General features: G+C 35.4%; 2 protein-coding genes across 2 annotated transcripts in view; both read right to left on the bottom strand.

The window, feature by feature from the left end:
- Positions 1–4,118: 4,118 nt before the first annotated feature.
- Positions 4,119–29,297, bottom strand: opn5 (opsin 5). The gene is made up of 7 exons (XM_073816726.1): positions 28,944–29,297; positions 21,422–21,573; positions 14,732–14,851; positions 10,730–10,900; positions 8,538–8,872; positions 8,214–8,458; positions 4,119–4,603 (listed from the first exon to the last, which is right to left on the bottom strand). Exons 2-7 carry the CDS (start codon positions 21,540–21,542, stop codon positions 4,540–4,542), a joined length of 1,056 nt encoding a protein of 351 aa, XP_073672827.1. The 5' UTR covers positions 21,543–21,573; positions 28,944–29,297; the 3' UTR covers positions 4,119–4,539.
- Positions 29,298–55,036: 25,739 nt separating this feature from the next.
- The window catches only part of cd2ap (CD2-associated protein), a 67,481-nt gene continuing 58,505 nt past the window's right edge, over positions 55,037–64,012 (bottom strand). The window contains exons 15-19 of the mRNA XM_073853212.1: positions 63,459–63,571; positions 62,736–62,822; positions 60,364–60,542; positions 60,094–60,157; positions 55,037–56,672 (exon numbers count right to left, since the gene is read on the bottom strand). Of these exons, the coding sequence (XP_073709313.1) occupies positions 56,631–56,672; positions 60,094–60,157; positions 60,364–60,542; positions 62,736–62,822; positions 63,459–63,571 (485 nt within the window). The 3' untranslated portion in view covers positions 55,037–56,630. The remainder of the gene's footprint in view (positions 56,673–60,093; positions 60,158–60,363; positions 60,543–62,735; positions 62,823–63,458; positions 63,572–64,012) is intronic.

Genomic DNA, 64,012 nt, shown 5'->3' with positions numbered 1-64,012 from the left:
TAGCCTATTGTCTAATTTCAGTTACTTGAGAGCTTGCTTCAAATAACCAGCTTTTCATCAGTGATTTCTGCACTCTTTATTATTTCTTTGTCTGCCATGAATTAATTGAAATATTTCCTCCCTGTTGGGCTGCTAACTTTTGGCTTTTTACATTTGTCAACACTTTCTTGTCAAACAGCCTATCCATTTTCCTTCCCGTAAGAATTGGTGCAGCCATTTGTAAATTTTATAAGTCTGACTATTTTTAGCTGTACAATACAGCTCGTTTTGCTGCTTGATATTGCAAATAGGTGTTTCTTACCATATTTTAATTATGAACACACTGGTTTGTAGTGCAAACAGTTTTACCGTTTACTGCACGTTGTTATTCTTCTCCTTATTTCCCTATAGCGGCTAATGAACCTTGAAGTCTTGACCATAGGCGTACATCTGCATTAAAGAAAAAGTTTTTTTTTTTTTTTTGTACCATTTTCATGTAACATGCATTTTTTTTTTCAATTAAATGAAGTTTTTTTTTTTTAAACAAACTTTATTCACTGTTTTGATAATAATCAATGGATGACATCATTTGTAGGTTTACAGTAAAATGTGAAATCAACACAGTAACAGAAACATTTCAACCTGTGGAAATGAAACATTAAAACCCTGTTTATCCTATTGCTAATTACTCCTGTAGTAATTTTCTATCTTAATGAGGTTCAAAAATAATGTTATGACCATATTACCAATATACTGAATGTTCTGATTTTATAGGTTTGACTAAAGGGTTATTTTCTTAATTTCTTATATATTTATTCTGGTTGTTTGATGTAATCATGGTGCTGGTGCAGTAATAAATTTACCTTACTGTACAATAAAGAGATTAACATTTATGCCAAGACATCTGCAACAAAAATGCTGATATCCTCAGGGCCTGAATCATTGCATTATATCAACTGACTAATGCAATGGCATTTTGAAGTTGAATGCACCAGAACAATGATATTGTTGCTGTATTATTGCAGTAGCAGAACCCTAAAAAGAGTATAGAAGATATATTATGCCTCTCGCTTGTGAAATATGCAAATCTTTGGTATCATTCAAGCTGCCAGCTTTATTTGCTTCCCAGATCCTCATTTAGATATAAAACACTTTAGTCGTCCAATTTTACATCAATTTACACAATGCATTTTCTGGTTGCTTCTAAGCGCGTAAGTAAAAAACATTTTCTTTTTTGATAAGCAAAGCAAAAGGTTATTTACAGTATAATAGTCTATTCATTTAATAGCAATTTCAGGAATTTAAACATCTTTAAAAGATTTTTTGTTAGGTTTCATCAGTCTTATTCATTGACAAGCCTGTCAAATCTGATTGAGAAGGGTAGCGTATCTTACCAGCCTAAACCAAAAAAAGATATGATTGTTTTACCTTTGGTTTTACTACTTTCTTCATACTATATATATATATATATATATGATGAAAAAGCATTCATTTCAACTCACACTTGTGTCAGAAAACTAAATTATTTAAAGAGGCCATGAGAAGTGGGCTTTTAAAGCTATTGTCTGGTTGTTATTCTGGCTCCTGCGTGCTGTAAACTGCATTATGACAAGGACAACAGAAGGCAGGCAGTGAGGCATCCAGTGCATTCTCTACTTCCTGCGACTGGGGCATTGATTTGCAGGGGAAGTCACCCTCTCTGTCACAACGGCACGAAAGCATCACTGAAAAGACGTGGGCATTATATTGAACTGCTGGAAAATGGGATAAACTGCAGAGGGAAATCTAACACCATGATGATCAGCAACCAACAGACTGCAAGGATTTGAAGAACCTCAGGTAATACAGTTGTTCAGAGGCTCGGGAGATCAGAAAAGGGAATCCCTGGTCATCCAACCCTGAACCCAACAAGGTCAAAGTTTGCAAGTTCAACTTTATTCTAGCATTTGTTGATGAGAGCACAACACAAAGTAAGTTTTGCAAACAATTGTCTGAACTACATACACTCTTAAAAATAAAGGTGCTTTACAATGCCAAAGAAGAACCTTTTTTGTCTAAATGGTTCCATAAAGAACCTTAAACATCTAAAGAACCTTTCTGTTTCACAAAAGGTTCTTTGTGGTGAAAGAAGGTTCTTCAGATTACTGTATAAAAAGGTAGGGAAAAGAACCTTTGACTGAATGGTTCTTTGTGGAGCCAAAAATGTTTCCTCTATGGCATGACTTAAAGAACCTTTTAAAGCACCTTTATTTTTAAGAGTGTATGGTGCACATAAAACATTTTTTCACAATATTTTAGTCTTTATTTACTCAATTGTGGTTCAAAGTTTGTGTTTTCTGATGAAAAATGGTTTCAAAGTCCACTTTCATTATAAAAGCACCCTGGACATTCTGTTAAAAATGTTGCCTTCGAAAAAAGGTATTTCTGAACTCTGACCCTGGACCACAAAGCCAGTCTTAAGTAGCAAAAATACATTGTATGGGTCAAAATTAGAGATTTTTCTTTTATGCCAAAAATCATTATATTAAGTAAAGATCATGCTCCATGAAAACATTTTGTAAATGCCCTACCGTAAATGTATCAAAACCAAATTTTTGATAAGTAATATGCATTGCTAAGAACTTCATTTGGACAATTTTTGGACAAATTTTTTTTTTGCACCCTCAGATTCCAGATTTTCAAATAGTTGTATCTCCGCCAAATATTGTCCTATCTTAACAAACCATACATCAATGGATCAAAAAATTATGAAAAAAAATTACACTTCTGACTGGTTTTGTAGTCACATTTGCTAATATTTATTTACTTTTTATCACTATACACAGTGAAAACAAATCGTCTATAATGATGTCTTACACGAACTATTTCAGTCGTTCTACTTAAAAATTTAATGTTTAATTCATTGATACTTCTTGCTTCTTTGTAATTAATTTCTTCAATTTTTGTAGTGATAATATGTCTACTATATAACCAAAACTCCAGTTACAAACATCTTACTGGTAGCCATTGTGTTAAAACAGTGATCTGCATTGAAATAATAATGTTAATAATTATGTTTTAATAATTTAATAAAATCATTATAATTTAATAAAAGCATTTTGTTTGAGTATTTACAAGCTTCTCTCTGATAATAAAACACCATTATACAGTGATTGTTTATTTTCTAACATAAGCTAGTCTCTGTAATTAAAAAAAAAAACATAACACAACATTTTGTAAACCCAGCTTGCTTAAAGGGATAGTTTACCTAAAAATAAAATTCTGTCATTGATTACCCTCATGTTGCTCCAAACCCGTAAGACCAATACATTATCTTTGCAACACAAATTAAGATATTTTTGATGAAATCTAAGCTTTCTGACCCTGCATAGACAGCAATGCAACTACCACTTTCAAAGCCCAGAAAGGTAGTAAGGACATCGATAAAATAGTCCATTTGACGTAAAACCTTAATTTTATGAAGCGACAAAGAATACTTTTTGTGTGCTAAGAAAACCAAAATAATGACTTTAATTAACTTCTCTTCCGTGTCAGTCTTCAACATGGATTCATGAGTACCACAACAACTTTCTGGGCTGTTTGAACATTTCAGGTGCGTTGCTGTCTATGCATGGTCTGAAAGCTCTCGGATTTCATCAAAAATATCTTTGATCTTAAATATTTGTGTTCTGAAGATGAACGTAGGTCTTACGGGTTTGGAACGACATGAGGGTGAGTAATTAATGACAAAAACATTTTTTTTTTGGTTGAACTATTCCTATTTGTTAGAACTTCCATTAGTTGTCCAATTTCCACAGAACGGAAAATAGATTTTTGGGAAACAACCTGTAAACAACTTATCTTCACCAACTGTTGACTTTCTTCTTTTAACCTTAGGGGCTTTCTGCAGGCGGATAACATGCAAAAGGTTACTATATAAAAAGAGTGTTAAAATGAGTTAAATGTTTAAAAAGAAATGAAGAATACATAAATCATGGCTTGAATCTTTGGGGGACACCTTACGATGTAAAATTTCTGATGTAAGTATATAATCATTGCACATGCCCCAAAACTATCATGCTATGTCTGTAATAATGTAAAAGAAATTCAATCAGTGCATCAGTGTCCATTCAATTTGATAATAATAATAACAACAACAGTAAGAATGCACTCATGTTGTGTATCCAGTAAATAGCTACAGCTATTTATTGTGTTTTTCTGTGAGCATGCTGTTGTATAGATGTATGTGGGACCAGTTTTAACTACATACAATAGACTATACACAGACTAATTGAAAAGTGAAATAACTTTAGCCTTAAAGCAGATGATTTAAACACTGTGGTTCTGGGAATGCTGGAACATAATACAAACAAATACAAATCAAAAATATAAAAATACATCATATTTACCACTTAATTCTTTTATACATACACAGATACATTTAAAGGGAAAGTATGTGAAGTTGACGGCAATAGGATACAACAGCAAAGTTAGGTGGTGTGAACTGTTGATGTCTAAATTGCACAGTAACAAATTGCCCAGTGTCCTATCACAGGCCCATTGTGAGTTCCTGTCATTTCCTCATATCTCAATTGGAACTTCATTGGCTGCTCTCAGTTTCAGGGAGGCAGAGATGGAGTAGAACCTGGGAAAAACAAGACAGCTGAATTCAATAGTCTTCAGTCAATCAGTGTTTTTTTTGTTACGTTCAGCCTAATCAAGTCATACTGGGTTTGGTGTCAACAATTTTTCCAAAAAAGCATTTAAAATGGGTAACACTTTATTTTACCATAGTAATAACAGTACCCAATTAACTAAGCCCTAACCCTATAGTAAATAATCTTGTTGTACATTATGTTAAGGGGTTAGTTCACCCAAAATGAAAATTCTGTCATTAATTAATCATCATCATGTTGTTCCAAACCTGTAAGACCTTCGTTCTACCCTGGAAATCCAGAGGTCTCGCGAGAGCACAATTTGAATTGTCTCTGCAAGACACTCTGGCATCGAGCAATGTTGCACGTTACTGCATTACGTAAGCACTTCTGGGAACCAATCAAATCAGTGTATCTGATGTAGGCGGGCCTGAGGCGAGCTAAGCTGATGACGACAGCGCTGCGACGTCCGGAATGAAGATGGCTACAGTTGAACACCAGTTGGCTTTGGCCGCTACAAAGAACGAGTTAGACTTGAGAGGAACAGAAAACCGCGCTCGAATCTTTCCTTTGCATGAAGGACGTTTTTGCTGTTTTGCCGAATGGATACGGCAAGAGTTTAACCTATCAGTTAGCGTGTATCACCGTGTATTGTTGTGATTGGTCGTGACGTTATCCAATTGCGTGCAGTAAGAGTTTCAAATGCATGCTTGGTGCCGCCCCTCGAGTTAGACTCTTTTCATTGCTCGATGCCAGACCCTTAATCTTAATAGTTTAGGGTCTGGATTTTTTCCAGGCTACCTTCGTTCATCTTCGGAGCACAAATTAAGATATTTTTGGGGATTCACCAAGGGTTCAACTGTAATTTTAAGAAGCTATGAGCACTTTTTGTGTGCAAAGAAAACAAAAATAATGATTTTATTCAACAATTCTTCTCTGGCTGAGCCACTGATGTCACATGGGCTATTTTATCAATGTCCTTGCTACGTTTCTGGACCTGGGAACATTTCAGTTGTGTTGCTGTCTATAGAGGGCCAGAAAGTTCTCACATTTCATCAAAAAGTTCTTAATTTGTGTTCCAAAGATGAACAATGGTCTTACGGGTTTGGAAAGACATGACGGTGAGTAATTAATGACAGAATTAAAATTTTTGGGTGAACTAACCGATTAATAAATATTACTCATTTCCGGAATGTACACTGAAACAAGGACACTGTAAAAGGAAGTGTAAGAAGACATTGGTAATAGGTACAATGCAGAAAGATAATAAACATGCAAATGCATCAAGGACAGATTTTTGTTGTTGTTGTTTTTTTGCATTCAGAAAACAGAATTTTTATCGTTTTAAAACCTCTGCACACCAACTACTATAATAAAATATCAGCACTCTATGGAAGCCTGTTTGTGCCACTGAATAAGAGGTAATCACATTTCTGACTTTTTTTCTTGCAATTGTGAGTTTACATCTCACAATTCTGACTTTCTTTTTTCTGAATCGTGTGATACAAAAATGATGTGTGATATATAAACTCACAATTCTGAGAACAAATGTCTTTCCCATCCTCAGAACTGGACTTTACAACTCGCAACTGTGAGTTTATATCTTACAATTCTGAGAAAAAAGTCACTAGCAATTGTTAGGAAAAACAGTAGAATTGTGAGATACAAACTTGCATTTACGAGGAAAAAGTCAGAATTGCGAGCTTTTAATCTCACATTCCTGACTTTATCCTGGCATCACAATATAGCTACACAAATATAACCTCACAATTCTGACGTTTCGTGAGTTAAAAAGTCAAGTTCTAAGGGGGAAAGAGGACTACTGTAACATGTTCTCAGAATTTCAAGTTTATATCTCACAATTCTGACTTAACTCGCAATTGCATGTTATAAAGTCACAATTGCGAGATATAAACTTGCAATTCTGTAAAAAAAAAAAAAAAAAAATCTAAATGTTGAGTTTATATTTCACAATTTTGATTTCTAATTTCTCACAACTGCGAGTTTATATCACGCAATTCTGAGAAAAAAAAGTCAGAAATGTGGGTCTTTACCATAATTTTGACTTTTTTTCTCACAATTGCAAGTTTCTATCTCGCAATTCTAACCTTTTCTCTTATTTGGATAATACAAGCTCACAATTATGAAATTAAGTCAGAACTGTAAGATACAAACTTGCATTTGTGAGGAAAAAAGTCAGAATTGCAAGCTTTTAATCATTCCTGATTTTATCCTGGTATCGCAATTGTGAGATTATATCATTCTGAGAAAAAGTTAATTCTGAGAAATTAAGTCAGAATTGCAAGATATAACCTGACATTTTGAAGTCCCGTTCTGAGGGGGAAGAAGACTAATATGTTCTCAATTGTGAGATTTCTGAGAAATCTATAATATAAACTTGCAATTCTGAGAAAAAAATTGAATTTTGAGTTTATATCTCACAATTGTGATATATAAACTTGCTATTCTGAAAACAAATGCCCTCAGAACTGGACTTCCTGACTTTATAACTTGCAATTGTGAGAAAATATCATGCAATTCTGAGAAAAGAAGTTAATTCTGAGAAATTAAGTCAGAATTATAAGATATAAGATACTGTGTTATAAAGTCACAATTGTGAGATATAAACTCACAATTCTGAGAAAAAAGTCAGAACTGCCAGTTCATATCTCATAATTCTGACTTTTTTGCAAGTTTGTGTCACGCAATTCTGAGAAAAAAGCCAGAATTGCAAAATGTAAACCAATTGAGAGACAAAAATTAGAAATGTGAGCTAATGCGTCTAAATGACCTTTTTATTTTTTATTCTTTTTGTTTATTCTTATTTATAATGTTTTATTCAGTGGGCTTTCCATAGTAATGTGTTGCTTGTAAAATGGAAAAACGGTGTAAATGTAAAACAATGCCATTTTTCTGCAGCACATGTAGAGTACAGCTACAGAAAATCTACCAGCAGAGACTAACAGGGCCATGCTAACCAGCTAAACCTTGATGCATGCATCTTGACACAGGTAACTGTTTTTAAGTGACTTAAAATAGTGTCTGAACACAACACTAATAAAACATGACAGACCATGAGATGCTGCACAGCAGCAAAAATCATCCACCCACAGTGGGATATGAATTTGCATATTGCTTTTGATCCGTAATATAATGATATAGCGCAGTGGAATAATTTATGAATATTTATATAATGTACCCAAGTATATCATGCCCTAGGTAAAATCATTTTAAGGAACAGTTGACCCAAAAATGAAACATTACTCACCCTCAGGCAAAATGGAGAATTTGAGGGAAATTGGAGAGCATTTGGCATTACATCAGAATGAGAGTCCAAACAGTTGATAAAACATCACAATAATCCACAAATTCCAACAGCACCCATTAACTGCAGAGTGATGGAATGATATCAATTTCTCCAAATTTCTTCAGGTGAGGAAATAAATCGACATTTTGGATGGCCTGAGGTGAGTACATTTTTAGCAAATTTGGGTGCTGAACATAAATATGTGTGTGTATATGAGAGAGAGAGAGAGAGAGAGAGAGAGATCAGAAGCCAATACATTCCTCATTTCTCTAGAATTTGAATGTTGCACATACCTTGAAGTCTTGTAGTGTTTCTTTTTACTCAAAGCTTGAAAGCAGGATGTTTTCGCACATTTCTTCTTACAGTCAATAACTTGATATATGATTGGATTGTACATAGCAGAGGACTTGGCCAGCAAAGTTGGCACAACAGAGACTGGGATAGGCACTGAATCAGGCTCTCCAAAAGCAGACACCACTGATACCACAGCATAAGGGATCCAAGCTATTAAAAACCCTGCGCAGATCAACATCGCCACCTGGAGGATGCAAATGGAACCACATGAAAAATAACACTGCATCTCCACACTGCATTTCTAATGAACAAATCATACAAACCTTTGTCAACTTCATTTCCAGTGTGTGGTTGTTTTTATTCCGTGTGTCGAAATGAGAGACTTCTTTGGCTGAGGATTTCACCTTGAAGATGATCATGACATAGGAGAAGACAATGATGCCGGTGGGGAAGATGAGGCAGAAGAAGAGCATGCACATAACAAAGCTCTGGCCAGACACTGAGGCCTGGGCCAGCCACCAGTCCAGCGTGCAGGAGGTGCCAAACGGCTCAGGTGCGTAGTTGCCCCAACCCACCACTGGCATGGTGGCCCAGAAGGCAGCATAGATCCATGTGAAAATCAGACAGATAAAGGCATGACGCCGTTTGAGCCATGTACCTGATGGAAGAGTAAATGATTGTTAGTAAAGCTAGATAGGTATATAGAAACATAGACAGAATGACAGATAAACAGACAAGATAGAAATATAAAAAGACAATGACAGACAGAGCTAGAAAGATAGAATGATAGGACGACAGACAGATAGACAGAAATATAGGATGATAGATAGAATGACAGACAGCTAGAAATAAAGAATGATATACAGAATGACAAATAGACAAGATAGGAATATATAACGATAGAATGATAGACATAGCTAGAAATATAAATCTAGAATGATAGACAGAAGGACAGAAAGATAGCTAGATAGAAAGATGATAGAAACAGAATGATAAACAGATAGACAGTTTAAAAAATAGAATGAAAGACCGAAGGACAGACATGATAAAAATATAGAACAATAGACAGAATGATAGACAGACAAGATAACTAGAACTATAGAGAGATAGACAGAAAGACAGACAAGATAGAAATATAGAATGATAAAATGATATACAGACATGATATAAATATCAAACAATATAGACAGAATGACAGAGATAGCTAGAAATGAAGAATTATAGACTGGACAGACAAGATAGAAATACAGAACGACTGAATAACAGATAGATTAGAATCTAGAACAATAGACAAAACAGACAGACAATGACAATGATAGGACAGACAGACAAGACAAAAATATAGACAGACAAGGTAGAAATGTGTAACGACAGAATGGCAGACAGACAAGATAGAAATACATAATGATAGACAGAACAACAGACAGAGAACATAGAAATACAGAATGATGGACAGAACAGACAGACAGACAGACAAGACACAAATCTAAATGATGGACAGACAGACAAGATAGAAATATAGAATGATAGATAGCTAGAAATACATAATGATAGACAGAACAACAGACAGAGAAGATAGAAATGTAGAAGGATAGAATGGCAGACAGACAAGATAGAAATACAGAGCGATAGAACAGACAGACAAGATAGAAATACTGAATGATAGACAGAACAACAGACAAGATATAAATATAGAACAACAGACAGACAGCTAGAAATATAGAATGATAGAACAGACAGACATGATTAAAATATAGAACGATAGAACAGACAGACAAGATAGAAATACAGAATGATAGACAGAACAACAGAACAGATAGAAATATAGAACAATAGAACAGACAGATAGCTAGAGATATAGAATGATAGACAGAACAACAGACCAGATAGAAATATAGAACAATAGAACAGACAGATAGCTAGAGATATAGAATGATAGACAGAACAGACAGACAAGGTTAAAATATAGAACAATAGAACAGACAGACAAGATAGAAATGCAGAATGATAGACAGAACAACAGACAAGATAAAAATATAGAACAATGGAACAACAGACAGATAGCTAGAAATACAGAATGATAGACAGAACAACAGACAAGATGGAAAATAGAATGATAGACAGAAGGACAGACAGACAAGATAAAAAATATAGAATGATAGATAGAAAGACAGACAGATAGCTAGAAATATAGAATGATAGACAGAAGGACAGAAAAGAAATAATGACAGATGGAAATATAGAATGATAGACAGAAAGCCAGACAGACAGATATATATAAAACGACAGACACATAGACAGACAGAACAATATATAGAATGACAGACAGACAGCTAGCAAAAGATAGAGTAAAAGACTGATGGACAGACACATAGACAGAACAAAAGACAGACCGTCAAGCAGACAGAACAAAAGGTACAATGACAACAGACACAATGACAAACAGGCAGATAGATCACTAGACAATGATAGTTAAAACTACAAACAGACAGACATTTACCATATATTTAATTACCATATCTTAAATGACAGATTTTCAAGTAGCGGTCTAAGCTGACAATCGTCATAGTAATGAGACTTCCGCATCCGAAGAAAAAGCCGGCCCAGCCGTAGAAGCGGCAGCCCTGCCAGCCGAACAGCCAGCGATGGGCAAAACTAGACACTATGAAGAATGGCTTTCCACTGACTGACAAAACACAAAAACAACTTGATGTCAAACAAGCCATACAACAATTTAAGCCAATACACAGAATACAAAGAATACTTTTTTTTACAGTGAACTCTCAGAGGGCAATTCATGTCATTCATGTCTAAGTCTTTAACACAAGAGCACAATGAACTGCAAAATATAGGTTATGATGTTTCATAAAAATTTTGTCAAACTTTGTCAAAAAAAAAAACTGTCTATATCTAACAGTACTTAAAGTTACATTTGTTTGCATGCATATTCTCATTTAGACTCTCTATATGGACAAACCCAAAACAAGAGTACCCAGAGGTGGAAAGCATAAATGTGCGTAAATGTGACGCACTACAGCAGTCTGCCATGTGCATGACTCCCGGGAAACAAAAGCTTCATTATTCTTAAATACAGCGACACTATCCTGCTAACAGGCAACAAGTTTAAAAGCTAATGGTATTTTGGAAGTAGCTAAATCAATTTGATTCCAATTCCATGGTTTAAGAAAATTTGTATACTCCCTATGCAAAAAAGTGATCAAACTTCTAGAAAAAAAGATTTTTTTAAAATCCCACCCAACTGAACTTACTGTAAACCTGAATGACAAGGGTGATTAAAATGATAAATAATAACTGACAAAAATGTCTTGTCTCTCACACTCAAGCTATGGTTATTACCAGGTGCGACATGCCCCCAGTAAAATCTCAAATTTGAGTTATAATTTACTTTGATAGTCCCGAAATAAACTATATGCAACAACTGAATTAACGCTTCTAAAAGCAACAGAGTTTAACCGAAGACTATGCACGCAGATCCATGTCCGCGTACATCTGTGTATTGCAATGCACACGTCACACAGCCTTTTACCCAGAAGTACATGCAGTGTAGAAAAAGTTGGTTACACAAGTTTGTATAGTTAATTGTGTTGTAAATGCAACTGGCTTTCAAAAAAGAAAAGTGATATGAGTAATGGGTAGAGTGGAGTTGTAGGTCTAGCAACTCCGCTGGTTCTTACTCAACAGCAACTCTGATTAACCCAATGCCGTGAATTTGGGCAGGAATGTCAACTGGCCAGTGGCAGGCAGAGAGAAACTTTTTCAGGTAAACGTATTTGAAAATGTCATTATTTTTGGCAGTGGGTCAGAAAATTACACTCTCCAGTCTCCACCTTTAATTACCTGGAATAAACTTCATGAGCCATGCCGAATATAATTTGTTCTGCAAATCTTAGAAAATGAGTAAGGATAATGATGACAGGTTAGCTGCTGCAGTAAGAAGCTGGTAAAACTTTGAGAAATGCTGAATCTATGATTAGGCGTCACTGCTCCTCTAAGGAAAGGACACTAAACATCCACTAGGTGGGGATAGAGTACAAGTATCAATATAAATGAATTGAAGGAGAGGAAATCTTTGCTATAATAAACAATGAACAAAAGCAGGCTCAGGAGTGGCTTTTTTATACTGGGGTAAGCCCCTAAGAAATACCTCTGTGCTCCAATAAAATTTTACTAATAAACTGAGATTACAGTTGGAGATTACAGTATACCGATCTGAGAATACTTTTCCCTGACAATAATACATGTGTGTTTTCTATCAGCTGCTTAGACTCAGAACTAACAATTGCAAATTTGTAAATGAACCACTCTCTAATCGTTAATTACAAGCTCTGCACTGAATGTAAACAATGCATATTCGATACGCATTTACAATGCACATGTAATCACGCATATTTTGCTGAATATTGCTGCTGAAAATGATTAGTTATTGTCATGCTTTGGGCTGTACTAATCAGTGGACTGGGAAAACATTTGGAGTACTATAGACTGCCAAAATATATAACAAATCAAGGAGAAGAGTGCAAAAAAAATGTCTGAGGAACAAAAGGTGTTTTTGGTTGGCCAAACTAAACCAGGATTTTCAGGGCAAGAATTTTGACAACATTCATGTTTGTTCCAGTCAGGTAGGTGAAATATTAAGCTAATATCTTAATTAATACTGCTTCTACGTATTTTTACCACTTATTGACTTTAGTTAGTCAAAATATTGTGCCCTTTTATGCTTGCTTAAAGTCCTTCTCTATATGATTTAGCAGCTTCCACACGTTTTTTTTTTCCTGTGGTTTATACCGCATAAATTAGCACAATGTATTCAGTAGTACATTAACCATGCAATCCCTGCTGTTGTTTACATCTGAGTATCTCCAATATGCCTGTGCATCCAGATAACTGACCAAATCGTAACGTAAGTGCAAACCCTCCATTTATTGTGTGAAAAAAATCACAAAATTATATTCATGGTTGTTGTGAAACATGCTTTAAATGTGTCATTATTTACGAAAACGTCTTGAAGAATATAGAATAAACATTTACAGTAGACTTCATGAAAAACAATGCAAAAACGCACAGAAAAGATTTTGTTCATGACATATTTTGAAGTGTTTTAGTGACTGAACTCTTCAGTAAGAAAAAGCCAGAGTAAGTTGAGGGGAAAGAGAGTCTTTTCATTTTTCAGAAGTCAATCATAGCAGGAATTAGATCTTTCCCAGCAGGCACTAGACGTCAATATAATGTCAGGTTACCGCTGGACCCCACCGTCGGACAGACGCATTTTGGTTAAGAATGAAAATCGGGTTGACGTGAGTATTTTACATCAATTTGACATTGACTTAACGTTGGATTTTGGTTACACAATCTAAAACAACAAAATATCAACAGCTGGCGTCGGTATTGTACATCAAATTAACGTTGACATTAGACATTGAATTTTGGTCACTCGACGTTGCAACCGAAATTTAACCAAATATCATGTCTTATGACGTTGTGTGCCTGCGGGGTTTGTTCTCTTTTTTTTACTAACTCCGTCAGAAGGACAGTATTATAAAAGAGGCAGTGCTGAATAACCTTGACTGATATGCTGCTGCCCTGTCGACTCAAAACATAATGCCCAAAGCCCAAGGGGCCACATAACAATCTATACAAACTATACAATGAAAACGGTTCAACAAACAATCAAAGCATCAAGCACAAAACTTTCTTTCAGTTATATAATACATACAGTTATGTAATACAAACTAAACACTGAAAACTGTTTATCTTCAACAAACAACCAATGCATCAAACACAAAACATTTTTTCAGTTGTATAATACCTACAGTGATGGCCAAAATTATTAGAACACTAGTATTTTCACCAGCAAAAATGGTTTTAAAACAGTTATTTCTATCTTTTGCTGTAGTGTGTCAGTAGGAAATATCAGTTTATTTTTCCAAACATACATTAATTGTAATAATCCAGTGAGATTTTGGTGAGTCTGACAACAGCCAGAGGAACTGTGGCAACATCTCCAAGATGCTTTAAGAGACCTACCTACAAAGCTGCCTGAAAAACTATGCGCAAGTGCACAGGATGGTCACACTAAATATTGAGTTAATTTAGTTAATAGAAGTTAATTGATAAAGAAAACCTATTTATGACATTATTTTTGACAGCATCCATTTTACAAGTAGGTTTCTTGAAGCATCTTGGAGATGTTGCCACAGTTCTTCTGGATTTAGTCTGTCTCAGTTTGTTTTGTTTCTTCTTGTCATTCCAGACAGACTGGATGATGATGAGATCAGATCTCTGTGTGGAGCACTGGCTGTTGTCAGACTCCTTGTGCAAACACAAATCTCACTGGATTATTACAAATAATGGCAAAATGAATGAAAATACTAGTATTCTAATAGTGTAATTTCACTTCTAATTCACTTTATAAATAAGTTTCTTTTTTAAAGCACATCTGATGGATAAAAGCAACATTTCAGTAGCATGATGTCAACTCATTCAAACTCAGTCTCACCTGATATGCCAAAGTCAAACACAGCTAGATTCAGCGTCATGAATTCTGGAGGCTTTAACTTTGCCTTGCGTTTGATGGTCTTGTAGATGACATAACCATTTCCAGTGGCTGACAAGATACCTGTAAAAACATAAGACAAACTGTAATACTTTTCTCACAAATATGTAACTGCACACATAATATCTGGGAGGGGGGGGGGGGGTATAACCTATTTAAACACAACTAAAACTAATGTACAGATTGATGCTGCTTTTAAACTGCTTGAAGAACGTTTTCAACCTTGACAGTCTGGGTTAAAACGGCTTTTTTTCCCATTATATTGAGTCCTCTGGATCAGTTTGAGGGCTGTTTATGTATTGAAAAAAGGTCACCATAACAGAAGAGCAGAGTGATAACTAGTCTTTTCCGGAATGCAGACACATTTTTCATCTTTTTTCTCTTTTTTTTTTTTTTTGACCTCTCTTTGACCTTATATACTGCACATCTGATACACAAATACTTTCAAATTAAAAAACATCTATTACTCAAAACCTTATGTTGAATCCATAATGTACAAGGACTCATTCTGAACATATTTCCAATGCAGAGATCACTGTGAGCGCCACATAATTTCACATCTTGTCCTTTTGTGTCAGCTGACTGATGTACCATTTCAGAGAAGACGGTTTATTTCATGTGACTATTCAATGAACTCTTTCACTTTCCTGTAGTCTGCTCTCCTCATATGATCATGAATCAATGTGCATGGATCACGCACATTAACATTACTAAGATACATTGTTTCTACAGTTTGTGGTCTTAAAGGAACAGTCCATCCATAAATGAAAACACTATCATGTTGTCCAAAAGGTACCAAAATGTAAACTAAACTGAAGTGAACTCTGTTCACTGACATTTGTTGATTTGTATGTGTCACTGAGAGTACGTGTCTACAGCAACACCTTCTGATCGACGAAGGAGAACAGACTGTGACATACAACAAGAAAGAACTATTGATTCAGGCTTTTCACTAAAACACACCTTTCAGGTTAATAGAGAATTGCATGGAAATCCCTGTGAAGGAACATAGCTGAAATAAAAGAGTGATGCAACATTCAGAGCTTCTCTTTAATTCCAAGGCTGCTGATGCTGACTGGAATAAATGATGTGCTGAACAATGAAAAGGATTATCAAATCAAATTTTTCAAAGGCGTATTGCACAAAAGACAGACATGCACTAGCAAGAAAAAAACATCTGAATTATTTCTAATAGTGCAAAACTATGCAGATTGGACACAGAAAGCATTCTCTTGGAAAGGTCATGTCGGTTTCAAAAACAATTTAACACAAAATTTGAAAAATGTTTATCTTGGTTTTGAGAGAAATTATGAAAAGAGTCAAATAAAAGAAACAAAGACCTGAAATACCAAGACTCTATCCAGACTCGGAAATGAATGAGGGTTTATGGCAAAAATGCAACCAAAATGAACAAAAAATAGTCTCATAGATTCAAGACAAAGGGACAAAAAACCTGCACTATTAAACAATGATTACGACTGCCGCGATTAGATGCAATGTGAAAATGAATAAAAAGTGTCAATTTACTGAATTTTAGATCAAACTGCATCAGATTGCATTTACATGCTGTTTTGTGCAACCAATCAAACGTGTTTCTGTTGAACTTAGGAATGAATTGGCCAATCAGAACCACTTATATTAGTCAGAGCTGAAAAGGCCGGAGATGTGCTGCTTGCACACGATCGTAAATTCCCTCATCATTAACAACAGAGTCCAGGTATGTAAATAGCTAAAAGATTCATTTTGTAGATTCAGTGATTATAACGGGAGTTTTTGCATAACGTGTGCTAGACTAGACTAACATGATAGACTAACATGTTTATTTGTGAAGCCAGAATGTGACGTGCCCAAAACGCAACAATTGTTTTTATATTGTTTTCTATATCGATAATAATAATCATTATTGCAATATAAAGAGCAGTAATTTACAATTGATGATTTTGCAGCCCTATGAGTTCCTGTTTTTTATGTATAATTTAGATGGGCTACAATTTTAATGAAAACAGTTATTGGGTAACATATTAAAAATTGGGTAAATTGAAGTATTTGATATTAAGAACAGCATAGTATGGTGATTATAATAATATAGTGATTATAAAAAAATAATTTCTGACCTCAGTACCTATAGGCCCGGTTTCACAAACAGGGTTTAGACGACTAAGCCAGGATTAGGCCATAGTTCAATTAGGACATTTAAGTAATTTTTATAAACGTGCTTAAGAAAAAACATGACTGGTGTGGATCTTGAGACAAAACAAAGGCACTGATATACTTTAAGATCAGTCTAGAATTTAGTCTAGGACTAGGCTTAAGCCTGGTCTGTGAAACCGGGAGATAAGGTTTTGAATCTAAAGTACAAAAAGAAAAAGCCAACAACAATATGCCCTGCTCTTAATGTGTTAGATTATATAAATGTTAAATTTTTATAAGTTTTAATAAGTTCAATATTTGTATGTGTGCCAACAGAAAAACTCACTTTTGAAAAAACCCAAGAATAAATTATACCGAATAACATACTGGTTATAATCTCCCCTATATGTAGCATATAAGTTCCAAAATGCACTAGATGACACTGTTCAAGACACACTCCACTATATGACAGAGGATGACATCTCAATGACAGTGTAAGAGGATTGAACACGTCATCCTCAGTGATTGACAGCATGGCAATACCTGTCAGTTTTTAGCAAATTTACAGCAACGTCACATGAGTCAAGTTTGGGTTCTTTCTTATAAATTCAGAATATGTTGTGTAGCTTTAACCTTCTGTACCTTTTAGGGTTTCCTTAACATTTCATTTAAATTGATCACTTTTTAGATTCGAAGGAATTAAATATATGTTGGCAACTGAAAGCATTCATAACACCTAGTGTCAGTAGCTGAAAAAGCTCCATAATGTGCTTATATATTTTATATGTGCATAGGCTACTATTGTTAGTCAATACAAACATTGACACATGCTCTGATTATTAATAACTTTAGAGTAGGAGCGGGCAATATGACCAAAATCTTATATCACGATACAAGTCACTTTATTTCACGGTAGCTATATATAATCTCAATACAGTTATTTCTGCTTTTAATAAGGTCTTTATGATATCTCAATTTTTTTAATTCTTGTCACCACAAAAAATATAGTTTAACAAATAAATAGGAAATGATACATACATTGAATCAAGTAATCAAATGTACTGTATATTCTTCACTGTGTAAATTAAATATATATTTCTTCTTATTAAAGTTACAAAAGTGAGTTAGTCAAGAGCAGTGAGAGATTTTCTCTATTTTGTTGTTTGATTAACATGAATGACAGACAGCAGGAAATATTAGTCTGCTGTTACTGCCCGGATCCAATATACTGTTACACACAGAGCTGTGTAGTTTACATGTAATCTGGATTGTGTAATCAGATTCCAAAAGGTACTAATTACCTTCTTAAATTACATTTTAAAACACTCAGACTACACTTACTTTTTATAGATATATAGATATATTATATATTATTTACACAATAGCAATAAATTATTCATAACTAATTGCTTCTCCCCAGTTCCTCTTTTTCATCTTTTAAATGTCCCTTTCTAAAATAGCCTATGCTTATATATATTCAGAAAGTCTTCTAGTTTTGTGCATTTGATCTTTGGATTTGACCAAAAATCATTTCAGGTTTAAGAAGTGTTTCAATAGTGCATCAACTGCTGACGAACCTCTGATATTTCTATTCTATTTCATGTTTTTAGAAGATGTTTGTCTTTCAAACACATTAAAATGCACAAACTCGTGTATTCGCAAACTTTTTTCTCATCTGATGCTCTTTCATACTATATATATATATATATATATATATATATATATATATATATATATATATACATGCTATACATACTTGAAGAGATTTTAAAATAAATATTTTATAATCATCACATTTGCATGTTCATGGTTCTCTGACATTGGTTATAGTCACATGAAGTGGGTAAACACAGAAAACATTAAATTCATTTATTTTAAAAGGACTTATTTTAATTTAACATTTTTATAATTCATAGATTTCATCAAACTCATAAACCCCCTGCAGTTCAATATAAAGTTTAATGCACTAATAGCAATGCATAGAATATGGTATAAGATTATCCTGTCAATATGGCATAAGATTACCCTTATAAATCAAGGTGATAAATGAAAAGTAATCTAAAAGTAGTCAGATTACATTACCTAAAATGTGTAATGTAATGGATTATGTTATTAACTACAATTTTTGTCATGTACTTTGGAATCAGTAGTCTAGTCACACGTTTTCTTTCTCAGCTATTTGCTTTCACTTAAGACCTAAATTACTGTGTTCATGAGAATACGTGCAAAGACGGGCATTTTGACACATACAGTGTGTGTATTTTTATATTTTGAAAAGCGCTCTCCGAATTGGATAAATTTGAAAGCGCAGTTTGTGTTGTAGTGTGGATATGTAGCGCATATTGTGCCAATAGATATCTATGTTTATACCAGTAAGTGTGCCTGTTATGTGCTATTCACTTTCACACTGCTGCTAAAGAGATTTACCTTGCACACTTTTCATATTACAGTCCTAAAATGATAACAGAAAATTTACTCACAGTTGCTGCCCTGACAAAACATGATGGCAGATTAAATATGAATGAGCGCGACCATTAACGTGTCAGTAGATGCGTTTCCATTACCCTTTAAAGTGCACAAATTAAAATTGCGAATTGAAAATACGGCTAATGGAAACATGTCAATTGGGCGAAAACTCTCATATTTTTACGCTAGTATGAGGTGGTTTTTCAGGCAATTCGAAAAACAGCAATGAAAACGGCTTTTTTGGCATTTACAGGTCACATTCGATTTAAATATAGCCAAAGTCCCACAAAAATCCTTTGCCATGACTTATCGCAAGAGGAAAAAATTCCGTTTTAGTCGCATAACACTGGTTAATGGAAACGCTGTCATTTCGCAATACTTTTTAATCGACACTTATAAAATATCGCCAAAGCTTGTGCAAATCTGTAATGGAAACGCGCCTAGTGAATGAGATATTTTTCGTAAATAAAATGATCCTGCCAGAAGACATTTTTCATGCAGTAAGGTGAATTTAACGTTTTTCAACATTTCAGTAGCTTTGTTTCCATTTCAGATTTGCACAAAATTTTGGCGTCATTTTAAAGCGTCAATTAAAAAGTATTGCAAAATGACGCCGTTTCCATTAACCAATGTTATGCGACTGAAAAGTAATTTTTACCTCTGGCGATAAGTCATGGCAACGGATTTTTGTGGGATTTTGGCTATATTTAATTAAACGTGACCTGCCATTGCTGTTTTGCGAAATATTCATTTTTCGAATTGCCTGAAAAACCACCTCATGTGAGTGTAAACACTTTTGAGTTTTTGCGCAACTGACCCGTTTCCATTAGGTGTATTTTCAATTCGCAACTTCAATTTGCGTAATGCAATTGCAAACGCAGATAATGTGGATGAGAAACTTTTGGAAAATGCTTGAAAATACTAATGTGGACAGAGAGAGTTTTAAAATGGAAACGTTTTCAAATTTATCCGGATTAAGGTAGACGTTGCCTTTTTAAACTGCAATGCTTAAAAACGCGCACAAACAAAAAAAAATTGTGACCATGTAGCACAGCAACGCCACATAATCATGGTAGAGGTCATATTTCAAAATCTCTTGGCCTACCAGTTGACAAATTTCTTCTGGTTAATCGTGTCTACTGGTATATCGCCCAAGAGCACATTAACAAGACAAATAAGCTAAAATGGAAATGCATGGAATTTTTTAAAGAGACATTTTTTAAATACATATCAACATCAGCAAATAAATATGTATGCTAGGTGTGAATTCTTCCAATAATGATTTCAGCAGACCAATATACTGGACATGAAAGACAAAAATGGCAACAATGAATAATTGAGAGTCAAAGATGAAAAAAAAATTGTACAAGGTTCTCATTAAAATAACAAAAATAATTGGGATGCTCTGTGAAGGGTCAAATAAAACCCATCAATTAATAAATAAAACATGCTGAATCTTTTCTCTTTTGTCAGTAAACATGGCAATGGTGCACACATATTTATTGCAAACAGATTAATTAAATTCATAGTCTTCGGATGGGCATAATTCATAATCAACCATAAGGGTTGGACCCACTGCTTTAAAGATTATTAAGTCAATGTGTCTACTCCCAAGACTGTTCATTAGCATGTAGGCCTTACTAACCAACACGACATTAAAAATAAGTGGTCCTTACGCAAGGCTGTTATATAGTCAGGTAAGATTAAGTAAGACAATAGATCTGATTGCAAAACCACATTCTCAGACGTCACTGAGTGTCAGTGGAGCACATATCTGATGCTTTTATCATGTCATTGTTGGTAACTAAAATAACATGAAAATTTCATTTTACAAGACAAAAAGTGAAGCCCTTTTAAAATAAATAATAAATAAGTACAATAATACCCACTAAAACTCTAGACATTCTGCTGTGCCCTAAATTGAATATCTGAATTCAAATCATTTTATTAAATTAGTATTTCTGATCTTATCCATCACAATTCACATGCTGCTTATAAAGAACTCTTTTTACGTAAACAACCACATTGTACACTTACCGATGATTAGGATGTAGAACGCCGCCACTATGTCTGCCTCTTTGGACAGTTTGGAAGCAAAAGGATCTCCTCGAAGAAGGTAATGTGGGACATAGCCCGAAGGGATGGTCTCATTCTCCATTAGGGTCTTATTGAGGAGTGTGATTACTTTTCTGCAGAATAAACGGAAAAAAAAAATTAAAAATGAAAACAGGCAGTTTTTGAACTCAGTTTGAGATGTAAGCTGGAGGGAAGCCATATCTAACATCTTGATGATTTGAAAAACCTCCTGCTAATGCTCACATTAAGCTCTAAGCTTGTGAAGACGCTCCCTTCATTTCCGTAATCAATACATATTGAGTACTTGTGCATTCCTAAAACAAACTGTTTATGTGTAAGAAAAAGCACTGAAGACAACAGGGCATGAAGATATAAAATACATATATGTACACTATCAGTCAAAAATTTTTGAACAGTAAGATTTTTAATGTTTTTAAAGACATCTCTTCTGCTCACCAAGCCTGCATTTATATGATTTAAAGTACAGCAAAACAGTAAAAAAATTTGCTATTTAAAAAAACTTTGTTCTATTTGAATATACTGTATATTAAAATGTAATTTGTTCCTGTGTTTTCAAAGCTGAATTTTTAGCATCATTTCTCCAGTCACATGATCCTTCAGAAATCATTCTAATATTCTGATTTGCTGCTCAAAAAACTGTTATTATTATGTTGAAAACTGCTGAGCAGAACTTTTCAGGTTTCTTTGATGAATAGAAAGTTCAAAAGAACAGAATTTATCTGAAATAGAAATCTTTTGTAACATTATAAAGGTCTTTATCATCAATTTAAAGTGTCCTTGCTAAATAAAAGTATTCATTTTTATCGTTTCTTTTTAAAAAAAGGGTGATCTTTGTTTATCTTCTTATTCATCAATGAATCCTGGAAAAATATGTACTCAACTGTTGTAATTATAATAATAATAATAATAATAATATAATAATAATAATCAAATGTTTCTTGAACAGCAAATCAGCATAATAAAATGATTTATGAAGGATCATGTGACACTGAGGACTGGAGTAATGTTGCTGAAAATGTTGTTTTGACCACAGGAGTAAATTACATTTTACAATATATTCAAATAGAAATAAGTTATTTAAAGTAGCAACAATATTTCATAATATTACAGCTTTTGTTGTATATTGGATCAAACAAATGCAAGCTTGGTAAGCTGAAGAAAAACAATAAAAGATACTGTTCAAGAATTTTTAACTGAGTAACTGTTCCTCACAAACCGGATGCATTTGAGACAGTGGTGCATATGAGTCAGACCTGCTAGCCATGTAATTTCTCAGCAGTTCCCCTAAGTAGAGCAATTTAATGACAGGTCCTCTTAACAATATGCAATTAAGCACCATATCAGACACATTTCACTACCATAGGTGAGTTCTACATACATACATTTAATCCTGCCAATACTGTACCTGCTTGTCCAAATGATTACTAATTATGGCTTAGTTAGTGAAACCTTCTCTTTCTATTTGGTCAGTTATTTCAAGACATTTAATTAGAGATAGTTCTAGAATAAATAAGATGTGACTTTGTGTGATTTTTGCACCTATATCAATCTGTCCCATTAATACATTTCCAATGTCAATCACAGTTAATTCCATATGGTTGCTAATTACTGTAACAGCATGGGTTTTCTTTGCACACATTCATTCAATTACCAGTTCCAATGGTAATTATAAAACATCATGCAGATGGATTGAATTAAACGATCAAAATTAATTAAATCACAGGAATCTGGGTTCTAATGCAAAACTAGATAAAATCTATTCTATACGGCAGAGGCTCACCACAAGATGTTATTTTACAGATAATATGGATGTAAAAATATCACAATACAATATCTCGATATGAAATCGATAAGATATTTATTTTATATACAGTCAAGCCCGAAATTATTCATACCCCTGGCAAATTCTGACTTAAGAGTTGCTTTATTAAACCAGCAAGTTACTTTTGTGACCGGAAATGACACAGGCTTCTCCCAAAAGATAATACGACGATGTACAGTTGTGGCCAAAGGTTTTGAGAATGACACAAATATTAGTTTTCACAAAGTTTGCTGCTCAACTGCTTTTAGATCTTTGTTTCAGTTGTTTCTGTGATGTACTGAAATATAATTACAAGCACTTCATACATTTCAAAGGCTTTTATCGACAATTACATGACATTTATGCAAATGAGTCAGTATTTGCAATGTTGGCCCTTCTTTTTCAGGACCTTTGCAATTCGACTGGGCATGCTCTCAATCAACTTCTGGGCCAAATCCTGACTGATAGCAACCCATTCTTTCATAATCACTTCTTGGAGTTTGTCAGAATTAGTGGGTTTTTGTTTGTCCACCCGCCTCTTGAGGATTGACCACAAGTTCTCAATGGGATTAAGATTTGGGGAGTTTCCAGGCCATGGACCCAAAATTTCAAAGTTTTGGTCCCCGAGCCACTTAGTTATCACTTTTGCCTTATGGCACGGTGCTCCATTGTGCTGGAAAATGCATTGTTCTTCACCAAACTGTTGTTGGATTGTTGGAAGAAGTTGCTGTTGGAGGGTGTTTTGGTACCATTCTTTATTCATGGCTGTGTTTTTGGGCAAAATTGTGAGTGAGCCCACTCCCTTGGATGAGAAGCAACCCCACACATGAATTAGGGCTGTAGCGATACACTAATCTCACGATACGATACAATACGATACACAATATTCAGCTCACGATACAATATATATCACGATATTTTGCCAACGATACGATTCGATTCGATATAATTCGATACTATTCTATATAATTCGATACACATACATCATTTTCTGATAGATTTAAACGAGACAGAGTGATTTTGGTGACACCTTGTAAGTGTTTCATTTACTTGGATTGAATTAATTGAAAAACTCAAAAAACATCAGACAGCTTGCAAAATAAATGCTGGACAAAATTAATCAAAGATGTGTTGAGAAAATTAGTTCCATTTATTGAAACAGTGCAAACTGTAGCTTACAAGCCTTTGAAAAGTAAATAAAATGCAACATTGCAATTTGCAATTAAAGGGATAGTTCACCCAAAAATGAAAATTTGATGTTTATATGCTTACCCCCAGGGCATCCAAGATGTAGGTGACTTCGTTTCCTCAGCAGAACACAAACGAAGATTTTTAACAAAAACCAGTGCAGTCTGCCAGTCAAATAATACTTTTGGATGGGCACCAAACCTTTAAAAGTAAGCAAAAACATGCACAGACAAATCCAAATTACACCCTGCGGCTCGTGACGATACATTGATGTCCTAAGACACGAAACGATCGTTTTTTGTGAGAAACTGAACAGTATTTATATCATTTTTTACCTTTACACAGCCACGTCCATCTGTCCTGAGCACGAGCTTTGAATGCGGCTCGTCACATGTGAACGGGCTCTGACGTAGTATACGCAAACGCAGTAAGGGGAAATCGGTTAAAAGTCCCGCATGAGTTTGCGCAAGCAGATGTAATCTTTTAGCTTTAAATTGGTTTGAACAATCAGGATAAGCGCAAGTAATTACCATTTTGAATAGCGGCTATACCCACAGTCTGTGTGCACTGTGTAAACAACGAGTGTTGTATACACGCGACAGATCGCTTCCGGTGTTTGCGTATTCTACTTCAGAGCGCGTTCACATGTGACGATCCGAAAGCTAACCTCCTGCTCAGGACAGATGGACGTGGCTGTGTGTCAAAGGTAAAAAATGATACAAATACTGTTCAGTTTCTCACAAAAACCGATCGTTTCGTGTCTTAGGACATCAGTGTATCGTCACGAGCCGCAGGGTGTAATTTGGATTTGTCTGTGTGTGTTTCTCTTTCCTCTAAAGATTTGGTAACCATTGACTGCCATTATTTGACTTCACCGGTTTTTGTTAAAAATCTTCGTTTGTGTTCTGCTGAGAAAACAAAGTCACCTACATCTTGGATGCCCTGGGGGTAAGCAAATAAACATCAAATTATATGTAAAGGGATCCCTTTAAGCAGGCGGGTGCTGGATTTATATTCGCTGCCATTCTCTGAATATCCTCGCTCTGACTTGGTAAACAGGAAGAGGTAGACATCTGCATCTGTGTAAAGTTAGTACGGGTAACTTGCTCTACAGCAACACTAGCGGCTGGCTGACCAAATCGCTCTTCCTGCAACGCGAACAGGGGTAAACAACACGGGGGATTAGAATGGGACGTATGTATCGATACTCGCGGCTAAAAAAATCGATACTTTCTTTGGAAAAAAAATATCGATTTATATCGCAGAATCGATAAAATCCTCCAGCCCTAACATGAATGGTCTCAGGATGCTTTACTATTGGCATGACACAGGACTGATGGTAGCGCTCACCTTTTCTTCTCCGGACAAGCCTTTTTCCAGATGCCCCAAACAATCGGAAAGAGGCGTCGTCGGAGAATATGACTTTGCCCCAGTCCTCAGCAGTCCATTCGCCATACTTTTTGCAGAAGATCAATCTGTCCCAGATGTTTTTTTGGAGAGAAGTGGCTTCTTTGCTGCCCTTCTTGACACCAGGCCATCTTCAAAAAATCTTCGCCTCACTGTGCGTGCAGATGCGCTCACACCTGCCTGCTGCCATTCCTGAGCAAGCTCTGCACTGGTGGCACTCCGATCCCGCAGCTGAATCCTCTTTTGGAGACTTGTGCCTGCTGGACTTTCTTGGACGCCCTGAAGCCTTCTTGACAATGCAGTGGGAAGTTTTTTTCAGGATTAAGTAAATTTTCATGGCAAAGAAGGACTATGCAATTCATCTGATCACTCTTCATAACATTCTGGAGTACATGCAAATTGCTATTATAAAAACTTAAGCAGCAACTTTTTACAATTTCCAATATTTAGGTAACTTTTGGCCACGACTGTACATGAGGTATCATTGTGGAAAAAAAAACATTTTTCAGCTTTTATTTACATTTGAATAAAAAGTGACATGTCCGAAATTATTCATACCCTTTGCAAACCGTCACAGTCATTGGGAAAATCCAAAGTTCTATACCATTCCAAATAGTCCAAGCTGTTCTAAAGCATCCTAATCACCCTGATTCATTGGGAACAGCTGTTTTAATCAACTCAACAGGTGAAAAACAGAAGCTCTCTACTGTTGGTTTGTGGACAGTCGTGGCTAAGACAAAGGAGCTCACTGAGGACCTGCGGCTGCGCATTGTGGCTGCTCACAAGTCAGGAAAGGGCTATAAGACCATATCTAAATGTTTTAAGTTCCAGTGGCTCCAGTGCAAAGTATTATTAAAAAATACAAGACATTCCGCACTGTGAAAAATCTTAAAGGATGTGGTCAGAAGCCAAAAGTGGCACCTGTGCTGGCCAGGAGGATAGTGAGAGGGGTAAAAAAGAATCCAAGGATCACCACCAAGGCCATCCTGATTAATCTTGGCTCTGCTGGTGGCAACATCTCAAGGCAGACAGTCCAAAGGACACTGCACACCGCTGGGTTCCACAGACGGAGACCAAGGAGGACACCGCTTCTCCAGATAAGGCACACAAAAGCCCTCTTGGCCTTTGCAAATGCTCTAAAACGCTTTCGGTATTAGTTTGTTTGATTGATACTGAGCAAAAGCATAATGGCCCAAAACAGACCATTAAAGACATTTTATGTTAGAATAAGAAGTTTAAATATATTTAAAAACCTACTTTTTTGTCCAAAAGACCTACTGGTTCATTCATATCGTCATGTGACCACGATAATATCAAGACAGTTTTGCTATCGCAATACCACAATATTGATAATACCGTTACATTTGATTTGGTATTTTGAGGTTTCCAGGAATCTGCTTGCATTTATTAAGTAAATGTATCTATTCATTTATTTATTTAAATATGTATTATTTAGAGTGCCTGTAGGCTGCTTAATTAAGGGCAGTCCTTGAGATGTTTACTTTTGATTTTTGCTATGTCAGGATTTGTCTTTTTTCAGAGATGTGTCTTCTCGTTCCCACCAGGCATTTTCAAGAGACGAGCAGAACGGATTACTTGTACAACAGACATACTTCACAATAACTGATTCCAACTGCAGTAAAGTTGCATTTTTGTAGCCAGGTCACATATTTTGTAAGTCGGGTACTTGCCTTTAATATACTGCATAGACTGTTTTTCCAAAAGGGTGACATCACATCATAAGAATGCTATGCTACTTGGGCTGAGTAGCAAAGAACACCTGTCGAACACCTTAAAACAAACCTTTACATACCTGAAGACAATCATTTATCTAACACTAACTGTAACAAGCTCAAACAGACACAGCATTGAGTTTCCTATAACCACTGTCAGTCCCTTTAAAGCTTCAAGTGGATTTATGGAGAACAAACAGTAGGCTTAATTTAATAATGAGCATTCACTACGCTCTCTGGTGACACACAGCTTTTGCAACCTTTTCCCAGGAGATCAGATGTGATGCTGCATCTGTGTTATAGTCAAAGCCCCTGCAACTGCAAACTCATGTTAGAAAATATGTGAGGTTACTAAACAGCGAATCCCCTAATGAATATTTAGTTTTCTTAATAATGAAATCTGATAAAATAATGACTTAAGTTCTAAGAGATGATCACTTAATGCATGCAATATTCATTTCAAAGCATTTCATGTCACATGACAAGTCAGTTTTTGAGCTCCATTCATGAAAAAAGAGCCTAAGATACAAACCTCTTAGAACTAATCAGAGAAATGTGACTTGCTATAAATATAAAAGCAGTGAAGAAGCTCTTTTGTTGGAGGAATCAGAGTGGGTTGCTATAAGAGTGCACATCTATCTGATGTCATGGCTTGTCTGACAGCACAAGTCAAATGTGTAACATGTTTGTTAAATTTGAAATAAATTCTGTGTTAAAATAAATATACAGAATCTAAAATTACTAAAACACAGAAGGCCATTACTGTATTGTATTCATTCCTGAATATCCGCAGAACTTGCCTGCAGATGATGGCAAATTGTGCACTTATTTCTGCTATATGTTGACTTTAAACAACTTTTGGCATTGTTGTTCTATTAAGACTTAAAAACAAACGAGTCTGCAATAATAAACACAGTCTAGCCCTGAAAACTGTCTGTATCTGTCTGCTGCAGCATCTTAAAACAGAATGTCAGGGGATCCATCTGTCATCTCATCATTTTTGCAGTTCTCCTTTTATTAATAAACATGCCCTATTTATTTATGCTACCAATTTATTTGAACACAGTATTAAAGCTAGACAAGCAAAAATAAAATATAGCAATTAAGGTAAATTACAAAATAAAATAAACCATACAATCATTAAAGTTTAAACAAAAATGCTATACATGCTTAATTCGCAGCCTTCGTTCATTTAAGCATTCTGTTTATGATCGAATTCTCACAGACATATGATTGTAAACATAAAAGCACAAAAACAGACGCGACGCGACGCAACACAACAACAACCGCATGGAAAGCGCTCACTGATGTTTCCCGAAAAACAAACGCTCACCTTGCAATGACTCTTCAACCATCCCAATGGATTTGAGCACTTTTCTCTCGTATGGAAATGATTCTAAAATTGAGTTGGTAACTTCTCCATAATCCACGTTTGTAAATCACACACACTGCGCCGCTGTTGTTTCCTTCTGTTATTGAGTGCTTCAGTTGAGGGAGTTGAGGAGCTGTCGATCGGTCTGGCTTCTTCTCTCTTTGATAATGATGATGACTGTTTTTTAGCACGGTCCTTACTGTTTAGCTAACATAGGAAAAGCAATGAACGGTAACTTAAAAGAATAGTATAGCTCAGTTTTATTATGATAGAAAGTGACCGGTAAAAGTAAGTGGCAGCTTAGAAATCCACTCAGTCCTGTACGGTTTCCTCCACTATTGGTCGGTCACATGTAGCTCTGACAGTTCTATTCAGTAAAGCCCCACCCCCTATGTAATAAATCTGTCAATCATCCAACCATGCGTATACACATGTAGGCTATATGAATCATACAGGGTGGACAGCAATATATAAAACTTTACAGTGTCCGTATTATATATAATTTTATTAAAATAATTACGTTAACTTCCATTGCAATAACAATGTAATCAATAAATACATATTTAAAAGATAATTCACCCATTGTCATTGATTACTCACCCTGATGTTGTTCATCTTTGGAACACAAATTAAGATATTTTTGCTTTCTGACATAGACAGCAATGCAACTGACACATTCAAGGCCCAGAAAGGTGGTAAGGACATTGTTAAAATAGTCCATGTGACATCAGCGGTTCAACTTTAATTTTATGAAGCTACGAGAATACTTCTTGAGCGCAAAGAAAATAAAAATTATTACTTTATACAACATCTTCTCTTCCGCCATGCGTTCACGAGAGTTCTACGACACATGCGCGTGTTGCTGCTGACCCAGGACTGTTTACTTATGAAATTTGATTGACAGCATCATATTGAACAAAATATTTTCTAGGAATGGGACGATAATTCGTTGCAACACGAATCGAGAAATGATTCAGCATCGTTTCTGAGAGTTTCCGAACACATAGCGATTCTTTTTGCAGAGGTCACAGAGGTTTGCAAGTCACAAGTAAGTCTCGAGTCTTTGCACTGAAGTCTCGAGTCAAGTCTCGATTCAAGACAGACAAGTCCCAAGTCAAGATGGGCAAGTCCAAGTCGAGTTGCAAGTCTTCAACTTCAAGCTTCAAGTCCTAAACAAGTCATAGTGCTGTTTGCCCAAAATTAGTGTCTCTGTGTCTTAGTGTCAAATTAGTGTCTGTGGCCGACAGAGGCCAACGCGCTGCAAAATTAAGAAAACACAGGCAAACAGAAAAAACGACAACAAATTAAGAAAACATCTTCATCCGTTTGACAACACAGGCGCTGCAAATCCTCGCAACGCAAACACAAATACGGAAACGCGCTGCAAATTCTCACAACACAACCAAACTCAGAAACACGCTGCAAACACACGAGGGCGCTGCAAACTAACAAACGCGCTGCATATAGATCGGTCCACAACGGAAATGTTTCAGGGGGACCTCAAAAAGTGACGAACCTATCTGGGACCTGATTATTTGTTCAGTGGCTGTTGGTCAGAGCAGAGGTGTTATAGGTGAACTATCACCTTTTAGTGATAGTATAGTATCATTTAAAGGTGATAGTGATATAAATAATCAGTGATATAAATAATCAGGTCCCAGATGAGTTCGTCACTTTTTGAGGTCCCCCTGAAACATTTCCGTTGTGGACCGATCTATATGCAGCGCGTTTGTTAGTTTGCAGCGCCTTAGTGTGTTCGCAGCGCGTTACTGAGTTTGGTTGTGTTGTGAGAATTTGCAGCGCGTTTCCGTATTTGTGTTTGCGTTGCGAGGATTTGCAGCGCCTGTGTTGTCAAACGGATGAAGATTTTTTCTTAATTTGTTGTCGTTTTTTCTGTTTGCATGTGTTTTCTTGTTTGCAGCGCGTTGGCCTCTGTCGGCCACCGTAGGTCTCTGTATTAATTACTACAGTAATTAACCAAACACACGCCAGAAGTGACATGGAAACATTTCTAGGTCACGCGTGCAAGACCGGAGTTCTCTCGTGAGACTGGGATTATTGTTAAAAATGGTAGCCCGCAAGAAGCTTGCCATACAAATTGCATGTTTGCAGCGAAAAGAAGAAAAAGAAAAGAAGCCCTTTTCTGAACTGAAACCATGCTAACTTTTCATGATAGCCTCAAACTAAGCACAAGCTCTACTCTTAAGTCTTCACTAAAACTCCAACAACAGAAACAAAACAAAATACACTTTTTCTCAAAACAAAACAAAAAAAAAAACGATTCTTACATTTCTGACCCCATTTAGTCTAATGCAAAGCATGCTGGGATCTAGAAATCCCGTGTTTTAGGCCTGAATTATATTAGAAGCAAGTGGTTTAAATTAAACCAACAAGAAGTTGTAAATTACACACTTCTTTAATTTTGATCTTAATGAGTCTTTTGTCTGCTATGCCAAGATGAGAGGTAAATGTTTAACACTAAAATTGGTGATACTAAAAACTTCATTCTGAATTTGGTGGTCCTGAAATGAAAGCATCAATAGTGTCAACAATTTGGCAGAGGAAAGGGAATGTGAGGACACTCAGGCCAACAAAACTCTCAAAATCCATAAACCTTAAAGAAATAGTGACAAATGTATGCATTTTATTTGCGTTTGATCAATATGAACTGTCAATGTATGGCAAAGAGCTGTATACAAATTCTTCTTCAATAATGACTCGTTTTTGGTAAACTAACCCTTTAGCTAACATTCAGTGTCACAGAAATGTCATGTCTATCCAACTGTTAAAGAAACGGAAAGTACAATTGGCTGCACATTATGAAAAGATGCATATTTCTGCACATGCTCAAGGGATGCAGGTCACAGATGCAGCCTCCCTGTTATTTACGCAAGCACTGGTCAGTTGCTGTCTTTCCTATTTTAGTTAGACTTAGCACAAATTCACACAACCTTTGCTCTTTCTCCTTGTTCAGCCAAAAAATATCCTAGAGCCAATAAAAACACATTTTCTCTCTGTTTCCTTCAGATTAACTGAAATTTTACATTTAAATTCGCACAATGCTCAAGTTTCAAGTGACTAAAATGTTCAAAGACAGCTTTTCAGTAGAGTTTTTAAAAGGCTGAAAGGCTAAAAGTGCAAATTAATGCTTACACATGGACATTTTATAATAAATCATTATATATGTGACCCTGGATCACAAAACCAGTCATAATGGTAATTTTTTTAAAATTGAGATTTGAGATTTATGAATAAATGAGATTTCCATTGATGTATGGTGTGTTAGGATAGGACAATATTTGGCTGAGATACAACTTTTTGAAAATCTGGAATCTGAGGGTGCAAAAAAATCTAAATATTAAGAAAATCGCCTTTAAAGTTGTCAAAATGAAGTCCTTAGCAATGCATATTACTAATCAAAAATTAAGTTTTGATATATATTTATTGTAGGAAATTTACAAAATCTTCAAGGAACATCTTTACTTAATATCCTAACGATTTTTAGCATAAAAGAAATACAATGTATTTTTGACTATTTCTACAAATATACCCGTTCTATACTTAAGACTGGTTTTGTGGTCCGGGTCACATATCTCTGTTATACTTTTTTTTAAAGCATGTGGAAAAAAGCTCATAACTGATATTTATATGTTATAAATGTACAAAATATGAATTCAAAGTAGTATTTTTATTTGCCTTAAAACATAAAAACATACTTAGTGTTAGAGGAATGCCTTAATCTATGAGAAAAAATAGGATCGTGTAATAATAGCCTCACATCCAGTGGCTGCCGGTTGAGAGGATTTGGTAAACATCTCCAGTGCTTTGTCTGGCACATGTGCTTCAGATCAATATAATCAGACTAGTGTGTTCGTGGCCATGTTTCACCTACCTGCATATAAATTAAAGAAATGTATGTCATATACTGTGTTAATTTGCAATATACTTGAAGGCTGAAGGTTTATTAAGGAGGCAGTAATAGGCTACGTGTCGAGAGCAATTAGAAGGAAAGGATGAAGAAGAAAAAGATAAGAAAGACAGGGTGCAAGCATGCACACATGCATTATCAGAGGAAGATGTTGATATTTCCCTCTTTGAACAGTCTGACAATCAGATGACTGACTGTTTTGATGACTTGAAGATGAGATGGAAATTTTTCTCGCAGTTGGAATGCAAAACAACAGATCATTTGCCTTCCTCTGCAAGGCCAAATTCATCTTCAGACAAACAACATTGTAAGGTCACAATGTACACATGCTATAGTTTGAAGGAAGAATACACTCTCAAAAATAAAGATTCTTTATTGGCATCAATGATTCTATGAAGATCCATGGAACCTTTAAAATGCAGAAAAGGTTCTTTAGATTTTTGAAATGTCCTTCAAAATGGTTCTTTGAACTGTTTACTGAAAGGTTCTTTATGGAACCAAAAATGGTTATTGTATTCTATTCTATTGACAAACTCTTGTCTTAAAATCAGAAAATAGACAGACAGAAAAAGTTTCATAAATCGACCAACTGACAAGACAGACAGATAGATATCATTCATCATAATGTCTGTGAAGGAGACACGCATCTGGACTTAATAACTGGACTCAATAATAATCTGAGTTTTATTTAGAGCTGATAACAAAGGTGGATTTAGAAGATCAAAAATAAAAGTCAATTGAAAATAACCATGTTTCGTTATTTGAGTGCATACTTAAAGGATAACTATTGCCAAAATGCAACCTGGGCTGTTTTTTTTTTTTTACTGTAAACGAGACAAACATATATCTAGAAGCATAATTATGACAAACGAGCCGTTTTTGAGATTGACCATGATTTTGTTTTGTTGTCAATGGCCGGTGAATGGGAATACTAGGGGCATAAATTTGAGCGCATCAAAATTGATATTTTTACAACACTAAGAAGGCTCGACACACCATGAAACTTTACTTGAAGTATCGCCTGGGTCTCTACACATGAACTTGAGCATTGAGAACATTGTTTGTGTACACAGAGTTTACTAAAAAGAAAGGTTTTGAACAACTCACTTACACTGTTTGGGTTTCCGCTCGCAGCCATCTTGCCAGTCAAGACGTGTCGATCTCCGAATGCGAATGAATGGACTCCATAGGATGAAATATTAGGCTTATATGAGGCTCTTTTTACAACTAGAAGGTTAATTTTGTTTTTCACTTGCGACAAAACAACGAATTAGCCGTGCATTTATATGGAAATATGCTTTAGGAGCTATCCATCCTCGCACTCAGAGATCGACACCTCTTGACTGGCAAGACAGCCGCGAGCGAAAACCCAAACAGTTAAAGTTAGTTGTTCAAAAACTTTCTTTTTAGTAAACTCTGTGTACACAAACAATGTTCTCAATGCTCAAGTTCATGTGTAGAGACCCAGGCGATACTTCGAGCAAAGTTTCATGGTGTGTCGAGCCTTCTTAGTGTTGTAAAAATATCGATTTTGATGCGCTCAAAGTTATGCCCCTAGTACTCCCATTCACCGGCCATTGAAAACAAAACGAAATCACGGTCAATCTCAAAAACGGCTCGTTTGTCGTAATTATGCTTTTAGATATAAGTTTTAGATACAGCCCAGGTTGCATTTTGGCAATAGTTATCCTTTAAATGTTTTTGTTTCATTTTACTTTGTTTGCTTTGGGTTGATCATTTTAGTTAGGGAGCCTTTTTAGAAGTCTATATGAAACAAATGATTGTGTTTGTACCCTGACTACTGGAGTATTAAATTGAAAACCTTAGATGACAGGAAAAGCATGTGCAGCTGATACCTGAACATCTGATACCTACATCAATCTCACCAAAGTAGCATTTTTGGAGCATGAGCATTAAACCTAACCTGAGAAATGTTGAGCATACATTTGCTTCTCAATTCTTTATTTATATATATATATTTAAATTATAAGTATGTTTTTTTTTTTTAAATGGGATGTTTAAATATTCAAAACGGCAAGAAATTTGAATATTGGACAAAGCCATGTTTTGTTTAATTTTGTTTAAGGTTTTTACAGAAGGGATCTTTTTTATCACTCCATAAATCAGAAAATAAATAAATCATGACATTTGTTTCATACTTTATGTTCCGTTTTAAAAACATATTGTTTGAAAATGAATGTTAGTAAAATGTAAGCAGCTTATTTGAAGATGTCTGTGCCAAAGGATAGAGTGTTGTATTTGGAGCAAGGCCATTTGCACCTTTAATAGTAGCTTGAAGTGTTGGCAACATATCAGAGAAATGCATTAGCAGATTCACACATGTATACAGTATTTGGATGTATTTGTAGCCAGTGACACATAAAAAGGAAGATTAAAAAAAAAACAGCCTGCATACAGGCTAAATTATGTTCTATAGCATTTTCACATTTTGTTCCACAGAAGGATGAAAATCACTAAAATGGAGACTGACTTTTTAATGCTGTTACACCTGACTTACTACATAAAAAGGGAACAAATAGATATGATTTTATATGTATACTGAAAACTGTAAATGGCAAGCCTGACAAATTTAGCTGATACTGTTTACTAAGTTATTTAACAATGTGCCCTCTGTGAGTATTAAAAAATATTTTTTAAGCCATGAATGTCCAGAATGACTCACATCTGGAGCTGAAGCACAAAGACACATTCTTTGCAATGACGTCCACAAGTCAGCCTGACAATCAAGGAACTTTTTCCCCCATTTAAATCCAGAAACAAACAGAAATGTTAAACATTTTTACACAAAGAAAGTTCATGAAGAACATGAAGAAGAAAGTTCATGTGAACTCTATACAGTCAGATGTTTTTGCTTCTGTTAAGGACAAACCAAATACTAAGACGTTATGAAACAATAACTTTGTCAATTAAACTTTTCACTTAATTATATGCCGACAATATAAATTAAAACTGCATTAATTTAAAAACCGCTAATGGTCTAAGACCTTGGACCTTGATGAGTCACTTATCTACCAATTTTTAATACATGTAATAAGGCATTCTCACCAAAATAATTAACTGAAATGATTAAAAACAAGTTGCATAAATGAGAAAGAAACAATCAGCCAAAGAATAAGATAACTGTACAACAATCTCTTTTAGATCTTATTAGATTGTACTATAAAATATGCACGGGAGATTACATGCCATGTCGACTCAGGTGCAGGGGAACACAAGAATGTCTCTGATTGAGGTGTTCTGTTGTTGGATGTAATAATGAACATAGCTGTCTTCATTTATTCCTGATATCTGAGCCGCTGAAGATGCAAAGGATTAACATTACTTTAGTTTTAGAAAGGACAGCGCTGATACTGATCTACATATGAAAAAATTACAAAGCACTTTAAAATTACAAAGCACTATGGCCGGTAGCACTGAAATATCTTAATCTGGAAATCCACCATGGGTCAGTGCAAGGTAACGCTTTGATTGTACTGCATCTGTACCCAATGCACTTCCTTTAGATGTTTACAAAGATGAACAGAAATGTAGAGAATGCCGTACAATTTTTGTGAAGGACAAATAGTCATGGCAGTCCATCAGACTAACCCTCTGAGTGCTTGATAACACCTGAGTCTGTGGATAAAAAAAACTTTCTATTAAATGGCCTTGAGAAGTGTGAGTGTTAAAAAGACTGAGTGACATTATTATTTTGCACAGATAGCTTTTAGGCACAAAGAATTTCTTTCACACATTAAGTTTTATTTACAGCATTAAACTACAAGCCTCATTGTATTAAATCTTGTTACATCTTAGGGCAATTTTGATGTGATGACTCTTAGTGACTACTGTGGATTAAGGCAAAAAATTTTGTTAGATCAAATCACAGTATTTTCATTTACATAAGGCATACATAGTTAGACAGTCATTATCATCAACTGGGATAGGAGCACCCTTAAGGGGTTCTTTATATTTTTGATATCCCTTGGTTATTATCCAAAGAAAAAGGTGACATGAAATGCTGGGTTGAATCTAAATAATTTGATAATCTTACCTCATTTATCCAACAGCTAGACACCACCTTATTTTTGCCGTATAACGAGCACGTCCAGATACTTTTAGCTGTACCAAACAGCTCGTTTTGCTGCTTAAAATCGCTAATTGGTGTGTCATCTTACTTATGAACACACTGGTTTGTAGTGAAAACAGTTTTACTGTTTACTGCACGTCACTAATAGGCATAATAAAGTGAATTATCCACAATTTTCTTATCCACCGTTGGGAACGTAGCCATTTGTAACTCGAACAGACTTAAGCGTTGTCGTAATTATAACACACTTATATGGCAAGCCGTTTTAGCCTAAAATGTACTAGGCGTTACTCATCGTAATTGCATTTTTACCAGTAACAATTCAATTAGAGAGCTCTATAATTCAATTCCTACTAGTAACAATCCCAGATAGCATACGAATGTGGGAAACTTTAGGCAGTTATGCGGCACTGATGGTCTTCCTTCGGCCCAGACAAAATGGATGTGAGCCTGAAGTGACCCACCTGTACAATAGCAAATGTGGGCCAAAGATCCCAAATCATATATGGGCCGTTTAAGGCAAAGATGCGGCACTTATGGCAAAATGTAATCTGGAAGTGAACCTAATGTGGCCCATGTGGTAAATGATAAATTTGGCCCAAATGTCAGAGGACAAATGTGGGCCATGTTTGGCAAACATGTGGCATAGTCGTTTAAGGGTATTCTGGGTCTAAACCCAAAGTGGGCCACATGTGTAGTTGCAAATGTGGTCCAGTTATTATAAAACATATGTGGGCCAGTTTTGGATACGATTCGGCACAGTAAGATCTGGCTAATTTGTCTGTAAGGCTAAAGTGGCCCAGGGAAGACATGGCAAATGTGGCCCTGTAATCTTAACACATATGTGGGCCACTTTTTTGCAAAATTTTGGCACTGTAAGCTCTGGCTAATGTGGCTGTAAGCCTAAAGTGGCACAGAGAAGATAATGCAAATGTATCCCATTTATTTAAAAACACATGTGGGCCACTCTTTGGAAATATCCGGCATGGTAAGCTCTGGCTAATGTGGCTGTGAGCCTAAAGTGGCCCAGAGGAGATATGGCTAGTGTGTGGCCCTGTTATCTTGAGGTAAGGTGGCTGAGGTAAGATATGGCAAATATGGAACTATTATCTTAAAACATAAAATATGTCACTTTTGGTAAAGATACAGTACAGTGATCATTTGAAAGGGGGTAATCATAGCCCTTTGACATGGCAGATATTGGTATGATATTGATATAGGCATCAATTGGTATGGGCCAAATATCATTAAATGTATGACAGCCACTTCTTGCAATGACTTTTGACATTAGCCAGATGTATGACATATGATTAGAAATACTTGAAACATTTTTTAGCAGCAGAGCTACTGCAAGCAATTTTTAGTTTTGGAAATCCATTTATCTTTGTTTATTTATCTTTGCTGAAACTTCTGCGTCTTTAGGAGAGCGCGGGTCATGGTTGCTTAGCAACGGCAGACGCCACTCTGCCACTCAAGTTACAGAGCGCTTTGGAAAGAAGGAGAAAGCGGCGCGCCTGGCGTTTTTAGGCACGGCATGTGAACGGTCCCTTAAATTCGTAGTGTTTCCGCGAGTTGTGGCAACTGCCAGGCACTCCCGACAAAGCACCTGTTTTTGGTCAGCAGCATCCTTTTTGTATCCAAAATACTTCCATATGACCGATGTTGCGTTTCTTTTTGCGACCAAATCTTCCATTTCGGCGCTTTTCTCCCGTCCCGCGTTCATTTCGCCATGCACACGCAGAGACTGCATGCATGAAGTAGGTGAAAGCAACGTGTGCATTGTAGTTTTTAAAGAACCTTTAAACATGAATTATTTACTTTATTTTAGACAAATATAGATCCGTGAATAGAAAGTATAGAAATATAGAAAGTAACGTTACATTTTTAAATCAGACACACATAAAAAATTTTTTGCCCTGCATCGTGACTGCCACGATGTGACTATCGCGCATGCGTACATTGCGATGACGAGTGAATAGTAAAAGGATTAGTTCACTTTCATAACAACAATTTACAGATAATGTACTCACCCCCTTGTAATCCAAGATGTTCATGTCGTAAAGTCGTAAAGAAATTGTGTTTTTTTTTTTTTGAGGAAAACATTTCAGGATTTCTGTCTTTATAATCGATATGGATGGCGCCCCGAAGTTTGAACTTCCAAAATGCAGTTTAAATGCACTTTTAATCCAGCTTCAAAAGGCTCTAAACAATCCCAGCCAAGGAGGAAGGGTCTTATCTAGTGAAACGATCGGTTATTTTCAAAACAATTGACAATTTATATACTTTTTAACCTCAAATGCTCATCCTGTCTCATCTCTGCGCAGCGCATGTGTAGTCAATATACTCTGGGTCAATGCAGTTAGGGTACGTCGAAAAACTCCCATCTTGTTTATGTCTTCAACGTCAAAATTGTCCTAAAATGCAGTTTTTACCTTTTTTGTAAAGGTTGTTTGCGTTTCTTTGTATGTTCACTTTGTAAACACTGTGTTGGTACTTTTGCAGCGATCTAAGGCGATTTTGAAGTTAAAAACGAGATGGGAGTTTGTCGACATACCCTAACTGTATTTACCTGAAACACAAAGACTGTGCATGCGCTAAGCAAAGAAGAGACAAGACAAGCATTTGAGGTTAAAAAGTATATAAATTGTCAGTTGTTTAGAAAATAACCGATTGTTTTGCTAGATAAGACCCTTCCTCCTTGACTGGGATCGTTTAGAGCCTTTTGAAGCTGCATTTAAACTGCATTTCGGAAGTTCAAACTTCGGGGCGCCATCCATATCCATTATAAAGAGAGAAATCCTGAAAAGTTTTCCTAAAAATAGTGTTGTTTTTGGCGGCAGATTTTAATATTAGTTTTAGTCTAGTCTTTGTGTGTCATTTTAGTTTTTATTAGTTTTAGTCAAGTTCATACTCTTTTTACTCTAGTCAAGTTTTAGTCCACTAAAAGTCTGAGAATTTTAGTCTTATTTTAGTCAGAATTACCCATGACTATTTTTGTGTAGTTTTAGTCGACGAAAACTGATAACATTTAGTCTGTTTTTAGTAATGCTATTTTATTTAACCCAGTCAATATAGTATAAGTACCTAGTAGTAAAGACAAAACCAAAGTTTTCTTTTAGCCAAACCCATTTCAAACAAGGTTATCTTATTATATTATTGTTACCTTATAGGCTGAAAAATGCATCCATTGCAGAAGATGATCTAATTTGAATTTACAAAATTTATTTTACCTACCAAACATGTTAGAAGTACACACACATAAATTGAAATAAAATAAATAAAAACAATAAATAAAATAGCATCACATGACAATGCCAGAAAAAAAATATACATTTAACACAGAGAAACAAGGTGTTTGAATGCTCAAGCTACAATTTACTAAAAATTAGTGATGTGACGTTCGACACAGAAGCTTCGAATAATAATATTAGTCAACGTAACAATATTCTTAATTTACTTGTTCATCTATACATACACGAATCATGCTTGTACTTTTATAAGTTTATTTACAGATTAATTCATTTATACCTTGAGTAAGTAAAACATTTCTTATGATTTTCGTAGCACAAATTTATTTATTTTATGAAATTGTCCAAAAATCGCTTGGACATCTGGGATGCAAAAGAAACTTTTTCCACCTTTGACCACAAGATGTCATTAGTGTACAACGTGTTGAAAAGCTTCGAGTAATTAACCTTTTTACAATACAGTTGAGGGGAAAGCCTCAGTGCTTTGAAAAGCTTCTTTTTCCCATCACTACTAAAAAGTAGAAAAAAATGTGTGTTCTTTCTTCTTTTTCCCCCAAAGATGAATCCTATCTGGCCGGCCATTGGTCCCTTTCTCTGTGTCAGACAAACTTTGTTTGTAGGCGTCTTCTAGTAACGTCGCCTGCTAGAAGGCTAGAAGAGATAGAGCTCTGGCTACTGGGCATGCGCACATCAATCTAACGTTATAACGTTTCGTCTCGTTTTCGTCAACGAAAATAAAGAGACATTTTAGCATAGTTTTTATTTTGTAAACAATATTGTCTCATTTTGATTCGTCAACAATATTTCATTATACATTTGTTATTGTCATCGTCACATGACCAGCATTTTCTTTTCGTCTCATCTCGTTTTCGTCACGTGATAAAGGTTCGTCATAATTTTCGTTGACTAAAGCAACACTACCTCAAAAAACTATTTCTTTACGACTGAGGAAAGAAAGACATGAACATTTTGGATGATGAAGGGGGTGAGTATATTATCTGTACATTGTTGTTATGAAAGTGAACTAATTCTTTAAGAGTTTATTTTATCTTATAAAAACATATTGTTCTATGTTATTGTGTAAAGTGTTTCTAATTAAGCTATTTTGTGACTGTATATTTTTTTGTTTTTGAATATTTTGCAAAAATGTAAACAGATCATTGATAATAATACTAAATGATGCAATAATTTTAGGAATGTTTTCTGTTGTATTCAAAACTGATTCACTTTTTTCACTTTTTTTCTACAGTGTTTTTTGTAAAGCTGTTTTGTGTTCATGATTTCATTATTTCAGGAATGTTTTCTTCCTACCTTTTTTAAACATAAGGATTTTTTTCATTTCTCTTTACTAAATGTTAAAATATTGTTGATGAATGACTTATTTATCATAAAGTGTTTCTTACAAAGCTATTTTGTGTTTGTTTTAATAAGTTATTGTTATTTTGTTGATACATGATTTACTTGCCATTGTCATTGAGTAAAATATATTATGTGGTCTATTTAGGGTAAAGTTATAGTTTTTTATATTAAATCTTATCTGACCTGTAGATATGAAATGACCTGCTTGTGAACCACATCTAGCAAATACAGTACACTGCCATAATGCCACAATTTCATTCAGCAAGTGGGCCGTTTAAACAATATGGATGTGAGGAAGTCCAGGGTAAGAATAACAATCAACAGTGGTTCACAATAGGGTAATTTCTGGTATATCTGTAATTTCATGGTTATCATTCCATGTGATGTGTGGGCTGGATGTAAGTGTCAGGTTTGGCTGAATCTGGGCTAGAATAAAATCAAACTGTGGCCCAGAATAGGGTCAGTTCTGGTTCATTTGGTTGAATTCTGGCTGATATGTGGTATTGCTATGGCTTTTATGTGGCTCAGATTTGGCAAACAGGACTGGACCGCCCAAGTGCCATCATTCCATGCGGGATGTGGACCGGATGTAAGCGTCTGGTGTGGGCCGGATCTGGGCCAGAATAAAAGCAAACTGGCCCAAAATAGGGTCAGTTCTTCTGGTTCATTTGGTTGAATTCTGGCTGATATGTGGTATTGCTATGGCTTTTATGTGGCTCAGATTTGGCAAACAAGAGCGGACCGCCTAAGTGCCATAATTCCATGCGGGATGTGGGCCGGATGTAAGCGTCTGGTGTGAGCTGGATCTGGGCCAGAATAAAAGCAAACTGTGGCCCAAAATAGGGTCAGTTCTGGTTCATTTGGTTGAATTCTGGCTGATATGTGGTATTACTATGGCTTTTTTGTGGCTCAGATCTGGCAAACAGGAGTGGAGCGCCCAAGTGCCATCATTCCATGCGGGATGTGGGCTTGATTTGAGCCACATGAATTTTGCTATCTGGGATGCCAATTAGAGAGCTCTCTAAATCAATTTTTACTAGTTACAATTACAGTTAGAGAGCTCTCTAATTCAATTCTTAGTAAGAATTTCAATTAGAGAGCTCTACAATTTAATTATTACTAACAATTCCAATTAGAGAGCTCTACAATTCAGTTTTTACTAGTAAAAAATCTGTTTAGAGAGCTCTCTAATTCAATTGTTACTAGTAAGGACTGAATCAGAGAGTTCTTCAATTACCGAGCTCTGCAATTAAACATATCTTTAATGTGTTTTTTTTTTACTAGTAATAAATAAATTAGAGAGCTCTCTAATTGAAATTGTTACTAGTTAAAACTGATATTGGAATTATTAGAGGAAAGTTAGAGAATTTTACTCAAACAGGTCACAGAGGGCAGGAAACTACTGGAAACTCTCCAATCAGCAGAGCTGGATTCAGACCAGATCAGTGTTGCCAGATTGGGCAGTGTTGCCAGTTTCCGCCCAATTGGGCTTCTTTTGATCGGCTTGGACCGGAGAATAACGCATTGGGCGGGTAGACAAAATTTGGGCTCCTTTAAAAAAAATAAAAGCCGCCCAATCAGCTGCTTTTTTCTTCGCTCTTATCATTAGACATTGTTATTTTAATACCTTCGAGCTCAAAGTATCACAGTAATATAATGTGTAGTGCAGTCATCAACTCATTTTTGCTTAACGCAACCCTTACTGGTTTAGTTTAACAGAGACCTGTCAATCAATTTACGTCTTTAACGTTAGTGAGATGTGATGACTTGTAAGTTGTGAATATGCAGCTTATTCATTTATTCATTTTAAGTAATTGCGATGGCAAAGTGGCCAAAATATAAGTTACACGATAAAAAGTCTAAGTGGATTACATGTGGTGAGAGATGAATAGAAGACTTCTAAATATAATTGTAACTGAAATAAGAAAACGTGGGTGTGTGCATGAACGTAAATGCCAGCTACATTACATTTGTTTCTCATCACTTTATTGTGCACTTTTTGCACAGAAATTAGCATATTTTTACTGTGGACATTGAAAATGATGTATGTGTTTTTCCAAGGGTTAAAGTCATCGGTTAATTTCCACTTTGAAAAGAAGACATTTTATGCATATTTTCGGACTGTTTTGATCCATATTCCTGTGAAATTGATTTATCTTTATTTTATTTTGTCATTATTCTTTTTTTAAAGAGATAAAAATGGTCCTTATCAACCTTGACATGGCAATAAAATTCTCATTATTTTGGCAGTTAAAATTTGGGCTGGTTTTTGTTGAAGTGGGCGGGTTTTGGTGAGCTTTTGGGCTGGAAATTGTTAACCCGATCTGGCAACACTGGACCAGATCCAAACAGAGACACATGCTGTGACAGACACGCGTTTCCATCTGCCGAGCTGGTCAGAGCCAGTTTACATTTCCTTAACAGTCAGTCTCTGCAGCATCATGAGAACGCATACCTCTGAACATGGCCTACCAGATTATGTTTGACAATGTATGTCGTATAATTACAATTTGTCTTCAGGAGCAGGGGCGGCTGGCCCATGGTGCATCGCCCTCCTTGAGCCACACGAAAAAAGAGAGGTGAAAAAGAGTCTTATTTTGCTGGTCCTAGTCTGCATATTACTGTACAATCAACAGCCTGAATGTCACTTTCCAACCTAAAACCCCGCCACCTTGGGGCGATCTCAGTCAGATTGAAAATCGCCCCAGCCGGTCTCATAGAGTTATATTGTGAGATTTTTTTTTTTTTTTTTTTCAAATTTTGAACCCTACAATGCATTTCAATGGGCACCGGGAGGGCTCGCCCCAACGTGATTTCGTAATACGCACTGATGCGTGCTCGAAGATGTACAGCACGCACGTGTAGCGAGACTGCGTAGCGTCAATGGAGAGGGAACTTGTCAGGAACATGCCTGATTTTAATGAGAGGTTAATTGATCACTTTGCCTGCTTAAAAGAGAGGCGAGCAAAATTTCAATACAAGTGATGTGTGTTATTAAATGGTGCATTGTTTATGTTATCACGGTCGTAGCCAGCTATGAGGTCACCGAGGTCCGGACCTCGGTCATTTTTTATATTCAAAAATAAAATGTCAAGCTCTTTGAATGATTATTTAGCCGTTTAAACCACCTCATATCACATAAGTGTTTGCAATTCATGTTGCTGCGAGAAGCTAGCGCAGTGAACGGGGCTTGAGAACGCGTTGGGTGCTTTTCAATATCCCTCCTCGTTTCTTCGCTCCTCCGTCCTCCATCCTATGACCCGGAAACCAATCGAGCTCAGCCATCTTGTAGGACATCTCAATTCTTTAATTGGACCATGAGGAGGCAAGGACACATATCAGTAAACTTGAGAATCAAAATTGAAATATTTGTATGTAAATTGATGTATCAATTTAACACATCCTGGCTGAACAAAAGCATTCATTTATTTAAAAAATAAATAAAGAAACAAAATAAATACTGACCCCAAACTTTTAAACAGTAGTGTATATTGTTATAAAAATATATATAAAATAGAAAATTATACTGTTCCTTTTAACTTTTATTCATTAAAACAAATCCTGAAAAAAACTGTTTAAAAAAATAATTAAAAATAAGCAGCACAACTGTATCTAACATTGATAATAAATCAGCATGTTAGAATGATTTCTAAAGGATAATGTGACACTGAAGACTGTTGTAATGATTAAAATTCTGCTTTGCATCACAGGAAAACCTGTATTTTATATTACAATAATACGTCACAATATTACATTTTTCGTCTGTATTTTTAATTTAATTAAATGCAGCGTTGATGAGCAGAAGTACACTTATATAAAAATAAAAAAAAGCATATTTTACCTTCAGATGTACGGCTTGGTCTTCACCACACCATAAAAAAGCGTAGGACTCTCCTGAGGCCGATCGAAATTTATAAGATAAAGATAAATGTTCAAACGAAAACTATAACAATAATAAAAACAGACATTAAAACCTACATATACTTCTTATAATGATTAAAAATATTTGTTTACCGTTTGTCAGCGACCCATCAACGACCTTGTTTTACGTCTAAACTTCCCAGGTGTATCAGGGTGGACCAATGAAATCGAACCAGAGACGTGAGTCATGGCTGCGGGGTGTGGTTTTCGCTTAGGGGGCGTGGTTCGCGCTCAACTGGTTTGGAAAAAAAAATGACGCCTTGAGCGAGGATACGCGGGTGTATCCTATGCGGAAGTGTTTTATCGACTAAACGTGACGCACTCCTCCCCCTTCAGATATGTCATAATAATTTACATTTATATTTTACCTTTGCAGTGTAAATAATGTCATATATTTAAACAGGGCATCTTGCTTTGTTAATAATTATTATGAATGCCTTAAATAACGAACTTTAACAACATATGGGCAGATCCCTTTAGCGCAGCTGATGACGCTTTGAAGTGACGCTTGAGTGGTCAAGAATATCCCAATGTTCCTCCTTTGATTCCTCCATCCTCATTTCCTTTCCTTAAATCCTTCCTTCGTATCCTAGGGGGGTGGAGCTAAGACGCGAGGAAAGGAAGCAAGGAAAGGAAACGAGGATGCAAAAATAAGAAATGAAAAGCACCCGTTGAGTGAGAGCGCGGGTGCAGCAGCCTCCGTTTGTTGCCAGATCCACCTATTATACGTGTTTTTTGACTCGTTTGTCCAATTTAGTGTGACACTTTGGGAGTCGGGACGTTTATAAAGTGGAAAGTTGAACGTTAGTTTTATGCCAGTGTCATTATTCTAACGTTATTTTTATAACTTGTTATAAAATAAAAATTCCCTCAGCTAAAAAAAAAAAAACGAACTTTCCATGTAAAACATTATAGCCTACTGATTAAAAAATCTTTCACAATCATCTACATGTCTGTCTATTTTGAAATTTAGGCTATATGTAGTGCATTTGTGGGTGTTATTATAGCACAATTCTTAACACCTTACTTCGGAGTTCGGACCTCACTAATTTTCAAACCCTGTTTACGGTTGTATTCTTCAAATGTTGAATTTTAAATAGTTGTATTGATTGCATATTGGCAGCCAAATTTATACTGAATATGTTCTGAAAAGATTTGATTAATTACAGTTTTAATATGAGAAAAAAGTCTTTAATTGTAAAGCAGTATTGCTTTTTTTTTTTTTTTTTTGCTTTTTTTTTTTACTCTTAGAGGGCAAACTAGTTGATGACAATGTGTCTCTTGATGGCCATGGTGGAAGTGTTTCAGTGTATTTGGAACCATTGCGATAAATTTAATATAGCTATTCAAAATACTGTACAGTTTGTACAATTCATGCCTAATGTTGCCAACTAGGAACAGGGAAACCAAATCAAACAGTGTAATGTAATGCTGTAAAGTTGGCTATCTGAATTTTATCATAATTTTACCCATTAAAGCGGTTATCTTTACCATCATCGGAACAGTTGCCCCCCCAGAGATATTTGTCAGGAGCCGCCACTGTTCAGGAGCTAAATCTTCACGCAATAATGCACGTACAAGTCGACAGCGTAATTGTTTAGTAAAAGAGTAGCTTCATTTAGTAAGTCAGCTGACATCTCATGAACTCAAGTCTTGGCACTCTCATAGAGTTGTTTTGTGCTCTTTCCTAGAAAGCCTTCTTGAACCAAACTCATGACTATAATGGTGTCTATTAATTTGTGTGGTAATGTGCATCCCTTTTTAAATTCTACGGTTGTGACCATATCCATAGTGATGGTTTTACTGGAGGGTTTTTTTTTTTATCCTAGGATAGATGGTTTTTGGTAAACTTGAGATATATACTGTATATATACTCACTATAGTGGTCCAAAGTTTGAAATAATTACACTTCTTCCAAGTTGCTTACGCTCACAAAGACTTGCATTTATGAGATTAAAAAAACAGTAATATTGTGAAATATTAATACAAACTGTTATTTCAGTCTTCAAAGTCAAATGATCCTTCATAAATCATTCTAATATGCTTATTTTTTGCTCAGGAAATATTTCTTAGTAGAATCAACACTGAAAACAGTTGTTTTGTGCTCTTTCCTAGAAAGCCTTTTTGAACCAAACTCGTGACTATCAATGGTGTCCATTCATTAGTGTGGTAAAGTGTATATATATACACACACCTGCATATATACATATGTTTATGTATGTGTTATATAATATTTAGCTTATTATTTTCATATGTTTATGTATGTGTTATATAATATTTAGCTTATCATTTATCATCTGCCAAAGCAATAACGAAACAAAAGACCACCTTTAGGATATCATGCTGTTGCTTCCTCTGATTAGCCTTGGATTTTTCAAAGATTCCTCTTAATCACATTTATCAATCTGTTTGTAATTTGTAACAGATGAATGTTGCTGATAGATATTTTGGAAATTAAGTTCATTCTTTATTCATTATGCTTGAGTAGCTACACGAGTGTTTGATTGTACATCATAGCTCTGCTGTCAGTAAACTAAATGAACTCTGTTCTGGGACAGTAATGATCACCGCAAAAGTTGGGAGCAGGAGCACAGGTAAATAACAACGTGCAGTAAAACTATTTGCGCTACAAACTAAGTGTATGGCAAGCCGTTTTAGCATAAAATATACTAAGCGTTACTCTTCGTAATTGCATTTTTACTAGTAACAATTCAATTAGAGAGCTCTCTAATTCAAATCTTACAAGTAACAATTACAATTAGAGAACTCTCCAAATCAATGTTTACTAGTAACAATTCCAATTAGAGAGCTCTACAAATTAATTTTTACTAGTCATATGTCTTTATTGACTTACATTAATTTTAACACTCTCTGTTCTAATTAATTTGTTAATAATAGAGCTATAAGGCTGCATAAACATGACCTTCAGACATTAAAGCCTGGTTCACACTGCATGATTTTAGCCCAGTGTTGTCACAATCTGCTTGATGTAGGGTGTTTCCTGCTAAAATGTCATCCAGCCTGGTCTTAGCTGGTTAGCAGGCTGGATTTAGAGGGGACTTAATTGTGACCCTGGGCCACAAAACCAGTCATAAGTGTGAATTTGTCGAAATTGAGATTCTTACGTCATCCGAAAGCTGAGTAAATAAGCTTTCCATTGATATATTGTTTGTTAAAATAGGACAATGTTTGTCTGAGATACAACTATTTGAACACCTGGAATCTGAGGGTGCAAAAAAACCTAAATATTGAGAAAATCGCCTTAAAAGTTGTCCAAATGAAGTTCTTAGCAATGCATATTACTAATCAAAAATCAAGTTTTTATATATTTATGGTAGAAAATTTACAAAATATCTTAATGGAACATGATCTTTACTTAATATGCTAATGATTTTTGGCATTAAAAAAAATCGATAATTTTGACCCATACAATGTATTTTTGGCTATTGCTACAAATATACCCCAGCGACTTAAGACTGGTTTTGTGGTCCAGGGTCACAATTCGCCCCAATAAGAAGCATATTTATCTGAATCATTCCCTCTCCCCTATATAATGCACTATATGCCATTCTCCTTACACAAATAATAATTCTGTGAAAAAATCACAGCTTCAAGGGGGTCGCACACCGAACGCGAAGCGCAGCGCCGCGTCGCGTCGCGCCACGTCTTTAAAATTCGAACACATATGCTGCGTCCCAATTCGCATACTATCCGTCCTAAATAGTATTCGAAAATAGAATTAGTATGTCCCAAATCGTAGTATGTTTAAAAAAGTATTCCAAAGATTCCCGGATGGTCTACTACTTAACTTCGGAATTCGAAGTGCGGATCAATGCGCACTTTAACGGCTAATATTGCCCACAACACATTGCGCGGTGAACGAGGATTCGATTAGAACTACAAACACGCATAAAAAGTGTTAAAAAACTACAAACATGGAGGATATGCGCGACCAACGGACAGGTAGAGAAAGGGGTTTGAGTGATAAATAATCAGTGTGTAACCTAATAAAAAACTATTTTTTTTTAAATGTTATCCTCGTTATATTTCATGTGCAGCAACATTATGAACTTTTATAATGGTATGTTTGGTCATTAACGTTTAAATGCATAATTATGCAAACAGAAGCAGAGTTCTCGGTGTGAAAGACTCCTGAAAGAACGTGCCTCTTTATTTCTCTCTAATACGGTGGGAAATTAAATTAAACGAAATGTAGATAATATTAACTGTGATGATTGACAGGGCAGTTTAAACAGTGACAGGATTAAGGTAACTTAGCAACAGAGCGTCCGTTACAGACACAGTTATGACGAAGTAGTATGTCCCAAAGCTTGCCTACTATTCTGCTACATACTCAAAAGTATGTACTTTTTCTTCACAAAAAGAGTACATACTTTTAGGGCGTAGTATAAGTAGGCGAATTGGGACGCAGCAATAGTTTTCTATGAGCATACGCATACTTCCGGTCTGTGTTTGTTTATCTGTCTGGTTCGTGTCGCGGGCTACAAACGCAGCTAATAATGAGTAATGAAGTTGGTCTCAGGTTATTGTGCTGTGGTATGTGTTTCCCAAACATTTATTTATTTGTGGCGACCTGCCACGATATAAAAACCGACTGATTTTCCAATAGACTTCGTTGAATAAACGTAATGCACGTTTAAAAATCAATCCGAGGCGTGGGTGTTTTTATATCACTGTATTTCTGAAGAAAGACTGTCTTTAGAAAATGTCATTTTCATTTCATCCTGCAAAAGGCAGCGTTTTTAAATTAAGAGCTGCTTTGTTTATAGCCGTACACAACGATGTTCCGTACAGATGACCTTTTACCGCCGATCGCTGAATAAATACTTCCTGATCATATATAAATTATATATCTGTGTCGTCTTCATTTCTCTCTCTTTCATTCCCAATCACGACAGCGACACTCCCACCATTTGTTCCAGTGACATTTCAATAAGTTTGCTAGGTCTGTCCACCGCGCTTGAAAATGGATGGTGGGCAAACTAAACGTGAGACTGGCACTTGGGAGGGGAGACAACTAAAGCAGCGAAAATGTGCATTTTGATTTAATTTATGGATCTCACAGTATTGCAGTCTTTATGAGATGAATATTATGTTATCACAAATTGTTAAATAAATTACTTTTTGTTGAATAAATGCTTTGAAATGGGAATATTTAAACGTCAATTGTGGGCGATGACCGCTTGGCGCCACTCAATGCCAGAGACAGTCGCCCACCATCATCCTGCGTGCAGTGATGATTTTTATATTCTTAGTCAATTAAGTTAGCATTAACACAAGCATTAATATTAATTTTTAAAAAAGGAGAAAAAAAGTTGGCATCAATTTAACGTTACATGAATTGAATGTTATAACATTTTAAATGGTCATGCATTAACAAATTAAACATGAATTAAACATATTGTAACGTTATTTCATTGCCAACTTTTCATAAAAAATAATTTAATTTATTAAAAAAAAAAAGATAGGATATTCAGAAAAGTTATTTAATAATTTTCGTCATTGAAATCAAGGGTACGCACTCTGTACGGAACACCGTTGTAACCTGTACGGAACACCGTTAATGCTTATCATCTTCCGTACACGTGCGGAGGAGGTACTTTTGCCCACTTTTCTCAAAAACTATTGGTCCAAAAGACATCAATCAAAGTGTGTACTGCGCAATAGGTATTCTCCCAGAGAATGATCACACAAACATGCTTGTCATGCTTTCAACAACGGAGGAGTGGTCGCTGGCGTGCGGTGAAGGGCGTAAAGTGTACGGAACATGGTTAGTCTACGTTACCGGGGAAACCTCGTTTCTCGTGCTTAAAGCACCTCCTGCTGGCAGAGGATGAGTTTGCATTTTTAATAAATCAGTCTAATTACGCAGCCAACATATTTCGCTTGTTATTTAAAAAAATAATCTACTCTAGAAGGATTTAGCTGTTGTTATTGATTCTATTTGGATGTCTACCGGAAGTTAAGTTTGGGGCACAAAAGCGCGCATGCGCAGTAATGTTTGTTTATGTTGTTGCCGTTGAAACCGTCTATATAATTAATTCATATTTTATTTTCTCGAGACATTTTTACATAGGCTACGCAAAATCTAAAGTCCTATGTAACATTTGCCTGTCATTATTACATTCACTGTCTTTGACTGCCATCTATTGGATTTACAAGGTCACAACCGTCATTCAGGTCATTTGAATAACGGTGTAGCGGAGCGTGATGGACGACGAAAACTGATCAACGAAGTAGGGAAATAGAAATACCCAGAATTATTTGCAACAAATCATAGATTCAACATAAGAAATTCATCAGCGTGGAGGAAGATTGCCGATGTCATCGGTTTTTCAGGTAAGAATGTTCAATTTTGCTTACGTACGATCTGAGGTAAAATGTATAGTGAGCAACTGTATGTAACGTTAATTGTACAGTACAATCATAAAATAATGTACAGTACAGGCATTGTCATTTCATGTCCTTAAAAATATCAATACTGTTGACCACAAAATGACAATTATTTTATTTTAAATACAAACCCTCATGTTGAATTAAGACTCCAATAAACTGCCTCAACAACAATACGATTATAATTTAAGTTTACAAAGAAATAAGTATACCTTACACAACAAAATAGCATGTCGTTTTTTATTGAGCAAACAAATCATATTACTAGCTACAGCATAAGGAATGTTGAAATTGCTTATAATAATACAAAATGCTACTAATTGATGAATGGGAATCTAGCCTAAAAATGAGCTGGCGCGTATAGAATGTGCGCGTCCGGTGTGCGATACCTCCAGCTGTCCTCGGCGCGACGCGACGCGGCGCTGTGTTTCTCGTCCGGTGTGCGACCCCCTTCAGCGTTTATTAATAGTGTAGGGGGTAGGACTCTTCAGATTCTAGAGAGCATTTGATGGGACAGAAAGTTAGATGAGATTTAGTTTTGGAGCACACTAGCTACTTACATTTTGAAATCATGGGGACTTTAAGATGCAACATTGTTCAGCATCTGGTTGTAAAAACCACCTAAATTTAAATTCCTTAAGAAACTGGATAAACTCACAGGTAGCCTAAGATGTGTTGGTTTGTGTTTTTTCAAATGTACAAAACGTAATATTACAGATTATTAAACCAAAGTACCTTTTAAATGTCTTGTTAGCTAATGGCTTCATTCAGTTTTACTGTAAGTTTAGCAAAAGCATCTTCTGAAGTCTACTGAAGATATAAATATTTATTCATGCTGATGCAATGATACCAATATGGCGGACGGCTTACATAGCCTACAGCCCCATAGAAACAGCCACTAATATGGCATCTACCTATACAAATATATGGCGATCATTTACAAAACAGCTCAGTCAACCATTCAGGTTGTAGCGGTATTGATAGTTGAGAGAGACGGAAGTTTTTTTGCGAGTGCGCGTGGTTTCAGAGCCGACAGCGGACACGCCCAAAACATTTGAGAGCAACACCCACAGCGTTTGAGATCAGAGAATGCTGCTTATTATTATTATTTTTTTTTACTTGACATATTTTATCAATCAAATAGCTGGGTGGTTAATAACACGATCTTTCTAAGATGTGACAAACTCAGAACACATAGGGTGATATCAGGTAAATTGGGCCACTTTTTGGTTAATCGCTTGGGACACTAACAAAAAACCCATGTATGACATTTAACTGTTCATATGATTAACAAGGACTGTTTTTAATATTTTTGTGTTGAATTGATGTAATAAAATATAATTGTTCACCCTACAGGTTTTGAAACATTAGGTGCCCCACATTTAAATGTGCCAGTCAAAATGCAAATTGAAATAGAGACATTTCTGATAAAACACATTTAATTAGATTAAATTTTATGATGTAGCAGTGTAACATTGCATTTAAATTACATTAGAACCTCAATTTGAATTACATTAAAAAAATCAATTTCATGCAATAGAGAAAACGTACATTTGCTTTTAGGCCTTCCTCAGCTGTCTCCCTATGTTCGGCCAATGCTCCTCTGATCCTCTCTCCTACCCACCAATTGTATTTTTTGCCCCATCCCTGGCAGACATCCTTTCTATCTCCTTAATGTTCCTTTTTTGACCCTTTTCTTTCCTTTTTGTTTTTCATGCTGCTTGTAATATGTTAACATTAGGCTACTTTACTTAAATACTTATCACTTCTATATCAAAGTGTCTCTTTCACCCATTGTCTTTTCAGTGAGTGTTAGCCCATGTGGGTACAACTATGTTTGTGTATACACACACACACACACACACACACACACACACACACACACACACACACACACTCAAACACATTTAGAAGGTAAACTGTGAAAAAGGTGTCACAAATGCAAAAATAAAATGTATTAATAATATAAATATTTTTAATAAGAGGAACCACTAGAATTTCTAAACTCTACTCAGAAGGTGGCTTATTTTATCTTGACACATTTAGGTAAATTGGGCCAGTAACTAAAATAGCTTTCTTTATAAAAATCTAGATTATTGAACAAAATCAGCATTATATCTCACAGAGGCCATCAAGTCATAGGTTACGAATCATTATTTCTAAATGTGCATTTGTTTTTTTTATTGATTTACCATCCTTTTTCTTGAGAAAAAAGATTGGATATGTATGGCCACTCACCTTGATTTTTCTGGCACGGTCTCAAAATGAGTGCTCCTGCCCCCTTAGCAACCTCAGTCCAATAAAATTATTCACTAAATGTCAATAACTTTTTATGTCAACAGTTTGAAACTTTTGAAGTCACTGAATGCTAACTTTTAAAGAGATATGGCACTCAAGCCTTACATGGCCCATTTTACCTGATATCACCCGATTTAATATTGCTTTACACAGACTTCAAATTCCTTTTGACACAAATTTTACATTTTAAAATATGTGACCCTGGACCACAAAACCAGTCATAAGGTTAAATTTTACAAAACTGAGATGTATACAGATGTATACAGCTCAATAAATAAGCTTTCTATTGATGTTTGGTTTGTTAGGATAGGACAATATTTGGCTGAGATGCATCTATTTGAAAATCACCTTTAAAGTTGTCCACATTAAGTTCTTAACAATGCATATTACTAATCAAAAATTACATTTTGATATGTTTACAGTAAGAATTTTACAAAAAAATCTTCATGGAACATGATCTTAATTTCCTAATGATTTTTGGCATAAAAGAAAAATCAATAATTTTGACCCATAAAATGTATTTTTTGGCTATTGCTACAAATATACCCCAGCGACTTTTTTTTGGTTTTGTGGTCCAGGGTCACATATATATAAATACACAACAGTTATTATATATTGTAATAAAATGTTACTGTATTTTTTTAAATAAATACAGCCTTAGTGAGCATAAGGGGCTTCTTTCATAAACATAAAAACTACCAACCCAAAAAAGAAGAAAAATATTTATGATAACTGAGGAAGAAAACAAGGCAAAAATTCTTAACGCTTTAAAATCACAGAGACAAAACAATCTCTGTAAATAAACATGATATTTATTTAGTTTGGAAAAAAAAAAAATCTCAGCACATGCAATTCAGTTTGCAAACATGTAAACAGGATCATTTTGATAGATGCTGAATGTGCACAAAGATCTTAAGACAATAAAACAATAAAATGGAATGTGTTCTACCCAATTTCAGACAACAGAGATGAGTCATTTTCCATGTACTTTCATGAGAGATCCTTTAAGGTTGCTGCAACAGAACATGAACATATTCATCTGATTTTGTAAAATGGAAGCCAAAAAGACGTGTCTATTTATTGCTTTAGGGATCCACCTGTCATCCTATTGCATCAGCAACTTCACTGTCGCACACACAGACAAACAAACAATCCCCGGTCAGGAATGCTTTTAAAAATGTATTTTAGCTTAAGGGTTAAGAGGCCTGAGGAACGAGCACACTTTGGCGTACCCGAGAGTGTTTCGTTTACTGCGTGTTTTAGGATCAGAACCAACTGATAAAAGATCCATTTGGTCAGCGGTACTTCTAGAGCACAGCTGATGCTGATCATTTCTGGTTGACGTTAAAAGGCAGAGCTACCATTTTGGTGACAAAAATACTTCCCTCTGTACCAGCCACCAGTCCAACATCTCAATTTCATCATGCCAGATGTTCCAACTAGCCAACCAGTCATGCAGAAACAGCATTGTCAGAAAGGTATCTTTTTTTTCTGATTTCAGCGGTTTCATTTTTGTACGTTCCAGGGGCGGAAATGCAGAACAAAACCAGCGGCACTCTACGCAGCTTAAATGGATTTCTTGCCACTCGTATGGTGAAATGGCACTGCTTGTTAAAGCCAGTTTTTCTTTTCTAGGAAAGTGTGAATGTTTTAAACCAAACACGGATACACAAACCCAGTACATTTTCTTTATGATGTCACAATCGATAGACCATAAAAATATATCATGCTGTAGATCTAAGTATACACATATATATTTATATATCTATATATATTTATATAGTATGAGAGCTCCCAGTTTTAACACTTGTAAAAATCTTAACAGGCACAATAGTGTTACCCTGGATAGGAATGTTAGAGAAAAAAAAAAAAAAGTTCTCCCTTTTGAACAGACAAATTACATCAGCACTATGGAAACAAGAGTATGCCATACATTTGATAATCATCTAAAGAGGCTAATATAGACAGAATATTGCTGAGATCATAATAGTTTTTTTTTAAAACTAACCCATGTCATAAAAAACAGGGAAACAACATTATCCCCCAACATTTATACAGACTCAGTAGTATTGAATGCATAATCCACTGCACTTCTCAATAAGTGCACAGACTGCATATCCAGCACAGTAGTAAAGTAAGGCCTCAATCATTTTTGTTGGCAAAAAAAAAAAAAAAAAGAGAAAAACAAACATATACATCTGTCATAATTACACTTTTCTAAACCTAGAAAAACCTCATCATGTGCAAATATTTGAATCTTACAATTTGTGGAGCAAGTCAGTGAGTGTAAAGATGATGTGAACGATATCCGTCCCTCCATCTGGAGGTCGCTTTCCACTCGTGACGCGACAGCCGAGCCATCAGTCCAGTTCAGGATGCCAGATTTCATTTCATGTTGATTGTACAATCTTCTTCAGTTTTTCTATCTCCATCTGAAAATAAGCAGACACATACGTTTACAGCATAAACCTATTTTAAAGGATTAGTTCACCCAAAAATTAAAGTTAGCTGAAAATGTATTCTCCCTCAGGCCATCCAAGATGTAGATGAGTTTGTTTCTTATTCAGAACAGATTTGAAAAAAAAAATAGCATTACATCCCTTTAATGGGTCTGTAGTGAATGGGTGCCGTCAGAATGAGAGCCCAAACAGCTGATAAAAACATTACAATAATCCACACAAATCCAGTCTATCAATTAACATTTTGTGAAGTGAAATGCTGAATGTGTGTAAGTTTGTAAGTAACTTTAAACCATAGCTTCTGGCCAAAATTTTTTTACAATCCATAATAACACTTCCTCAAGTGAAAAAGTCCCCTGTTGTAGTCTCATCAAAACACAGCAACTTTGGTTAGAATAGTTTTCACTTTAAAAAGTGGTTGATTTGTGCATATCTCACTCCTGATTCAGACAAGACCATTTTAACCACTGGAGGAAGCATTATTATGGATAGAGGACTCATATTTTAGCTGTAAGAAATGGTTTGAAGTTAAAAATGTCTAAATGATGGATTTGATTATTACAAACAAACAGCTTTTAGCTGAAGATGTTAATTGCCTGATTGGATTTGTTTGGATTATTGGAATGTTAATATCAGCTGTTTAGACTCTCTGACAGCACCCATTCACCGCAGAAAATCCATTTGTGAGCAATCAAACTCATCTACACTTTAGATGGCCTGAGTACATTTCAGCTCATCTTTAATTTCCGGTATACTATTCCTTGAATGTCTAACATAGCACCTTAAGTAAACAGACGGTTACAGAGCAAACACTTTACAATGAATTTAAGCAAAAAAACTCAATTGCATTAACATCTCAATTTTGAAGAACTACATTTTTACTAGGGCTTCTCTCGACTAAAGATTTTTCTGGTCGACTAGCAGTCGTTCATTTTAGGAATTAGTCTACTATTAGTTGCATGTTTATTAATAAACCATATAAATCATAATAATGAGCCTTTAATTGAATACATAGCCTGATAAGCGCTCAAGTGCACACATAAAGCTTGCCACAGTGCGCCGGCAGATATAATTACTTATGAATGTGTCAGGGAAAATGTTTTAATAATTTATTGATAAACTAGTGCTTTCTTTGTTTTCGTCTTAATTTCAGAGTCATCTCCTCAGTAGTGATGCACCTGTAATCATGTTTCATATGGATTACATAATCTGAGAAAATTTGTTTTCCATTTGAATTGGTATATTTGAAGGTAGACATTTCGCTCTCTATAGATATATTTTTCATGTCTGTAAGGCAAGTATACACAGTTTCAAAGTTTTGCACTCAAGTTCATAGATGGCAGAAAGAGCAGCCTGTTTGCTTTAATTATTTTACAAAAGCGCAACGTTTGTTGTTATTCTGAGTGCACACAATTACACATACAATCTTTACAGATTCGAAAGATGTTTTATCTGCTTGACCAAAAATGATAGAGTATTTTAAGAGCAAGTGACTGAACCGGGGCCTTCATTTGTCATGCAGTGAGAGCGCTACTATTTAGTTTCCACACTTGACACTTGAATAGCGCACATTTTTCTTGGTTAACATTAGATTGAGCAGCCATGTAAAGTTGCTACTACTTACATATTTTAGATGAAGAGCCATATTTTTAAGGTTGACAAATGATAAGTGCGTGTTTGGATGTCCTAAATGATGTACTATATTATCACATAGACCAGCCGTTAACGATCTATCCATCACAGAGTGCGTAACTACACCACTTCCTGTATATTTTTTTTTTCTCCGACTAAGCGACTAATAAAATTTTGGTGGACCAAGCCTCTTCTTGTAGACTAATGGTTATTAGCAGACAGTCCTTATTTTTACATTTTCAAAAATAACCATAAATGCATGTGCGTGTTTTTTGTTTCTTAAAAATGCAAGTTAAATTCAATTTGGGAAAAAAAATGTATGTCATGGTTAAAAAATTATAGTACACAAACTGTGCGGGTTAGGCGGTTTAGAAAAATTTATTTTATTTTGGGTATATAAATGTGACCCTGGACCACAAAACCAGTCATAAGGTTAAATTTTACAAAACTGAGATTTATACATATAAAAGCTCAATAAATAAGCTTTCTATTGATGCATAGTTTGTTAGGATAGGACAATATTTGACCGAGATACATCTATTTGAAAATCAGGAATCTGAGGGTGCAAAAAAATCAAAATACTGAGAAAATCACCTTTAAAGTTGTCCAAATTAGGTTCTTAACAACAAATTACATTTTGATATATTTACAGTAGGAATTTTACAAAAAATCTTCATGGAACATGATCTTTACTTAATTTCCTAATGATTTTTGGCATAAAAGAAAAATCAAAAATTTTGACCCATGCAATGTATTTTTGGCTATTGCTACAAATATACCCCAGCGACTTAAGACTGGTTTTGTGGTCCAGGGTCACAAATATATGTTAAAGAGGACATCAGACAGCCATTTTCCACAAGTTGGCATGGTTCTTTAGGGTCTTCACAAAATGTCTGCAACATACTTTGGTTAAAATTCCTCAATGGTCGTGTAAAAAGACATGCTTTTACCTTGTCAAAAACAGCTCTGCATGTCTCTTTAAATGATAATGAGCTACTGGCTCACCCCACTCCTCTGTTCTATTTTTTTTTGTGTATTCGGTTGCGCATTACCATTAAAAAACAAAACTAATCCAATGAGTCCTCAGTGGCTCTGATGTCGGGAGAAAATGAAGACTTATGTTCACTTTCACGTTCAAATACAAAACACCTGCATTGCTTACGAGACACTGTTGTCACTACAGCTGCTCGAACGTAGAGCAAATGGCAGAAAGTGGCCGAGGGCAGAAATATGCTAATACAGGACAGTCCATCAGCGGTTGTGGGTGGAGCCTGGGCAATATGATGTCATACTGCTCAGAAAATCAAAACAGCTTAATAATTTAGATAGTTTAGGTTTTTGGGGATTTAAAAAAAGGAGTGGATGGATTTTTAGCATTGTAGGCTGGTTGTGTCCACATACTGCTAAGACATACATGCAAACACCATGTATTAGTGAATTTTGCATCCGATGTCCCCTTTAAAAGTGTTATATCCATAATATTTTAGATACCTCAAACACCATGCCATATCACTTAGTGGCTAGCAGAGGTGGACTTTAGGTATTGTTTGTTTTTATGTTCAGTGAGCGTGAGAAACACTCAGCGGGAGACTCAGAGCAGAGTCAGACCCCTTGTGTTCACCCTGCTGAGTATGGAAGCAAACCCAAGGTATCCCGCCTGCATTTCAGCGTCCTCAGGAACAGCACTCTGACATTCGTTTACATCAAACTAACAGACTCTGACAGGCCGTAAAGAGAAACTCTGATTTAAAGATCGATTTACCTGCAGGGACACCCGTTTGAGTCGTTCATCATCCAGCTCTTTTCGGAGTTCATTGAGCTCTCTCCTGCAAAGTTATAAAAGATGTTACAAAACCACAAAACTCAGCAGAGGCTTTCAACCTTAAGGTTGTAGGAGATTTCAAAGTACTTTCAATGAGATGAAAAATACACAAGTGGATAAACAGCTTTTGTGCACTGTATTTTACAGACATAACTCGTCCAATACAGAATACCAGAAAACAAGTAGCAATGAAACAAAATGATCACTTACGACTGCTGTGTCTTCAGTAACTCTATAGACAGCACTAGCTCCTTCATCTGAGCCTTCAGTTCTTCCAATTCAGATCCTTTCTCCTCTTCCTTATCAGGTTTTGGTTTGGGCTCAGGGGTGAAATGGGTTGCCGAAACTGTTTTAGGTACTGGAGATGGTAAGGGCGATGAGACAGACGTCTGCAAGAAAAACAAAACACAGTGTGTCAATAGTATGAAACAACAAAATACTCAATTCCACTTGTTTAGCAAACACCACAATTGTTAGGATAGAAGTACCCTTAACTTTTATAAAGTTACATGCATATTTCGGAACTATTTCCCTGATGTACAAGGACGACCTTGAACCAGTCTCGAAGGTGTTTCTAGCTGAGAGGTTGACGTCATGTTCATAATTGCTGAAAACCTCTGCTCAGGAGGAAAATTAATCACTCTATTTAAATGTAATGAAATGAAACATTTCTCAGGCTAAAAACAAGAGAGATTAATAAACCACAAGAAAAGGTCACACAAACTCAGGAGGTGGTCACTTATAGTGTGGTAATCATAATGTTAAAGGAGTAGTTCACTTTCGAAACAAAACTTTACAGATAATGTACTCACCCCCTTGTCATCCAAGATGTTCATGTCTTTCTTTCTTCAGTCGTAAAGAAATTGTGTTTTTTGAGGAAAACATTTCAGAATCAGAATCTTCAGGATTTATCTCCATATAATGGACTTCTATGGTGCCCCCGAGTTTGAACTTCCAAAATGCAGCTTCAAATGGCTCTAAACGATCCCAGCCGACGAATAAGGGTCTTATCTAGCGAAACGATCGGTTATTTTCTAAAAACATTTACAATTGATATACTTTTTAATCTCTACACAGAGTACACACAGAGCTAGACAAGACAAGCATTTGAGTTTAAAAAGTACAGTATATAAATTGTGATTTAAAAAAAAAATAACCCATCGTTTTGCTAGATAAGACACTTTTTTCCTCGGCTGTTATAGTTTAGAGCCCTTTAAAGCTGCATTTTGGAAGTTCAAACTCGGGGGCACTATATAAGTCCATTATATGGAGAGAAATCCTGAAATGTTTTCCTCAAAAAACATAATTTCCCTATGACTGAAGAAAGAAAGTCATGAACACCTTGGATGAAAAGGGGGTGAGTACATTATCTGTAAATTTTTGTTCTGAAAGTGAACTACTCCTTTAATATCACTAATTGTTACTTTTAATATTTAAATTTTTTGATATGGTTTTAGTTTTAAGCGTAGAGGGGAAGTTTTAAAAGCATAGTTCATAAAATAATTGTTTTCTGAAGCGCTGTATAAAAAATATTTGAAAAAAAAAAAAAAAAGATCAAAATTAGAAAACACAGATCTGGCACTTGGTTATTTCTTTTAAATTACATAACAAACCCTAGCATTACTCCATTTTTCACTAAGATTGCAAGATGGCAGGCCTCTCCTTAGGTGACTAAAACCCTGCGACAGGAGGCTGTCCAAATGACACTAATTCATTCAAGTCCCCCAAAAAGGCTGGCCGTCCACGTAAGACAAAAACACATGAAGACTGAATAATGCGGGAAATGGTTCAACACTGCAGCTGGAATTGCTTGCCAGTTTGAGCATTTAAATTTATAGATTGTTCTCTAATTTTGATCTCCACTGTAAGTTTACTATTCCAGCTAATTTAGAGCTTTTTTATTTTATATAAACAATTCATTTAATTGCATCACAAGTTAAAACACTAAATTCAGAGACAAATTAGGACAAAATATCTAGAAAGCAGCAATAACAACAAAAAAATCTTATCCATCAATCTACAACCACATTATTTGTCAAAATAAATTGTGATAATCGTTTTTGGTTCAAACTGAGCACATTTAATTTCAAAAACTTCAGGACACCAAAACATGTCTTATACGATACTGTGCATAATCAATACCTTTTTTTTATTTATTTCTGAAAAGAGTGATCTTGTGCTAGTCCAAATCTGAGAACCATCTGTGTGAATCCAGACGGTGTGTTCTCAGTCTATTTTACGTACGCTTGACGTAAAGAAAACTACATACTAAATAAGTCCTCAGGACTGAAGCCTCATTTAAAAAAAGAAGAGCCAGAAATTCAGTCCAGATCATATCAGAGATGCTGTTTATCTCACAAACCTTGAGAACATAATTTCATGGTATGTATTTTCAAGGAGACACAGTTTAATCAGACTTGAACCTTTTACATATTCTTTCAGTTAGCTATTTACCTACTTGATTCAGATATTTTAAAAGCCATTCTTGCATTAAAATTGTATTAGAATTTATTTGCCCTCATGCCATTCTAAACTTGTATATAAATTACAGTACCTTCTTTATTTGTGTGTGAATTGAGTACCTTAAAGGAATTGTGTGTGGAAGGTGTGAAGTCAGCTTCATCCACTTTCTCGATTTTCTCAGCTTTCTCGCCAGTCTCCTTGCTCGGCTGCAAGACATTACAGAGCATGTTATGCAAAAACATGGGAAGAGAAAAGTGCAAATAGCACTTTTAAGACGTGTCACTGTCACTGTTAAGACGTGTTTTGATCAAGATTTTTTTTTGCCTCATATCATAAGAACATCGTTTTCTGTCTTAATCAAAATAGATGTAATAAATCAATTATAAAACTCTCTATTATCTATTAAAAATAAGTGCTTAACACAAAGAGATTGAGCAGATATTGGTTTGCTCATGATTCAAAAACATCAGTGATTCCAAACATGACAGTAAACTCAAAATACTAAAACATAAACTAACAACAATTCTGTGAACCAAAACAATTTAAAAAATGGTTATGCAAGCTAATTGGTTGACAGAGAATGTCCCCGTTTTTTTTTTTTTTTTTTTTTATTAATCTACTTTTATTTTTATGAAATTTGAAAAGCATTTAATTAGTTTTCTTAATAAAACAACATTTTTATCTCAAAGTGGAAGGAAGGCACTTAATGAATATGGTAAACAAATGTTTTAATAACGTGGTTTTTTTAATGTTATTATTTTGGGTATTTTCATTAGTCTTTTAGCAATAAACCGAGAGATAAGAGCCCGAGGCAACTAAGCAAAGGTGCGTCTTATACTCACGGAGTGGCCTCTGTGTGCAGGTGGTCTTCTACCAGGCATCTTTGGTCGCTGTGCGGTAGGGTGGCTTAGCTTCTCCGAGTTAGAGGAGACATCGTCAAAACTCATGAGATTACCTACGGGAATAGTTTAACATAAGAACAGCTTCAGTCAGACAGTCAAACACAACCCATCTCAGCTGAATTATAATTTAGAAGTCATGTATGAGACAAATTAATTTGGAGATACATGAGCCAATTTTAAAAAAAAGTCACATGAGGTAATAAAGTTCTGATAATAAAGCGAATGGCCAAAATTCACTCTCGCTTGAAATTGGTAATGGCAATTTTAGATGTCCTTTCGGTTGTTTTTAATTATAAAACCCTTTATAATCTATAATAACATTAAACTTATTTCATATTTTCTCTAAACCTTCTTGGATATTAAGACAAGCACCAGCAATTATGGCCAAATAAAGAAAAAAAAAAACTTAGGAACTAATCTGATCACATGACAGAAATTAACCTTCCCATTATAAAGTGCTATAATATTAACATTTGTAATGCATTTTTTCTAAC

The sequence above is a fragment of the Garra rufa genome, chromosome 13 (genome assembly GCF_049309525.1).
Source record: "Garra rufa chromosome 13, GarRuf1.0, whole genome shotgun sequence".
Taxonomy (NCBI): domain Eukaryota; kingdom Metazoa; phylum Chordata; class Actinopteri; order Cypriniformes; family Cyprinidae; genus Garra; species Garra rufa.
This window is presented reverse-complemented; position numbering and strand designations above follow the sequence as displayed.

What these genes read in the sequence shown, in the direction of transcription:
- opn5 (XM_073816726.1), bottom strand. Translation starts at nt 21,542, where the DNA reads ATGGAGAATGAGACCATCCCTTCGGGCTATGTCCCACATTACCTTCTT. An exon ending in GTTCTACATCCTAATCATCG is followed by an intron (nt 14,852 to 21,421) that starts GTAAGTGTACAA and finishes ATGTTTTTACAG; the next exon opens with GTATCTTGTCAGCCACTGGA. An exon ending in AATCTGTCATTTAAGATATG is followed by an intron (nt 8,873 to 10,729) that starts GTAATTAAATAT and finishes CTCTTCCATCAG; the next exon opens with GTACATGGCTCAAACGGCGT.